The sequence below is a fragment of the Leucopleurus acutus genome, assembly GCF_964270905.1.
Source record: "Leucopleurus acutus genome assembly, chromosome: 5".
In the NCBI taxonomy this organism is placed as follows: domain Eukaryota; kingdom Metazoa; phylum Chordata; class Mammalia; order Artiodactyla; family Delphinidae; genus Leucopleurus; species Leucopleurus acutus.
The window spans coordinates 124,676,069-124,748,157 of NC_139147.1; the positions used below are offsets into that span (position 1 = coordinate 124,676,069).

At 42.8% G+C, this 72,089-nt stretch overlaps 3 protein-coding genes across 3 annotated transcripts; all 3 read left to right on the forward strand.

The window, feature by feature from the left end:
* Nucleotides 1-17,441: 17,441 nt before the first annotated feature.
* On the forward strand, nucleotides 17,442-18,227 carry LOC309962266 (proline-rich protein 23C-like; the record flags this gene model as incomplete). The annotated part of the gene is made up of 1 exon (XM_082839938.1): nucleotides 17,442-18,227. One exon carries the CDS (start codon nucleotides 17,442-17,444, stop codon nucleotides 18,225-18,227), a length of 786 nt encoding a protein of 261 aa, XP_082696064.1.
* A 12,237-nt stretch (nucleotides 18,228-30,464) lies between these two features.
* Nucleotides 30,465-31,235, forward strand: LOC309961804 (proline-rich protein 23C-like; the record flags this gene model as incomplete). Its single annotated transcript, XM_082839288.1, has 1 exon — nucleotides 30,465-31,235. The coding sequence occupies one exon, from the start codon at nucleotides 30,465-30,467 to the stop codon at nucleotides 31,233-31,235; it is 771 nt and encodes a 256-aa protein (XP_082695414.1).
* Nucleotides 31,236-39,613: 8,378 nt separating this feature from the next.
* Nucleotides 39,614-40,182, forward strand: LOC309961805 (proline-rich protein 13-like; the record flags this gene model as incomplete). Its single annotated transcript, XM_082839289.1, has 1 exon — nucleotides 39,614-40,182. The coding sequence occupies one exon, from the start codon at nucleotides 39,614-39,616 to the stop codon at nucleotides 40,145-40,147; it is 534 nt and encodes a 177-aa protein (XP_082695415.1). The 3' UTR covers nucleotides 40,148-40,182.
* Nucleotides 40,183-72,089: the final 31,907 nt, after the last annotated feature.

The following is a 72,089-nucleotide window of genomic DNA, read 5'->3' on the forward strand; positions in this document are numbered from 1 at the left end:
CTCAAAGTTCTCTCAAAAAAATAAAGTTCCAGCGAGCATAACCTCACGATCCAAAGCAGGGACTTAGGTAACAAGTCAACGTAAATGAGAGACAGCTTAAAGAAGAAATAGTAAAGTCAGCTCCTCAAACAAGGAAGATATTCGCCAGATCCATACTATTTTAAAGGTATATATAATTTTTTTCAGCAAAATAAAAGGACAAAATGAGGCTAAGAAACAAGAAACTATCAAAAATTACATAACTGTTTTTTTTAATTGGTTAAAATGAACTTCCAGAGCTATGCTATACAAACATTTAAATAGGAATAAAATTTATGCATTTAAACGCTTAGAAACAGCAGAAGAGTTACGGAAACTACCTATAATTTATCATAAAAGGGCACAGACACAAAAATAACAAAAAGAGAATAAGTGTTATCAGAGGAAAGTAAGTTCTAACATATGACTGGTGAAGTTTCAGAGTAGAAATACAGAAAATGAAATAAAGGGCAATATTTGAAGAGATTCATGATGAATGAGAATGGTCGTAACTGATAAAAGAAAAAAAAAGCATTCATTTATTCAATATATGTTCTTGTGTGTCCAGCATATAGCTGAGAGTGTTCCAAAACTGGAAATACAGCAAAGAGAAAAACAGTTAAAAATCACTGCGATCGTGAGCTTATACTTGTTGAAGAGAATACAGAGGATAAACAAGACATAATGAAAATGCACAGCATGTTAAACACTCGAAAGTGCTAAAAATTAAAAGGAAGAGGAGGGTCAGAGACTATCAGGGAAAGCCTTAGATGGGGCTTTTTGAGTAACAGCCTGAAAGGAGTGAGGAACCATGCAGATAGATGGATATAAGAGGAACAATTGCAAAATCTGTAAGTATGTCTGCCAATTTCTAGGAAAAGCACAGAGGCCAGGCAGCTGTAACAGAAGGACCAAGGGGGGAGAGTGATAGGAGGTGCAGTCTGATGTAATGAAGGTGGGATGTCCAGATCATATAGAGCCCTGTAGGCCTATATAAAAACATGGGTTTTGGGCTTCCCTGGTGGTGCAGTGGTTAAGAACCTGCCTGCCAACACAGGGCACATGGGTTCGAGCCCTGATCCGGAAAGATCCCACATGCTGCGGAGCAACTAAGCCCATGTGCCACAACTACTGAGCCTGCGCTCTACAGCCTGCAAGCCACAACTACTGAAGCCCACATGCCTAGAGTTGTGCTCCACAACAAGAGAAGCCACTGCAAGAGAAGTCCATGTACTGCAACGAAGAGTAGCCCCCGCTCGCCGCAACTAGAAAAAGCCTGCACACAGCAATGAAGACCCAATGCAGCCAAAAATAAATAAATTTGTTTTAAAAATAAATAAATAAATAAAATACAAACATGGGCTTTGACCCTGAGTGAAACTGGATATGTTTGAGCAGAGGATTGACATGATCTGACTTATGGTTTAACAGAACCACTCTAGCTATTGAGTGGAGACTAGCCTGAAAAGAGACAAAGAAGAGAGGGGAGGAGACCACTTCGGAGGTTTCTATGGTAATTCACTAAAGGGATGAAAATGGCAGCAGGGTGGAAGCAGGAGGGATGGTAAGAAGTGCTATGGTCCAGGATATCTAGATGGAATGTATGTGAAAGAAAGACTTTCAAGGACAATTCCAAGTTTCTGGCTTGAGCAAAAGGAAGAAAGTACCATTACTGTGATAGGAAACACTTTGAAAATATCAGGTTTGGGGAAATATGAGTTCAAATTTGGACCTGAAGTTTGGGTTGCCTATTATTAGATTTTTAAATTAATTGTATTGGAGCAAAATGATTCATCTATACATATACATATACCCCTCTTTTTTGGATCTCCTTCCCATTTAGGTCACCACAGGGTATTAAGTAGAGTTCCCTATGCTATACAGTATATTCTCATTAGTTATCTATTTTATACATAGTGTCAATACTGTATATGTGCCAATCTCAGTCTCCCAATTCCTCCCACCCCCCTTTCCCCCTCGGTATCTATACATTTGTTCCCCATAGCTGTGTCTCTATTTCTGCTTTGCAAATAAAATCATCTACACCATTTTTCTAGATACCACATATATGCGTTAATATACAATATCTATTTTTCTGTTTCTGACTTACTTCACCCTGTATGACAGTACATCCACATCCATCCACGTCTCTGCAAATGATACAATTTTTTTCCTTTTTATGGCTAAGTAATATTCCATTGTATATATGTACCACGTCTTCTTTATCCACTCCTCTGTTGATGGACACTTAGGTTGCTTCCACGTGCTGGCTATTGTAAATATTGCTGCAGTGAACACTGGGGTGCATGTGTCTTTTTGAATTATGGTTTTCTCTGGGTATATGCCCAGTAGTGGGATTGCTGGGTCATATGGTAGTTCTATTTGTAGTTTTTTAAGGAACCTCCATACTGTTCTCCATAGTGGCTGTATCAATTTACATTCCCACCAACAGTGCAAGAGGGTTCCCTTTTCTCCACACCCACTCCAGCATTTGTTTGTAGATTTTTTGATGATGGCCATTCGGACTGGTGTGAGGTAATACCTAATTGAAGTTTTCATTTGCATTTCTCTAATAATTAGCGATGATGAGCATCTTTTCATGTGCTTTTTGGCCATATTTATTTCTTCTTTGGAGAAATGACTACTTAGGTCTTCTGCCCATTTTTGGATTGGGTTGTTTGTTTTTTTGATATTGAGCTGCATGAGCTGCTTGTATATTTTGGAGATTAATCCTTTGTCAGTTGCTTCATTTGCAAGTATTTTGTCCCATTCTGAGGGTTGTCTTTTTGTCTTATTTATGGTTTCCTTTGCTGTGCAAAAGCTTTTAAGTTTAACTGGGCCCCATTTGTTTATTTTTGGTTTTGTTTTCATTACACTAAGAGGTGGACCAAAAAAGATCTTGCTGCGATTTATGTCAAAGAATGTTCTGCCTATGTTTTCTTCTAACATTTTTACAGTGTCTGGCCTTCCATTTAGGTATTTAATCCATTTTGAGTTTATTTTTGTGTACAGTGTTACGGGGTGTTCTAATTTCATTCTTTTACATGTAGCTGTCCAGTTTTCACAGCACCACTTATTGAAGAGTCTGTTTTTCTCCATTGTATATTTTTGTCTCCTTTTTCATAGATTAGGTGACCAGAGCTGTGTGGGTTTATTTCTGTGCTTTCTATCCTGTTCCGAAGATCTCTATTTCTGTTTTTGTACCAGTACCATACTGTCTTGATTACTGTAGCTTTGTAGTATAGTATGAAGCCAGGGAGACTGATTTCTCCAGCTCCGTTTTTCTTTCTCAAGATTGCTTTGGCTATTTGTGGTCTTTTGTGTTTCCATACAAACTGTAAAATTTTGTTCTATTCCTGTGAAAAATACCATTGGTAATTTGATAGGGATTGCATTGAATCTGTAGATTGCTTTGGGTAGTACAGTCATTTTCACAATATTGATTCTTCCAATCCAAGAACATGGTATATATCTCTCTCTGTTTGTGTCATCTTTGATTTCTTTAATCAGTGTCTTATAGTTTTCTGAGTACAGGTCTTTTGCCTCCTTAGGTAGGTTTATTCCTAGGTATTTTGTTGTTGTTGCTGCAATGGTAAATGGGATTGTTTCCTTAATTTCTCTTTCTGATCTTTCATTGTTAGCGTATAGGAATGCAAGAGATTTCTGTGTATTAAATTTGTATCCTGTGACTTTATTAAATTGATTTATTAGCTCTGGTAGTTTTCTGGTGGCATCTTTAGGATTTTCTATGAATAGTATCATGTCATCTGCAAACAGTGACAGTTTTACTTTTTCTTTTCCAATTTGGATTCCTTTTATTTCTTTTTCTTCTCTGATTGCCATGGCTAGGACTTCCAAAACTATGTTGAATAAAAGTGGTGAGAGTGGACACCCTTGTCTTGTTCCTGAACTTAGTGGAAATGCTTTCAGTTTTTCACCACTGAGAATAATGTTTGTTGTGGGTTTCTCATATATGGGCTGTATTATATTGAGGTGAGTTCCCTCTATGCCCACTTTCTGGAGAGTTTTTTTATCATAAATGGGTGCTGAATTTTGTCAAAAGCGTTTTCTGCATCTATTGATATGATCATATGGCTTTTATTCTTCAGTTTGTTAATATGGCATATCACATTGACTGATTTGCATATATTGAAGAATCCTTGTATCCCTGGGATAAGTCCCACTTGATCATGGTGTATGATCCTTTTAATGCATTGTTGGATTTGGTTTGCTAGTATCTTGTTGAGGGTGTTTGCATCTATGTTCATCAGTGATATTGGCCTGTACTTTTCTTTTTTTGTGATATCTTTGTGTGATTTTGGTATCAGGGTGATGGTGGCCTCGTAGAATGAGTTTGGGAATGTTCCTCCCTCTGAAATTTTTGGAATAGTTTGAAAAGTATAGGTGTTAGCTCCTCTCTAAATGTTTGATAGAATACGCCTGTGAAGCCATCTGGTCCTGGACTTTTCTTTGTTGGAAGATTTTAAATCACAGTTTCAATTTCAGTGCTTGTGATTGGTCTGTTCATATCTTCTATTTCTTCCTAGTTCAGTCTTGGAAGGTTGTACTTTTCTAAGAATTTGTCCGTTTCTTCCAGGTTGTCCATTCTATTGGCATAAAGTTGCTTGAGTGGTCTTTTATGATCCTTTGTATTTCTTCAGCATCAGTTGTAATTGCTCCTTTTTCATTTCTAATTTTATTGATTTGTGTCCTCTCCCTTTTTTTCTTGATGAGTCTGGCTAAAGGCTTAACAATTCGTTTATCTTCTCAAGGTACCAGCTTTTAGTTTTATTGTTCTTTACTATTGTTTTCTTTGTTTCTATTTCATTTATTTCTGATCTGATCTTTATGATTTCTTTCCTTCTACTAACTTTGGGTTTTGTTTGTTCTTCTTTCTCTACTTGCTTTAGGTGTAAGGTTAAGTTGTTTGTTTGAGATGTTTCTTGTTTCTTGAGGTAGGATTGTATTGCTATAAACTTCCCTCTTAGAACTGCTTTTGCTGCATCCCATAGGTTTTGGATCGTCGTGTTTTCATTGTCATTTGTCTCTAGGTATTTTTTGATGTCCTCTTTGATTTCTTCAGTGATCTCTTGGTTATCTAGTAGTGTATTGTTTAGCCTATATGCGTTTGTATTTTTTACATTTTTTTCCTATAATTGATTTCTAATCTCACAGTGTTGTGGTCAGAAAACATGCTTGATAAAATTTCAATTTTCTAAAATTTACCAAGGCTTGATCTGTGACCCAAGATGTGATCTATCCTGTAGAATGTTCCATGTGCACTTGGGAAGAAAGTGTATTCTCCTGCTTTCGGATGGGATGTCCTATAAATATCAATTAAGTCAATTTGGTCTATTTTGTCATTTAAAGCTTGTTTCCTTATTTATTTTCTGTCTGGATGATCTGTCCATTGGGGTAAATGGGGTGTTAATGTCCTCCACTATTATTGTGTTACTGTCAATTTCCCCTTTTATGGCTGTTAGCATTTGGCTTATGTATTGAGGTGTTCCTATGTTGGGTGCATAAATATTTACAATTATTATATCTTCTTCCTGGATTGACCCCTTGATCATTATATAGTGTCCTTCCTTGTCTCTTGTAATAGTCTTTATTTTAAAATCTATCTTGTCTGATATGAGTACTGCTACTCCAGCTTTCTTTTGATTCACATTTGCATGGAATGCCTTTTTCCATACCCTTTCAGTCTGTATGTGTCCCTAGGACTGTAGTGGGTCTCTTTAGACAGCATGTATACAGGTCTTGTTTTTTATCCATTCAGCTAGTCTGTGTCTTTTTGTTGGAGCATTTAATCTATTTACATTTAAGGTAATTATCCATATGTACGTTCTTATTACCATTTTCTTAACTGTTTTGGGTTTGTTCTTGTAGGTCTCTTTCTTCTCTTGTGCTTCCCGCCTAGAGAAGTTCCTCTAGCATTTGTTGTAAAGCTTGTTTGGTGGTGCTGAATTCTCTTAGCTCTTGCTTGTCTTTAAAGCTTTTGATTTCTCTGTTGAATCTGAATGAGATTCGTGCTGGGTAGAGTAATCTTGGTTGTAGGTTTTTCCCTTTTATCACTTTAAATATGTCCTGCCACTCCCTTCTGGCCTGCGGTTTCTTCTGAACAATCAGTTCATAACCTCATAGGTAATCCCTTGTAGGTTATTTGTTGATTTTCCCTTGCTGCTTTTAATATTTTTTCTTACATTTAATTTTTGTTAGTTTGATTAGTATGTTTCTCGGAATATTTCTCCTTGGGTTTATCCTGTATGGGACCCTCTGTGCTTCCTGGACTTGACTGACTATTTCCTTTCCCATATTAGGGAAGTTTTCAAGTATAATCTCTTCAAATATTTTCTCTGGCCCTTTCCCTTTTCTTCTTCTGGGACCCCTATAATTCGAATGCTGGTGTGTTTAATGTTGACCCAGATGTCTCTGAGCCTGTCCTCATTTTTTTTCATTCTTTTGTCTTTATTCTGCTCTGTGGCAGTTATTTCCACCATTCTATCTTCTGGCTCACTTATCTGATTTTCTGCCTCAATTGTTCTGCTATTGATTCCTTCCAGTGTATTTTTCATGTAAGTTATTGTGTTGTTCATCACTGATTGTTTGCTCTTTAGTTCTTCTAGGTCCTTGTTAAACATTCCTTGTATTTTCTGGATCCATGCCTGCATTCTATTTCCGAGATCTTGGATCATCTATACTATCATTACTCTGAATCAGTTTTCATGTAGATTTCCTATTTCCTCTTCATTTATTTGGTCTTGTCGGATTTTACCTCGGTCCTTCATCTGCAACATATTTCTCTGTCGTCTCATTTTGTCTAACCTACTGTGTTTATGGCCTCCTTTCCACAGGCTGCTGTTATTGTTCCTCTTGCTTCTGTTGTCCGCCCCCTCGTGAGTGAGGTTGGTCCAGGGGTTTGTGTAGGCTCAGTGGCGGGAGGGACTTGTGCCTGCACTCTGGAGGGTGGAGCTGAGCCTTTTCCCTCTGAAGGGAAGGGCTGCATTAGGTGGTGTGTTTTGGGGTGTCTGTGAGCTTAGTATGACTTTAGGCAGCCTGTCTGCTGATGCGTGGGGCCATGTTCCTGTCTTGCTGGTTTTTTGGCATGAGGTGTCCAGCACTGGAGTTCATGTCCTAGGATATGGTTGGGTCAATGCATCCAGGCTGGGTGGGAGTGATGCTGAGGAAAGGGAGGCCCCAGGATCTGGATCTAAGAAATTGGATGAGGTTTTCCCAAGATTGCAAGGGCTATGAGTCAGGAATCTTCATGGAGAGAAGCCAAGGACATCATTAGGGATCTTGTTAAAAGGCAGGTCATGATTCAGGAGGTTTGAAATGGGACCTGAGATTCTGCATTCCTGACAAGCCCCCAAATGCTGCTGATGCTTAATTTGCTCTTCAGTTTCTAAAAATCCATGTTTTTTTCCTCCAATTTACTGAACATTTAAATATTTACATCTGAAGCAAGGTCCTGGGGTGACATCCTACCTACCATGTGCAGCCCACAGCAGGCAGGACATGGTGACCTATTAGATTGACTTATATAAAATCGATAATATTCAACCATTCTGATCTACAAAAATGAAAACTGTATATATGGTTCAACTTAACAGATATCCAGGAGAAAATACTGACAATGTAGTTGGATGTTCTTGGGAAAGCTACAGGAGGGAGTAGCTTTCATATCTGGGAGTCACCAACATACAGATGGCACTTAAAAGAAGACAGAAGGCTGATAGGGAAAAAAAAGGTCAACAACAAGGTCCTGGGATAGTCCAACCTTCAGAAAAAAGAGCAAACAGATAAAGAAATTAAGAAAGAGAAGCAACAGACAGATGGGGAGAGTGTGAGATCTTGGATGCCGTGGGGGAAAATGTTTAAAGAGAGAGAGAGAGATTGGCTGTGTCATATGATGTCCATGAGGACTGAGAATTAACCCCCGGATTTCATAATGTGGGGGTCACTGGTGACCTTAATGAGAATGCTTATAGATGACTGGCATGGACACAAGATTGGAGTGGGTGCAAGAGAGTGTGGGAGGAGGGAAATTAGAGAATGCAGGTATAGTTGACTAATACAACAGTTCTGGTGTATAAGGAAGGAGAAAACTGATGTAGAAACTGGAGGAGAAATTCATGTCAAGAGAGTTTTTACTTTAAGATGAAAGAGTTTGGGCTTCCCTGGTGGCGCAGTGGTTGAGAGTCTGCCTGCCGATGCAGGGGACGCGGGTTTGTGCCCCGGTCCAGGAAGATCCCACATGCCGCAGAGTGGCTGGGCCGTGAGCCATGGCCACTGAGCCTGCGCGTCCAGAGCCTGTGCTCCGCAATGGGAGAGGCCACAACAGTGAGAGGCCCGCATACCACAAAAAAAAAAAAAGATGAAAGAGTTTACCTCTCAATTATGTACTGAAGTTTTTTTGGCCGTGTTGCACGGCATGTGGGATCTTAGTTCCCGAACCAGGGATCGAACCTCCATCCCCTGCTGTGGAAGCGTGGGGTCTTAACCACTGGACGACCAGGGAAGTCCCTGTATTGAAGATATTGATTCAGTAGAGGTAGCTAAAATGTGATGATGATGGACAAAGATGGGAAAATTGCTAGAGTGATGTTCTTGAAGAGGCAAAATGAGATGAGATCACTTGCACCAATGCAGAGAGTATGGCCTTTGCTAGGAGCAAGATATTTCATCTATGGGAACAGGAGAAAAAGCACAATATATAGTCTCAGTGGCACCTGGTGAGATGTGACTTAGGGAATTTTGGAAAATATTTTCTGATTGCTTCATTCATAAAGTGAAAAAGAAGCAAGGTGACCACCTAGGAGATAAAATAAGGGATGAGGTATTGGAGGTTTGCAGAGAGAAGAGAAAGCATGCAATGTTCATCTAAAAGAGTGAGCGAATGGGGTACAGCAACATAGTAAGTTCAATGGGCAGCAGTAGGAGCCCATCTGATGTATGTGACCATGAATATAAATTGAGACCAGTCAATGGGGTTGAGTGTTCTTCTCCAACCCCCTTCAGCTTGGAAAGTGCAGGCACAGGGTAGCAGATATATCGACCAGCAAAGCAGGAGACAGGGAAAAGAAGTGAAGATATAAAATAGCTAAGACTGATGTCAAAGAGAGTACTGCCTATATTTTCTCTAGGAGTTCTATGGTTTAAAGTCTTACACTGAAGTTTTTTTTTTTTTTTTTTGCGGTATGCGGGCCTCTCACTGTTGTGGCCTCTGCCGTTGCAGAGCACAGGCTCAGCGGCCATGGCTCACAAGCCCAGCCACTCCGTGGCATGTGGGATCTTCCTGGACCAGGCACAAACCCGTGTCCCCTGCATCGGCAGGCAGACTCTCAACCACTGCGTCACCAGGGAAGCCCTACACTGAAGTCTTTAATGCATTTTGAGATGACTTTTGTGTGTGGTGTGAGATAGTGGTGTAGTTTCTTTTTTTTTTTTTTTAGCATGTGGCTGTCCAGTTTTCCCAACACCATTTTTTAATATAAATTTATTTATTTATTTATTTTTGGCTGTGTTGGGTCTTCATTGCAGTGCATGGGCTTCTTGTTGCAGTGGCTTCTCTTGTTGCGGAGCACAGGCTCTAGGCACACGGGCTTCGGTAGTTGTGGCACAGGGGCTCAGTAGTTGTGGCTCGCGAGCTCTAGAGCACAGGCTCAGTAGTTGTGGCGCACGGGCTTAGTTGCTCCGTGGCATGTGGGATCTTGCCAGACCAGGAATCAAACCCGTGTCCCCCTGCATTGGCAGGTGGATTTTTAACCACTGTACCACCAGGGAAGTTCCCCCATCACCATTCATTGAAGAGACTGTCCTTTTCCATTGTACGCTCTTTGCTCCCTTGCCATGAATTAATTATCCATATATGTATGGGTTTACTCCCAGGTTCTCAATTATGTTCCATTGACCTATGTATCTGCTTTTCTGCAAATATAATGCTGTTTTGATTATTGTAGCTTTATAATATAGTTTTAAATCAGAGAGTGTGATACCTCCAACTTTGTTCTTTTTATCAGGATTGCTTTGGCTGTTCAGGTTCTCTTATGGTTTCATGTAAATCTAAGAATTTTTTATTCTGTTTTTGCAAAAAATATCCTTGGGACTTTGATAGAGATTGTATTGAATCTGAAGATTGCTTTAGGTAACATAGACATTTGAACAATGTTATTTCTTCCAATCCATGAGCACAGAATACTTTTCCACTTATTTGTCTCCTCAGGCAAGGGAAACACAAGCAAAAGTAAACAAATAGGACTACATCAAACTAAGAAGTTTCTGCACAGTAAAGGAAACCAGCAACAAAATGAAAAGGGAACCTACCTAATGGAAGAAGATACTTGCAAATCATATATCCAATAAGGGGTTAACATCCAAAATATAGAAAAAACTCACAACAACAAAAAGAAGAAAACAACCCCAAAATGGGTACAGGACATTTTCCAAAGAAGACATAGATGGCCAACAGACACATGAAAAGATGTTCAACATCATAAATTATTAGAGAAATGCAAATCAAAACCACAAAAGTCTATTTCTCTTAAAGTCTATGTCTGATATAAGTATTGCTCCCCAGCTTTCTTTTTATTTCCATTTGCATGGAGTATCTTTTTCCATCCCCTCACTTTCAGTCTGTGTGTCTTTAGATCTGAAGTGAGTCTCTCGTAGGCAGCATATATATGGGTCTTGTTTTTGTATCCATTCAGCCACTCTTTTTTTTTTCAAAACAAACAACTTTTTATTGAAGTATAGTTGATTTACAATGTTGTATTAGTTTCAGGTGTACAGCAAAGCGATCTATATATGTATATATTCTTTTTCAGATTCTTTTCCATTATAAGTTATTATATACAAGATATTGAATATAGTTCCCTGTGCCATACAGTACGTCCTTATTTATCTATCACCCTATGTCTTTTGATTGGAGCATTTAGTCCATTTACTTTTAATAATTATTGATGTGCATGTTCTTATTGCCATTTTATTAATTGTTTTGGGGTTGTTTTGTAGTGCTTTTTTCTTCCTTTCTTCTTCTTTCATTCTTTTGTCTTGTGATTTGATGACTATCTTTAATCTTCAAATTCTTTCCTCTTTTTTCTGTGTGCATCTATTATAGATTTTTTTGTTTTGTCTATCATGAAGTTTATATACAGCAATATATTGTTATATGTGATTGTTTTAAGTTGCTGATCTCAAATTTCAAATGCATTTTAACAACCCTACAATTGTACTCTCCTCCCCTTATGATTACTGTTTTTGACATCATATTTTACATCTAATTATTTTGTGTATCCCCAAACTGCTTATTGTAGATATAGATGATATTACTACTTTTGGCTTTTAACCTTCCTACTAGCTTTGTACATGGTTGATTTTCTATCTTTACTGTATATTTTTTTTAATCTGTCTCCTAAGGCAAAGGAAACAAAAGCCAAAATAAACAAATGGGACCTAATTAAACCTAAAAGTTTTTACACAGCAAAGGAAACCATCAACAAAATGAAAAGACAACCTACTGAATGGGGCAAAATACTTGGGAATGAGATGACCAATAAGGAGTTAATATCCAAAATATATAAACAGCTCATACAACTCAATATCAAAAAGAAAACAACTTGATTAAAATGGGCAGAAGAGGTGAACAGACATTTTTCCAAAGAAGACATAACAGTTGGCCCACAGGCACATGAAAAGATGCTCAACATCACTAACCATCAGAGAAATACAAATCAAACCACCATGAGATACCACCTCACACCTGTAAGAACACCTAACATCAAAACGACCACAAATAACAAATGTTGGCTAGGTTGTGAAATAAAGGGAACACCCATATGTACACTGTTGGTGGGAATGTGAATTGGTGCAGCCACTGTGGAAAACAGTGTGGAGGTTCCTCAAAAAACTAAATAGAATTACCATATGATACAGCAATTCCACTCCTGGGTATATATCTAAAGAAAACAAAAACACTATTTTGAAAAGATACATGCAGCTGAATGTTCATGGCAGCATTATTTATGACAGCCAAAATATGGAAACAACTAAGTGTCCATCAACAGATGAACAGCTAAAGAAGATGTGATGTGATATATATATGCATGTGTGTGTGTATTTATATACTCAGCCATAAAAAAAGAGTGAAATTTTGTCATTTACAACAACATGGATAGACTTGTAGCGTATTATGCATAGTGAAATAAGTCAGACAGAGAAAGACAAATACTGTTATGTTATCACTTAAACATGCAATCCAGAAAATAAAACAAACTAGTGAATATAACAAAACAGAAACAGATTCACAGATATAGAGAACAAACTAGTGGTTACAAGTGGGGAGAGGCAAGATAGGGGTAAGAGATTAAGAGGTACAAACTACTATGTATAAAGTAATTAAGCTACAAGGATATATTGTACAACACAGGGAATACAGCCAATATTTATTTTTTGGCCATACCCCACAGCACACGGGGATCTTAGTTCCCTGAACAGGGACTGAACCCAGGCCCCCTGCACTGGAAGCATGGAGTCTTAACCACTGGACTGCCAGACAAGGGACCACAGCCAATATTTTATAATAACTATAAATGGAGTATAATCTTTAGGAATTGTTCATCATTATCTTGTACACCTGAAACATAATACTGTAACTCCATTATACCTCAATTTTTTAAAAAACTAAAAAAAAAAACCGACAATGAGATATCACTTCATACCTGTTAGAATGGCTTTTATCAAAAGGCAAGAAATTAAAAGTGTTGGCGAGTATGTGGAGAAAAGTGAGCCCTCATGCGGTGTCGGTGGGAATGTAAACTGGCACAGCCACTATGGAGAACAGTATGAAGATTCCTTAGAAATTCAGGAATAGAACTACTATATGATCCAGCTGTCCCACTTCTGAGTATTTATCCAAAGTATATGAAAACACTAACTTGAAAACACTTATGCACCCCCATGTTCATTGCAGCATTATTTACAATAGTCAAGATATAGCAACAACTGAAGTGCCCATCAACCAATAAATGAATAAAGAAGATGTGAAACACACATTATACAATATAGATACAGCCATAGAAAAAAATAAAATCTTGCCATTTGCGACAGCATGGATGGACACTGAGAGTATTACGCTAAGTGAAATAAGTCAGCTAGAGAAAGCCAAATACCATATGATTTCACATAGATACGGAATATTAAAAAAACATACAAAGTAAATGAAAAAACCACACCAAACAAAAACAAACACGTAGATACAGAGAACAGAGTAGTGGCTACCAGAGGGGAAAGGATGAAATGGATAAAGAGGATCAACTCCGTGGTGACTATACAAACTAAATCTTTGCTGGTGAGCATGCTGTAGTGTGTACAGAAGAAGAAATATAATATTTTCCATATGAAACTTATATAATGTTATAAACAAATGTTACCTCAATAAAAAATAATTTTCAAAAAAGATATAAATACAGCAATGATTAAAATGACTATCTGTGGAATTTAGGTTCCAGTTACGAAGGGAAGTGAAGAACTGATAGTTTAAGTTTCACTGAAAAGATAAATTTTTCCAGAAGGGCATAAGGATGGATGGAGTTTGGATATTTAAAGGGCTAAGCTATAAAGTTAGGAGGTAGCCAGTACTCTGAGAATAAATGTTTTAAGTTGTGCTTATAGAAGGGTCACAATTTGGAGTAATTGTTACGGAGCCACGTTCATTTGCCTAACACACAGAAAGCCAAACTCTGAGATAGAGAGGTTTGCAGCAGAGAAAGGGTTTACTCACAAGGCAGTCAAGCAAAGAGAAAGGAGAACAAATCTCAAATCTATCACCCCAAAGGCCAGAGGATAGGGATATATACTGGATAAAGAATTAGGGTGGCCTGAGGTGCAGGGAGAGTGGTGAAAGGTGACTGAAAATTAGAAAAAGATGAGGTCGGGACTTCGCTGGTGGCACAGTGGTTAAGGATCCGCCTACCAATGCAGGGGACATGGGTTGGAGACCTGGTCAGGGAAGATCCCACATGCCTCGGAGCAACTAAGCCCATGAGCCACAAGTACTGAGCCTGCACTCTAGAGCCTGCATGCCACAACTACTGAGCCCATGTGCCACAACTGCTGAAGCCCACACGCCTAGTGTCCGTGTTCCACAACAAGAGAAGCCACCGCAATGAGAGGCCTGCACACTGCAACGAAGAGAAGCCCCTGCTCACTGCAAATAGAGAAAGCCCGCATGCAGCAGCGAAGACCCAACACAGCCAAAAATAAATAAATTTAATTAATTAATTAATTTTTTAAAAAAAGATGAGGTACCGTTATTCTCGCAGGTGCAACTAAGCTACATGCTTCTTCAGAGGATGCATGTTCAGAAAATGGCAGCATTAGCATATCCTTAGGGTGGAGGTTTTGGCCCTCTGACATCAAACGGCCACCGATCAGACACTCTCTCATGCCCGAGGGGAGAGTCGGTTGTCCCAACCAGTCTTAACCAGCTGACGTTCAAACTGGACAACTGACTCCAAGTTCCAAGAAAACGACTCGGGCAAACATCTTAAGACTCTTACATCAGAGGTACTTATCTATAGGGGTCGTGAAGAGGTCTTGTAGCTTATCGTTTAGGCTTCATGATGCTTGGAGGATATGCAAGTTTTTGTACAAACAGTTAAAGTGAGCTTGACCAGTGAAGGCAGTTTACAGTTTACTATTTACTAATTAAGTTATAGTCTAATGGATGTAACTGATGACTATCATATAAGTTTCATAATGACAAGGTAAAGAGTATGAGTCGAGGTAGGAGGGAGGACAAAATTACTGAAGAGGAAGAGAACTAAGAAGCCAAGATGTGGGAGGAGGAGGGATCCATGACAATATTAAACTCACCACAAATTATAGCAGATGTGGAATGAGTGAGAATTACAGTGAATCACGTGCTAAAGTCTTCAAAGACTATGATAGAGACATTTGCTACACATACATTTGATAAGTGACTGGTACTAGTATGACTGAACCCCAATTTCTTTAAACAATATTTTGTTTATTTACAGAATGTGGTAATACTATGAAGGCCACAGAGAGAGGGATGAGATAGAGAATAAGTGAAGAAACCATTCCAAACAAAATGGTCAGAAATGCCCTTTTCAAGAAAGTGCTCTCGGAGTTGGTCTTTGAAGAAGGAACCAACACTGCAAAAAGTTGGAGGAAAAGTTGAAACCTAATTTTTTTAAGTAAAAGAAAAAAGAAGATCGGAATATTTCAAAGAATTAAATATAATATTGGCTAATAAGCGTATGAAAAAAATGATCCACCTTGACTGGCAATCAGAAGTGCAAAATGAGAACACAATGATATAGCATTTTACTACACCAGGCTGGAAAACAGTTAAGAGTCTATCAAGAAATGTTTACAAGGATGTAATGAAATGGAAACATACTCTGCTCACAGGAGTTTAAACTGTGAAAAATATTTTGGAAAAAAAAAGAGGAACGCATTACCTATTAACACTTTTTTTAATTTTTTTTTTTTATAATTTTTAAATTTATTTATTTTTGGCTGTGTCTGGTCTTCGGTGCTGCATGCTGGCTTTTCTCTAGTTGAGGCCAGGAGAGGCTACTCTTGGTTGCAGTGCGCGGGCTTCTCATCGCCGTGGCTTCTCTTGTTGCGGAGCACAGGCTCTACGCACACGGGCTTCAGTAGTTGTGGCGCACGGGTTTTGCTGCTCTGCAGCATGTGGGATCTTCCCAGATCAGGGATCAAACCCGTGTCCCCTGCATTGGCAGGCAGATTCTTAACCACTGCGTCACCAGGGAAGTCCCTACCTATTAACTTCAAAAGACACACATAGGACCAATTACTCACATAGGACCAATCACTCTCAGGTGTATGCAATAAATGTATGAGTTAAGAGTTCATGATTTAAAACCAGATAAGTCTGCATTGGATGCCTATATCTAACACAAACTTGGTACATATTTAAGTTCTGAAACCTCACTTGACCACTCTGAGCTTCAGGTGTAGTGAAAAGTAAAAAAGATCATTTTTTTTTCAAAGATGGCAGGAAGAAACTTTTGCAGGTCATAGATACTTTTATGGTTTTGATTGTGGTGGTAGTTTCACGAGTGTACGCTTATCTACAAACTCAAGTTGTTTATATTAAATGTGTACAGCTTTTTGTATGTCAGTCATACCTCAACAAAGTGTTGGGCTATCTTTTAAGAAAAAGATCATTTTCTGGACTTCCCTGGTGGCGCAGTAGTTAAGAATCCGCCTGCCAATGCAGGGGACACGGGTTCGAGCTCTGGTCCGGGAAGATCCCACATGCCGTGGAGCAACTAAACCCGTGTGCCGCAACTACTGAGCCTGCACTCTAGAGCCCAAGACCCACGACTACTGAGGCTGCGTGCCACAACTACAGAAGCCCGTGTGCCTAGAGCCTGTGCTCCGCAACAAAGAGAAGCCACCGCAACGAGAAGCCTGTGCACCGCAGCGAACAGTAGCCCCCGCTCGCCGCAACTAGAGAAAGCCCGCACGCAGCAACAAAGACCCAACGCAGCCAAAAATAAATAAAAATTTAAAAATTTTTTTAAAAAAGATCATTTTTTAGACCTCAGTAGAATGGCTGACATAATAAATACTGAATAAAACAATTTAATTATACTAAGATTGTTTTAATTTTATAACAGCTTTTATCTTCAGGAAGGAACTGCCACAAATATTTTACTATTAAGACAGAACTTTACCTAAACATATATGAGTATTTTCCATTTACTCCTGAAATGAAAGACCAAGCATTAAAGGAATTTCATGGGACATTTAGATAGGTCCGTTTTATGTTGCCAAGGGGGTGGTCTATTTGAGTGGTTTTTTTCTCTAGAATGCCTGAAATCAAAGAAAATATTAACCTTAAAGGTGACTAATATTTAAAGTTCCATTTCCGGTATATCTTTTTTTCCTCTAAAAATGAAGTACACGAGTATTCTGCCCCCTGTAGGACTGCAACAGTAGCTTCCTACCAACCACAGCCCCGGCTATTGGGCAGCACAGACACCGCGAGTTCTACGGGGCGGAGCCTTGGAAGGGGCGGAGCTTAGCGTGACATTTTGCGACTAGGATTCCACTGGCTTCACCTGCAACATCTTTCGCTGTCTGTTGCGTAGACGAATCGGCGAGAGGAGCTGAAGATTCGAAGGCGCCAGGCCCAGCCTAGCGACAGACGCCGATCCCCTAGAAACCTGAACTGCAGGATCCCGGGGAGGCGGCCCCGGAGCTCCGAGGACTCGTCCCGTATCGCGCAGTCCTGCCGTCGCCGCATCGCGCCGCCCCGCCCCGGCTTGCCTCAGCCGTCGTCGGAACCCGTCACAGCGTGCAGGATCGAGCGCTCCGCCCCCTCGCCCTCTGCCAGGCCCCGGGAGCGCTGTCCGTCGGTCGAGGTCATGGGCAGCCGGCCCCGCAGCCCCAGTGCCTACCCTGCGGACTGGTGGGGACCGCAGGCCGAAGGACCCGGCCCCGCCAAGCGCCGCCGCACGGAGGAGCCCGAGGGCCCCGAGTCCGAGTCCGAGGCGACGCCCAGCCTGGACAACCTGACGGAACCTCCGACCGCGGACGCGCTCACTTCCGTAGTGGTCCTGCCCGCCGGCTGTGGCCTGCACCTGTCCCTAGACGACGTCGACGTGCTCCTTGAGCCCGAGCCCACGTCCGTGCTGCAAGTGTCTCTCGGAGATCACATCCTCATGCTGGTCCCCGAGGCCCTCCTGGGCTCGGGTGTGGAAGGCCCGTGGGGACAGGGCCTGGGACGGGGCGCTTTCCTGAGCCCTCCCGGGGAGTACATGGCCCTGGCGCCGGGATTCTTCTGCGCAGCTGTCCCAGAGATCGCCTGCCAAGAAGAGGCCAACAAGGAGGAAGCAGACGCCGAGTTCCTGCCGCCTGGGATGGATGCTGAAGCCGGCTCCGTCGCTGGGCTCCGCAGCCCCACCGCAAGGGTGTCGGGCCCCAGCGCGCAGGGCTTTGTCCCAGAGCCCTGGCCTCGGGCGCCCACCCCTAGTCCAGAGAAAGGCTCTCCTCACCACGACGACAACCTGGGCTTCCACCTTCTGGAGCCCTTCCCCGACTCACCACTCCAACCTCTACCTCCCTCTCCGAGTCCTCCGGGTCCTCACGAGCGCCCCCAACACCCCCATGGTCCTAAGCGCAAGGCCCAGAGATGTCTGTTCCCGGAATGAACTGCACCCCGGTACACACACACACAAATTCTGGCTACCATCCTGGAGGCCCAATGGATTTCCCAGCGTCTTTTACACTGAATGTCCTACAACCTGGAAATTAAGCATCTCGTGTGCCAACAACTCCTTTTCCCCTCCAGACTGGCTATAGTAGCAGGAGAAGACGTCAGGAAAAGAAAGCAGACTCTAGACCTCATCTTTGTAATGGAAAATCTGCCCAGGGATACCGGACAGTGTGTTTTCAGACATCTGGACTTCTTTACAAGATCATTCTCAGACCCATCCATTCCCGCTCGTTTGCATCAGTTATTTTCTCTCAAATTCCACTCTCTCCAGCACCATACCGTTGCTACCCTATTTCTCCCCAAACCAAAAAATAAATGGATTTCTCATGTTATGTGTTTTCCCGTGAATTTATAAAGATTTTTAGCCATGGCTTTTTTCTTTCTTGGTGTTTTGAGCTTCTCTCCTGGAAAATTGCAAAATAGTATGATGGTTACTATACATAATTGTATGATGTTTGTTCATAGCTTCCTCTTAACCTGAGGAAGTTCTCTTCCAGTCAAGTTCACTTTTCATTATGAATAAATGTTGGATTTTATCAGATGTTTTCAGCACGTATTAGGATACGCATTTCATTTTTAAATCTGTTCCTCTGGTTATTTTCACTCACAGACTGATGTGAAATGTCTGCATTCCTGCTATTCCACATTATTCATACCTTTTAAATTCTACCCTGAGTTTTTTCTTTTGTAAATCAAACCTCTAACTTTTAAAACATTAATTTAGGGGCCTCCCTGGTGGCGCAGTGGTTAAGAATCTGCCTGCTAATGCAGGGGACACGGGTTTGAGCCCTGGTCCGGGAAGATCCCACATGCCTCGGAGCAACTAAGCCCATTAGGCACGACTGAAGCCCGTGCACCTAGAGCCCATGCTTCGCAACCAGAGAGAAGCCCGTGCATCTCAACAAAGAGTAGCCCCCGCTCACTGCAACTAGAGAAAGCCGATGCGCAGCAACGAAGACACAATGCAGCCAAAAATAAATAAATAAAATTTTTAAAAAATAAAACATTAATTACCATATTTGTTTCACATATTTATAAAAGAAATAAAATCTACAGGTAAAGCTGAAAACAAGATGGTTTCTTAAAGTTTTCTTAAACATCAATAGTATTTATATTCACCAACATGCTTTACCATTTCCTCTCTACCTTTTTATTCTTATATTCCACTCTCAAAGTCTAGCCTCAATTTTCTTCTTGCTGAAGAATATACGTTAATAGTTCTTTCCACTGTACCCTATGTGTAGTAAATTATCTTTGTTTTGTAAATCTCAGCATGTTTTGCGTAGTACACTCTCTTAGTCTTGTATATCTGAAAATGTTTTATTATATATTCATTTCTAATTCTAAAGTTTTATTTAAGTACTTTAAAGACATTACTCCATTGTTCTGCCATTTTTTATTGTTGTTGCAGGCAAGAGGTCTCCGCCAATCAAGTTGTTATTCCTATTATATTTGATTCAGCTGTTCATTAGCACATTTTTTAATTTAGTTTTATTTTTTATTGAAGTATAGTTGATTTACATTGTTGTGTTAGTTTCTGTGTACAGCAAAGTTATATATTTTTTCCATATTCTTTTACATGGTTATGGTTTATTACAGGATATTGCATATAATTCCCTGTGCTATACAGTAGGACCTTGTTTATCTGTTTTACATTGAATACATAATAGTTTTGTATCTGCTAATCCCAAACTCCTAATTTATCTCTCCCCCACCCTCTTTCCCCTTTGGTAAGCATAAGATTGTTTTCTATGTCTGTGAGTCTATTTCTGTTTTGTAAATAAGTTCATTTGTATTATATTTTAGATTCCACATATAAGTGATAACTTATGATATCTGTCTTTCTTTGACTTACTTCACTTAGTACGATAATTTCTAGGTCCATCCATGTTGCTGCAAATGGCATCATTTCATTCTCTTTTATGGCTGAGTAGTATTCCAGTGTATAGGTATGCCACATCTTTTTATCCATTCATCTGTAGATAGGCATTTAGGTTGCTTCCATGTATGGCTATTTGTTTTTCATTTATTTATTTATTTATTTAATTTTTGGCTGTGTTGGGTTTTGTTGCTGCATGTGGGCTTTCTCTAGTTGCAGCGAGTGGGGGCTACTCTTCGTGGCAGTGCGCAGGCTTCTCATTGTGGTGGCTTCTCTTGTTGCAGAGCACGGGGTCTAGGCACGCAGGCTTCAGTAATGGCATGTGAGCTCAGTAGCTGTGGCTCGTGGGCTCTAGTCTAGTGGGCTTCAGTAGTTGTGGCACACGGGCTTAGTTGCTTGGTGGCATGTGGGGTCTTCGCAGCCCAGGGCTCAAACCCGTGTCCCCTGCACTGGCAGGCAGATTCTTAACCACTGCGCCACCAAGGAAGTAGCCAGTTGGCTATTTTAAACAGTGATACTATGAACACTGGGGTGCATGTATCTTTTCAAATTAGAGTTTTCTCTGGATATTTGCCCAGGAGTGGGACTGCTGGACCATATAGCAACTGTTTTTAGTTTTTTAAGGAATCTCCATACTGTTCTCCATAATGGTTGCACCAATTTACATTCCCTTCAACACTGTAGGAGAGTTCCCTCTTCTCCACACCCTCTCCAGCATTTATTGTTTGTAGATTTTTTGATGATGCCCATTCTGATGGGTGTGAGGTGATACCTCATTGTAGTTTTGATTTGCATTTGTCTAGTAATTAGTGATGTTGAGCACCTTTTCATGTGCTTTTTGGCCTTCTGTATGTCTTCTTTGGAGAAATGTCTATTTAGGTCTTCTGCCCTTTTTTTTTTTTTTTTTTTTTTTTTGCAGTACGCAGGCCTCTCACTGTTGTGGCCTCTCCCGTTGTGGAGCACAGGCTCTGGATGCGCAGGCTCAGCGGACATGGCTCAGGGGCCCAGCCGCTCCATGGCATGTGGGATCTTCCCGGACCAGGCACGAACCCGTGTCCCCTGAATCAGCAGGCGGACTCTCAACCACTGCGCCACCAGGGAAGCCCTGCCCATTTTTTGATTGGATTATTTGGGTTTTTTGTTATAGAGTTATATAACCTGTTTGTATATTTTGGAAATTAAGCCCTTGTCAGTGACATCAGTTGCAAATTTTTTCCCCCATCCATAGGCTGTCTTTTCATTTTGTTTATGGTTTCTTTCGCTGTGTAAAAGCTTGTAAGTTTGATTAGGTCCCATTTGTTTATTTTTGCTTTTATTTCTATTGCCTTGAGAGACTGACCTATGGAAACACTGCTACGATTTTTGTCAGAGAATATTTTGTCTATGTTCTCTTCTAGGAGTTTTATGGTGTCATGTCTTATATTTAAATCTTTAAGCCATTTTGGGTTTATTTTTGTGTATGGTGTGAGGGACTGTTTTTTTAACATCTTTATTGGAGTATAATTGCTTTACAGTGGTGTGTTAGTTTCTGCTTTATAACAAAGTGAATCAGTTATACATATACATATGTCCCCATATCTCTTCCCTCTTGCGTCTCCCTCCCTCCCACCTCCCTATCCCACCGCTCTAGGTGATCACAAACCACCAAGCTGATCTCCCTGTGCTATGCGGCTGCTTCGCACTAGCTATCTATTTTACGTTTGGTAGTGTATGAGAGGGACTGTTCTAATATCACTGATTTACATGCAGCTGTCCAGCTTTCCCAACATCACTTGCTGCAGAGACTGTCTTTCTATGTTGTATATGCTTGCCTCCTTTGTCAAAGACTGACTGTAGGTGTGTGGGTTTACTTCTGGGCTCTCTATTCTGTTCCATTGATCCATATGTCTGTTTTTGTGCCAATACCACACTATTATGATTACTGTAGCTTTGTAGTATTGTCTGAAGAAGGAGGTTATGCCTCCAACTTTGTTCTTTTTCCTCAGGATTGCTTTGGCAATTCTGGGTTTTTTATGGTTCCATATAAATTTTAGGATTATTTGTTCTAGTTCTGTGAAAAATGTCATGGGTAATTTGATAGGGCTCGCATTAAATCTGTACATTGCCCTGGGGAGTATGGCCATTTTACAATATTGATTCTTCCAATCCAAGAGCATGGGATATCTTTCCATTTCTTTGAATCATCTTCAATGTCCTTTATCAGTGTTCTATAGTTCTCAGCATATAAGTCTTTAACGCCCTTGGTCAGGCTTATTCCTAAGTATTTTTTGACATTTTAGCATATTTTAAAATGTTTCTTTTCCTTTGGCATCCTACAGTTTTACTGTAACATCTCTAGGGGTAGATTCTATTTTTATTTGGCTCGATGGATTTGGTTAACTATCAATATGGGAAATTATCTCTTGCCTGAAATCCCACAAAATCTTAGGCTCTATCTCTTGTAATAACACACATCCTCGGGCTTCCCTGGTGGCGCAGTGGTTGAGAATCTGCCTGCCAATGCAGGGGACACGGGTTCTGAGCCCTGGTCTGGGAAGATCCCACATGCCGCGGAGCACCTGGGCCCGTGAGCCACAACTACTGAGCCTGCGCGTCTGGAGCCTGTTCCGCAACAAGAGAGCCACGATAGTGAGAGGCCCGCGCACCGCGATGAAGAGTGGCCCCCACTCGCGGCAACTAGAGAAAACCCTCGCACAGAAACGAAGACCCAACACAGCCAAAAATAATAAATTAATTTTTAAAAAAAACACATCCTCATGTCTGGAAATCCAATCAGATAAATAGTGGCACTGCTCAATCTCCCATGACTCTTAACATCTTAATATCATGTGCTGTATGCTCTGTCAACTCCAGCTTTCTATTTTTTAATCCAATTAATACTTTAATCAAGTTTCTTCTGTTTATACTTCTACAAGAATGTATTTATTTCAAAGAATTTTTTTCAAGATTTTACTTCCTTATTCTTGTTTCAAAACTTCCCCACTTAGTATTATAAACTCCTATTTTTGTTTCATGGATGGTATTCCATCCTTTATGTTTTGAAATTATTTAAACATTAATTAATGACTCCCTTAATTCAATTTCCTCACAAGTAAAATCTCCTATTCTTTGTTCTTTCATCACTTTGGATTGCCGCATGTGCTTGGTCATTTCATTGGTGGGTGCCTTTTGAGTGAGAATTCATCTTCTTCATCTCACAGTTATAATTTTTTATAATTTCCACTTCCTAGTGGAAAACAACTCAGAGCCATGGCTTTTGGAACTCTAGAATGTCACAGGTCTAATCCCCAAGCAATTACATGTCACAAATCACAACTGGTCATTTGCAGTTTCCACCTGTCTTTCCTGATCAACCACAGGTACAACCTTGAAATAGTGGTCACTGCCTCTTCAACCTCTGATGATTGGCAATGGGCTGATTTTGAGCCCCCTCAAAAGAACAGAAATCCCAGCTGCCATTATATATTTTAGTCTCAGTGCCCCAAATACATCAAAATATCAGCTGTCCATTCAGAGATTGGATTTTCTACTCTCTCTGGTCCCTGCAAGCTTGTGTCTTTCTTTTCAAAGTAGATGTCTATATTTAATATGCTTTAATATTTCCTATCATTGCTCTCTGCCTCCAGTAGAAGGAATCCCCTGTACTACCATCTCATCCACAATTCCCACCACAATTCCACAATCTCTCCTCCTTACCCCCAAAACATAGCAATCAATCAGACACAAGTCCCAGCCTAATTATCTGATTATTATGAAGAGGGAAGATGGCCCTGTTTGCAAAATTATACCTTCTATTGCAAGAGCCTCATAATCTACATTAGAAATAACTGAGGGTACCCATTTTTAGCAACATGTGAACCAAACAGTACAAAATATCCTCAAGAGGAACACTCATGAAACTGATGGATAAAAATTATTTTAATATTTTAAAGGCATATCACAGCTAGTAAAAATGTAAGAGAAATCTTCCAAGGTCAAAAATGATGACATATCACAAACCCAGACAGGAAAGTGTATGCTAAAACAAGAAGGTACATGGGGATACCTAACATTCTATGATGACCTAGAGCTTTGGTTTTAATGGCCCATTTATGGGGGAGCGAATAAAAGTCTGGGTCACACAGCCCTGAAAAACATCCCAGGCTTCCAGAAAATACCTCCAATAGCTAATCTAACAAGAAAAAGAAAAAAAACACCTCATAAAACAAAAGGAGATGGGACATAAATGTATCTGTCTCAGCCTTGGCTCCAGGTAGAACTGAACAGAATAGGGGGTAGGTGACAGTTTAGTTCAAGATATTCTCTGGTAGACGGTTAACCTGGCAAAAGTAAAACAAATTTTCTCTGAGAATACAGCTTATACTCAGGGCTAAGTACCTTCTCAGAGATGACCTTCTTGTGATTCTAAACTTATAATCCAAAATCAGAGAACACATAAGGGAAGAAACCACCATAAGTAAGAAAAAATGAGAAATATTCAAAACAAGGAAAAGGTAAATCAGTCCCTCAAATGATTGAAATTGATGAATTATCATAAACTATTTTAAAATAAAATTAATATGATTTGAGGACACAAAAGAAGGCAACATAAGTGTAGCTAAGAAAAAATATCAAAAGATATGGCAACTTTAAAAGGGAACTAAAGAAAATTTCTGGGGATTAAATTTGTAAACATGGAAGTGAGAAATACAATGAATGGGTTAAACAACAGTTTAGACAGAATTAAAAATGGATGGGAACACTGAACTAGAGAAGTCACCCATAAAGCTTTTGCACGGTAAAGGAAATCATAAATAAAATGAAAAGACAACCCACAAAATGTGAGAAAATATTTGCAAACGATGCGACTGACAAGGGACTAATCTGCAAAACATACAAACAGCTCATGCAGCTCAATAAAACAAACAACCCAATCAAAAATTGGGCAGAAGACCTAAATAAACATTTCTCCAAAGAAGAAATAAATATGGCCAAAAAGCACATGAGGGACTTCCCTGGTGGAGCAGTGGTTAAGAATCACCTGCCAATGCAGGGGACACGGGTTTGATCCCTGGTCCGGGAAGATCCCACATGCTGCGGGGCAACTAAGCCCATTCGCCACAACTACTGAGCCTGCACTCTAGAGCACGTGAGCCACAACTACTGAGCCCACATGCCACAACTACTGAAGCCTGCGTGCCTAGAGCCCATGCTCCGCCAACAAGAGAAGCCACTGCAATGAGAAGCCCACGCACTGCAGTGAAGAGTAGCCCCCACACGCCTCAACTAGAGAAAGCCCGTGAGCAACAAGGAAGACCCAACACAGCCATAAATAAATAAATAAATCTATATTTTAAAAAAACACATGAAAAGATGCTCAACATCACTAAATATTAGAGAAATGCAAATCAAAACTTCAGTGAGGTATCACCTCACACTGGTCAGAATGGCCATCATTTAAAAGTCTACAAATAATAATTGCTGGAGAGGGTATGGTGAAAAGGGAACCCTCCTACACTGCTGGTGGGAATGTAAGTTGGTGCAGCCACTATGGAAAACAGTATGGAGGTTCCTTAAAAAACTAAAAATAGAACTACCACATGATCGAGCAATCCCACTCCTGGGCATATATCTGGATAAAACTCTAATTCAAAAAGATACAGGCACCCCAGTGTTCATTGCAGCACTAGTTATAATAGCAAGACACAGAAGCAACCTAAATATCCATCAACAGAGGGGTGGATAAAGAAGATGTGATACATATATAAAATGGAATACTACTCAGCCATAAAAAAGAAATAATGTCATTTGCAGCAACGTGGATGGACCTAGAGAATATCATACTAAGTGAAGTAAGTCAGACAGAGAAAGACAAATATCGTATGATATCACTTATAAGTGGAATCTAAAAAGATAATATTTATTTACAAAACAGACTCACAGACTTCGAAAACAAACTTATGGTTACCAAAGGGAAAGGTGGGGGGAGGGATAAATTAGGAGTTTGGGATTAACATATACACATTACTATATATAAAATAGATGATCAACAAGGACCTACTGTATAGCACAGGGAAGTCTACTCAATATTCTGCAATAACCTATATGGGAAAAGAATCTGAAAAAGAATGGATATATGTATATGTATAACTGAACCACATCGCTGTTACACTGGAAACTAACACAACATTGTAAATCAACTATACCCCAATATAAAATAAAAATAAAAAAAAGAAAATGGAAACACTGAGCTAGAGAAATCATCCATAAAGCTAAGGAGGGTAAAAACATAAAATATGCAAGGGAGACTAAGAGACATTATCAGAGAGGGAGTAGTTCTACTACATGACTGTTGTAGATAGAGAGGGGGAACACTGAAAGCACAGGAAGTAGCTTTATTCACAGAAATAATGAATGAGAAATTCTCCAGATGTGATGACAGAAAAAAATCAGTCACTCATTCATTCAACAAACATGCATTAAGTGCCTACTATGTACCAGGCACCTTTCCAAACTCCAGGAGTACAGCCAAGAACAAAATAGTTAAAAATTACTGCCTTCATGGAGTACAATAATTCACACAAGAAGTAACAGTGCCTTACATTAAAGTAATAGGAAGAAGAGTGATATGAAGTGGCATGTAGTTGGATACATTCTGAAGACAGAGAAAACAGAATTTCCTCATGCAAGAGGTGAAAGAGATTCTAGGATAACTTTAGGGTTTGGGACAAGGGCAAAAAAAATGCAATTGTTATTTTCTGAAATTGGAAAGACCTAAGGGTAGTATATATAGAAAAAAATGTTCAATTTTGGACATATGTCATGTGAAGTGCCTGTTACATATTCAGTGGAGATATTTAGTAGGAAGTGAGAGATGGGAGTCTAGAATGCAGGGGAGTGGTATAAGATAGAGATACACCAGTGTTCTGTAAAAACTACCTAATGTGCATTTTGAAATCACCAAGAATTATGACAGCATCAAGAGAGAGTGACAGAGGGACTTCCCTGGTGGTGCGGTGGTTAAGACTCCATGCTCCCAATGCAGCGGGCCTGGGTTCGATCCCTGGTCAGGGAACCAGATCCCACATGCATGCCACAACTAAGAGTTTGCATGCCACAACTAAGGAGCCCACAAGCAGCAACTAAGACCTGGTACAACCAAATAACAATAGAGAGTGACAGAAAGCCAAGAGTAAAAAACATTTAAGGAGTGAGGGAGAGGCATCCTACAGTTGGAAAGAGGGTAGAGGATTGCACCAAGACAGATTAGACAGTGGTTATACTCTGATGATGTGAAATTCAGGAATAATGGAGATATGAATGGGAAACATCAATGAGGAGCAAGAATAACATACACTGTACCTCCAGCCATGGGTACTAGGGGTATGTGAGAGAAAATACCCTCCACTTGAGAAGCCTCCAGGGAAAAAAGGGAACTCAGAAGAAGCAGGTTTCAGTTACAAAAAGAAAGTTAAAGGGAATATCACGGAAGTTGAAGAGTTTTTAGTTCTGTGACTGACTATGAGTTCCAGAAGGCAGAATGAAAAGGAGAAGGATATGAGGTAGTGAGAAAAGGCCAGGTACTGAGTATTTGAAGATTTTTAATCTGAGATATTAGGGATGAACAGTTTCCTACAATGAACAGGAGTAAAAGGCATGATGAAATTAGTCTTCATGATCCTATGGCAGGTAGAGGTGGCAAGACTTTCAGCATGGAAGAAAGGGAAAAGAAGCCTATTTGCAAGAATATACATAGTTCTGGGACATAGTATAGTGTCCTCATTCAGGAAGCACAACAACTTTCAAGATTGATAAATTTTAAAAAATACACATTTAGACAGACTACTATAAGCCCACAAAACACCAAATCCAAAGAGAATATTTTTTATAAGCAGAAAGAAAAGACAACTACAATAAAAAGGCAATTCAGTCAGACAACTGACTTCTCAGAAACAGCAATGGAAGATAGTAAACAGTGGAATAATAGCAGTACTGCTAGAAAACAAGTGTTTTGACCAGGAATTCTTTGCTTAATAAATCCATTTTTCAAAAATGGTCATAAACAAAGATTTTGTCGACTAAAAAACTTATTATGAAAGTATACTAATTTAATTAGTATTGTATTAATTATTATATGTTAAATATTTTGCAAACAACGTATTAAAAGTATTAATTGTGTGAAATTGCTTCTGGTTAGACAATTAAATCAGTGCATCATAATAGATGAAAAACATATCCACACGTAAACCAAAAAGTATGTAACCCAGGAAATGATGCAGTTCAAAGAGAAAAGATGTTTTTTTTTGGCCATGCTGCGCAGCTTGTGGGATCTTAGTTCCCACCCATGTCCCCGGCGGTGGAAGCACAGAGTCTTAACCAACAGACTGTCAGGCAAGTCCCAGGAAAGCACTTTTCAATAAAAGAATTGGGTCAACATGCACAATGAGGAAAAAATTGAAATTGAATCACTGTCTCATCCATAGAAAACAATCATTTTTAAATCTGGATTTGGATAAAGAGTTTAAATTTTGAAAAGCGAAGATTTAAATATTCGGAAGATATAAAAATTATCTTGGAATAGGGAGTATTTCTTAAACAATACAAAAAATTACAAAGCATAGAGAACAACACTAATACATCTGAAACTATATTAAAGTTAAGAAATTCTGTTTATCAAAAGGCACTATAAAGAATGTGAATACAAACAAGCCACAAAATGGGAAAAGATAATTTCAACACACATAAATATAAAAGAAGTTCCAAAATTCAGTAACATCCAAAAATGGGCAAAAGACATAAACACATACTACACAGATGTTACACAAGTGGCCAATACATATGAAAACATGATCAACCTTATAAGTAATCAGAGAAATACAGTATAAATAAATGATGAAATACCATCAGATTGGAAAATGCTTAGAAATCTAACCATACTAAGTGTTGGCAAGGATGTGGTGGAAAGGGAACACTTACCCACTGCTCACAGAAATATAAATTAGGACAACTATTTAAGAAAGCAGTCTGGCTTTATCTCTCCTATTGTTCCGGTGCCACACACTACTACCCAGCAATTCCACATCTAGGTTTTTTGCCATAAGCGTATAGGTAAAATGTCAAAGATCTCTGTTTTAAAGTTAAACGTGTGTATTTAATTCCCAAGTCCAACACAACCCTGGTGTTTAATTTTGTAAAATTTCCTTCTCTCCTCTGACCTTCACTAATGAGAAGTGAATAAACTAACTTTTTAAACACTCATTATAACACGTCAGACAGCAAGTTTAAAGACAAAGGCTAACTTCATGATAAAATTTCCGTACTGTTATTAATAATTACCACATACTGGTCTCCAGAAACAACAACAAAAACTGCAATCAGTCCATTTCACTTGAATATTTTCAAGTTTTTTTACCGAAGAAAAATTGCATTTCTAATTTGTCTCCTGGGTGAAAAGAATTTCAAGAACCATGTGGGTAGGGTTGGGAAGGAGTGACTGGTGATGGGATAAAGGCTTTTCATAGCCTCATGGAAAATCTTAGAAGACATTAGACATAAGCTACTTCTAAAAGTAAGCAAGCAGTTGATGAGATTGTATTTTGGATATTTTCCCAAGAATAAAAGTAATAAAGACCACTGGGCCGCATACGGGCACCCAAGGAGTATTATGCTACACTTTCCTTTAAAAAAAAACAAAACTCGGGGCTTCCCTGGTGGCGCAGTGGTTGAGAGTCCGCCTGCCGATGCGGGGGACGCGGGTTCGTGCCCCGGTCCGGGAAGATCCCACGTGCCGCGGAGCGCCTGGGCCCGTGAGCCATGGCCGCTGAGCCTGCGCATCCGGAGCCTGTGCTCCGCAACCGGAGAGGCCACAGCAGTGAGAGGCCCGTGTACCGCAAAAAAAAACCAAAAAAACAAAACTCTCCCGCTCCTGCATTGCACTAACGCTGATCCAATCCTATCTCTGGCAGAAGGCGGGGCTTACACTGAGACTTCCCGGCAGCCGCAGGTCACATGACATCCCATGTTGTTAATCATCCAGCGCGCATAGGGGTCAGCGTGAAGAGCTGAAGATTCCAACGCCCGAGGCCCAACCCAGCTGCAGACGCAGCTCCGCTAGAAACCTGGACTGCGGTACTCTCGGGAGGTGACCCCAGAGCTCCGAGGACTCGACCCGCATCGCGCTGTCCTGCGCCCCATTCGGCCCGTCCCGGCTTGCCTCACCTGTCATCGAGACCCGTCACAGCGTGCAGGACCGAGCGCCTCCTCGCCCTCTGCCAGGCTCTGGGACCGCCGCCCGCAGGTCCGTCGGTCAAGGTGATGGGCAGCCGGCCCCGCAGCCCCATTGCCTACCTTTCGGACTGGTGGGGGCCGCAGCCCGGAGGACCTGGCCCTGGTAAGCGCCATCGAATGGAGGAACCCGAAGCTGAGGCGGTGCCCAGCATGGACAACGTGCCTGAGCCCCTGGCCAAGGGCGCGCTAACCTCCATGGTGGTCCTGCCCGCCGGCTGTGGCCTGCACCTGCCCCTGGACGACGTCGACCTGCTGCTGGAGCCCGAGCCCACGTCCGTGCTGCAAGTGTCTCTCAGAGATCACATCCTCATGCTGGTCCCCGAGGCCCTCCTGGGCTCGGGTGTGGAAAGCCCGTGGGGACAGGGCCTGGGACGGGGCGCTTTCCTGAGCGCTCCAGGGGAGTACATGGCCCTGGAGCCGGGATTCTTGTGCGCAGCTGTCCCAGAGATCGCCTGCCAAGAAGAGGCCAACAAGGAGGACGCGGACGCCGAGTTCCTGCCGCCTGGGATGGATGCTGAAGCCGGCTACGTCACAGGGCTCCGCAGCCCCGCGGCAAGGGTGTCAGGCCCCAGCGCGCAGGGCTTTGTCCCAGAGCCCTGGCCTCGGGCGCCCAACCCCAGTCCAGAGAGAGGCTCTCCTCACCATGACGACAACCTGTACTTGCACCTTCCGGAGCCCTTCCCCGACCCACCACTCCAACCTCTACCTCCCTCTCCTTGTCCGGGTCCTCACGAGCGCCCCCCAACGCCCTCTCATGGTCCTCTGCTCAAGGGCGGAAAATGCCTGATCCCGGAATGAACTCTCTCCCACAATTCCTTGCACCCAGCTTCCGGCACTTAGTGATCTACCTACACTCACTTTGAGCCCATGCCACCGCTCAGAGATGCAGCATCTTCATTCATGGACAGTGGGCAGCTGCGTTTTTTATTTTGGTTTTGTTAGTTTTCGGGTTTTGTTTTTTTTTTTTAAGCAAAATGCCTTGATCGACAGCAGCAAAAAGATTTTTTTACAAAAGCAGATTCTGGTAAGGACTTTTCACAAGGGTAGACCACATATAGCCAACCATGGATGTTTAGATCCCTTGCCACTGCTGCATGAGCTGTTTCTTCCACCTCTGTCACCTTCGGCCAACTCCATTTTTCTTGTTTCACCGCTACTCTTGCCTCAAACTCACCTCAATTTTTTTCCAGTTTATCCCCTTTTTCATCACCTTCCCATGCATCTCTTCTTTCTCTCCATTCCAGGTTTTTTCCTTCCTTTTGTAATTGTAGTTTTACCTGTATGACCTCCGCAGTGTCCTCTGAAATGCTTCTGATCATTTTTTTTTAGCATGCACAATATTATTAAGAAGATCCTTGTGAAAGAGAAGCAAAGTAAACAGTAGTGGTCAGAGAGAGAAGACGAGGTATAGGAGGTCCAGCGACAGCCTCAGCCAACCTCACTGGGAGCTCTGGAGTTAGAATGGCTGGTCAGAGCTGTCCCAGGTTAGGTTGAAATAGCCCAATTCCCTCATCCATCAGTCTTTCGGTGTGAGAAACCAGGGAAGGGCCATGGCTCTGGGCAAGGCAGCTTTCCTCACTGGAGACAGTTTATAAAGGGGATAATAGCTGAAGCCAGTTATGGAAACAACTCTCACTGAAGAAGATTCTGGTTGGTGCATCACACTGTCCACCACAGATATGGTTCTTTTTATCTTGATGTTCATCTCCATTTATTCTGGTCTTTAACTAGCAGTAAAGAAATTATAATTTTCTTCATATAGGTCTTGAATATTTAAATGAAGTCTGATCACCGACTTTCATTTTTCCTTTCTTCTTGCTTTCCTAACACTTTTCCCCGGAGCTGGTCAGTCAAGACAAATGCACATTGAATAAATAAATGAATAAATGGCACAAATGTAATACACTGGACTTTTTTGGAAATATTTCTAAAAATACAACGAAAAAATGAGTGAAAGCAATATTTAATAGAAGGAGGAAAGGGGAAGCTATGATTTTTTTCCTTAAAGAAACAGTTTGTACAATGCCATATTCCCCTGTGCTTTAACAATCAAATGGCTAATTTTTAATTTCATGGCAGTCTAGGCTTTGCCTTGATTTCCCCATGGGGGTGATAAGAAGAACTGCTACACACGAGGACACACTCAGCTTCACATCATGGACATTCCAGCTTGTGGGATCTTACTTGCCCAACCAGGGATCAAACCCAGGCCCTCAGCAGTGCAGAGTCCTAATCACTGGACCACCAGGGAATTCCCTGGTCTAATTTATTACTGAGCACTTTTTCATGCTCATGAGCCCATCACCCACACTTGGCAGCTGTTACTTCTTAGTACTATTTCTTTAAAGTCTTTTTTACTGTAAAGAAATTATTAAAGATAATGTAGTCATATCCTTTGATCCCCATTTCCTGCTGCCCATTCCCAGAGGATTCTCATAACATCATGAATTTCGGGGGTATCATTCTAGTCAATACATGAATGCTACATGTATGGAGATATAAATAATCAATGTTTATGTTGCTTTGTGAACAATTAAGTTTTTATAACTGGCATTATATTCTTCAGTTCACATTTTTCCTCAGGTATTTTTGAAATCATCACTTATAGATATATATATGGTCCATTTCTCCTAAAGGTTTTTGTTTCCATCATTTGAATATACTATATTTTATTTGTTAATTTATTAATGGATATTTGCGTAGTTTTTAGTATTACAAACGAAACTGCAGTGAATATCCTCACACTTGTCATCTTATGCAACTGAGGAAGAGTTCCTCTAGGAAGTATACTTAGAAGTTGTATTGACGGGTGGCATAATATATACATTTACAGTTTTCTTCATAGTGCCAATTGTTCTCTTGGGTGGTTGCAACAGTTTAAACAGCCTCTAGCAGTCTTTCACCAAACTTTAAACTGTTTGCCAGTGGTATCTCATTTTTCAAATTTGCAATTTCCTAGCTACTGGTAAGATAGTGCAATTTTTCACATGTAATGAGAATAATATTTTTTAAAGCAATTTCATTTATATTTTCTCTTTTTTAACTGAAGTATAGTTGATTTACAATGCTGTGTTAATTTTTGCTGTACAGCAAAGTGATTCAATTATACATATATAGAGACTTTCCTGCTGGCGCAGTGGTTAAGACTCCACACTCCCAATGCAGGGGGCCCGGGTTCGATCCCTGGTCAGGGAACCAGACCCCACATGCATGCCACAACTAAGGAACCCATGTGCTGCAACTAAGGAGCCCACCTGCGGCAACTAAGACCCGGCACAACCAAATAAATAATTTTTTTAACTATACATATGTATACCTTCTTTTTTTAATATTCTTTTCCATTATGGTTTATCATAGGATCTTGAATATAGTTCTCTGTGCTTTACAGTAGGACCTGTTGTTTATCCATTCTATATATAAAAGCTTACATCTGCTAAACCCCAACCTCCCACTCCATCCCTCCCCCAACCCCTTCCCCCTTGGCAACCACCAGTCTGTTCTGTATGTCTGTGATTCTGTTTCTGTTTCACACTTAGGTTCATTTGTGTCATGTTTTAGATTCCTCATATAAGTGATATATGATATTTGTCTTTCTCTTTCTGACTTCACTTAGTATGATAATCTCTAGTTGCATCCATGTTGCTGCAAATGGCATTATTTCATTCCTTTTTATGGCTGAGTAGTATTCCATTATATATATGTACCACATCTTCTTTATCCATTCATCAGATATATTTTCATACATTGTAAGTCTTACTGTCTTTCAACTTATCACCCATCAAGTCTAATGGCTTTAATCTTTTCGGTGGGGAGGACAGATACAACCCAGATTAAAGAGGTTAGCTTTCAGCCTGGAGTTATTAGGCAAGTGTCATGAGAATCAATCTTTCTCCAGACAGAAAAGTTACATTTAATTTCTTAAGCAACCTTTAAATATCAACAGCAATGTTTGGAAGACTGAACATAGAATTTTAATAGAAATCATCATGCAGAGAGGACTGAAGAGTCCTAACTGGATGAGAATGGAAAGAGGAAAAGGCCACTCTTACCCAAGAGTAGGATGTGGAAAATAAAAGAGGGACAGAATAGAGAATGTAAGCATTCATCACTCACATGCATCATGACTTTCAGCTTCTATGAGTAAAAATCCTTAGCATTAGCTGAAGCAAAGGCCAAGAAAAGGAGGTTTTTTCCTTGCTTCCCATTTAAGAATCTGGGGAAAATAAGATGGAGGATGGTACTCAGATTGGCTAATCGCCACCTACCATGTTCCCAGCCACCATCCTAAGGAGAAGCAAGGAAAGGAGGAGAGAATCCAAACGGGAAACATTTACAAAAAGGTGCTGTGTTATCTGAAGATGAATGAGAACCAAAAATGTCTGAGATTCACTTATCTGGAAAGTTTACAGTGTACCTATTCCCCAACCCCCAACTCCAAACCCCCCATACCAATGAGGTGGAGGCTCAGGAGGAAGATGAAGTCAATTATGTAAATGAAGAAGTTATACTTCCTTTATACAACTGAGTAGAAATCTGTTCATTGATATATTCATGTCTGCTTATTGTCAGTTTATATCCTTAAGTCTTTTTTTCTATTAGACCTATGAGACTATTCTTTATTCATTTGAAAATTTTTATATATTCAAGCTACTAATCCTTTATCTTTTATAGCTTATAAATATTTTCTTCCAGTGTGCTGCTTGTTTTTTAACTTGTCTAATTGTACATGCCCTTATAATTCTCATACAGTGAAATTTCACAGTCTCTTATGGTCTCTACTTTTTGGGTCAGTTTTAAAAATGTTTCCCAAGAAAGCTCAAAAAGATATTTCCTACACTCTCTGCTAATGGTTTAAACTTTTTTCCAATTTAGATACCTAATTTCTTAGGATTTCATTTTTGTATATATTTTGAAGTAGGGATGAAATTTTTTCATATCGGAAGACATTGCTGGGACTTCCCTGGTAGTCCAGTGGTAAAGAATCTGCCTTCCAGTACAGCAGACGCAGGTTCGATCCCTGGTCAGGGAACTAAGATCCCACATGCCACGGGGCAACTAAGCCCGTGTGCTGCAACTAGAAAGAAGCCCCTACACCACAACTAGTGAGAAGCCCACGTGCCCCATCGAAAAGATCCCACATGCCACAACGAAGATCCAGCATGCCGCAACTAAGACCCGATACAGCCAGAAATTAAATAAATAAATATTAAAAATTTTAAAAGATAATAAAAGCTGCTGTAATTGAAAGTTATTCTTTAAAAATAAAATAAAGATTCAATGCAATCCCTATAAAAATTCCAATGTCAACTTTCACAGAACTAGAACAAATAATTCTAAAATTTGTATGGAAATACAAAAGAAACTGGAAAGCTAAAACAATCTTGAAAAAGAAGAACACAGCTAGAAGTATGCTCCCTGATTTCAAACTATACTGCAAAGCAAACAGAAATCAAGACACTGTGGTACTAGCAAAAAACAGACGTGTAGATCAACAGAACAGAATAGAGAGCCCAGAAATGAATCCACACTTATATGGTCAGTTAATATACAATGAGGAAAAGACAGCCTCTTCAATAAATAGTGTTGAAGAAACAGGACAGCTACAGATTCAAACTGGACTACTTTCTCACACCATATACAATAATAAACTCAAAACTGATTAAAGACTTAAGTGTAAGACCTGCCTGAAATCATAAAACTCCTGGAAGAAAACATAGGCAGTTTGCTCTTTGACATCATTCTTAGCAATATTTTTTGAATCGGTCTCCTCAGGCAAGGAAAACAAAAGCAAAAATAAGCAAATGTGGGCTTCCCTGGTGGCGCAGTGGTTGAGAGTCCGCTTGCCGATGCAGGGGACGCGGGTTCTTGCCCGGTCCGGGAAGATCCCACATGGCGTGGAGCGGCTAGGCCCGTGAGCCATGGCCGCTGAGCCTGCGCGTCCGGAGCCTGTGTTCCGCAATGGGAGAGGCCACAACAGTGAGAGGCCCGCGTACCGCAAAAAAAAAAAAAAAATAAGCAAATGTGACCTAATCAAACTAAAAAGCTTGTGCACAGCAAAGGAAACCATATACAAAATGATAACACAACCTACAGAGTGGGAGAAAATATTTGCAAGTCATGTATCTGATAAGGGGCTAATATCCAAAATATATAAAGAACTCATACAACTCAATAGCAAAAGATTGTTTTCAATTAAAAAATGAGCAGAGGGGCTTCCCTGGTGGCACAGTGGTTGAGAGTCCGCCTGCCAATGCAGGGGACACAGGTTCGTGCCCCGGTCCGGGAGGATCCCACATGCCATGGAGCGGCTGGGTCCGTGAGCCATGGCCACTGGGCCTGCGCGTCCGGAGCCTGTGCTCTCCAACGGGAGAGGCCACAACAGTGAGAGGCCTGCGTACCGCAGGAAAAAAAAAAAAAAGAGCAGAGGATCTGAAAAGACATTTTTGCAAAGAAGGCACACAGATGGCCAACAGGTGTGTGAAAAGGTGTTCAACATCAACTAGACATCAGGGAAATGCAAATCAAAACCACACACATCTGTCAGAATGGCTATAATCAGAAAGACAACAAATAACAATTGTTGGTGAAGATGTGGAGCAAAGAGAACCTTCACGCATGGTGGGAATGTAAATTGGTGCGGCCGCTGTGGAAAACAGTATGGGGTTCCTCAAAAACTTAAAAACAGAACTATCATATGATCCAGCAATTCCACTTCTGGGTATTTATCCAAAGGAAATAAAAACATTAACTCAAAAAGATATATGCACCCCATGCTCATTGCAACGTTATTTAGAATAGGCAAAATATTAAAACAACCTTAATGTCTGTCAATAATGAATGGATAGTGCAAGAGGGTTCCCTTTTCTCCACACCCTCTCCAGCATTTATTGTTTCTAGATTTTTTGATGATGGCCATTCTGACCGGTGTGAGATGATATCTCATTGTAGTTTTGATTTGCATTTCTCTAATGATTAATGATGTTGAGCATTCTTTCATGGGTTTGTTGGCAATCTGTATATCTTCTTTGGAGAAATGTCTATTTAGGTCTTCTGCCCATTTTTGGATTGGGTTGTTTGTTTTTTGTTATTGAGCTGCATAAGCTGCTTGTAAATTTTGGAGATTAATCCTTTGTCAGTTGCTTCATTTGCAAATATTTTCTCCCATTTTGAGGGTTGTCTTTTGGTCTGCTTTATGGTTTCCTTTGCTGTGCAAAAGCTTTTAAGTTTCATTAGGTCCCATTTGTTTATCTTTATTTCCATTTCTCTAGGAGGGGGGTCAAAAAGGATCCTGCTGTGATTTATGTCATACAGTGTTCTGCCTATGTTTTCCTCTAAGAGTTTGATAGTGTTTGGCCTTACATTTAGGTCTTTAATCCATCTTGAGTTTATTTTTGTGTATGGTGTTAGGGAGTGTTCTAATTTCATACTTCTACGTGTATCTGTCCAGTTTTCCCAGCACCACTTATTGAAGAGGCTGTCTTTTCTCCACTGTATATTCTTGCCTCCTTTATCAAAGATAAGGTGACCATATGTACATGGGTTTATCTCTGGGCTTTGGTGGGAATGTAAATTGATACAGCCACTATGGAAAACAGTATGGAGGTTCCTTAAAAAACTGAAAATAAAACTACCATATGACCCAGCAATCCCACTACTGGACATATACCCTGAGAAAACCATAATTCATAAAGAGTCATGTACCAAAATGTTCATTGCAGCTCTATTTACAATACCCAGGACATGGAAGCAACCTAAGTGTCCATCATTGGATGAATGGATAAAGATGTGGCACATATATACAATGGAATATTACTCAGCCATAAAAAGAAACGAAATTGAGATATTTATAGTGAGGTGGATGGACCTAGAGTCTGTCATACAGAGTGAAGTAAGTCAGAAAGAGAAAAACAAATACCATATGCTAACACATATATATGGAATCTAAGAAAAAAAATGTTATGAAGAACCTAGGGGTAAGACAGGAATAAAGACACAGACCTACTAGAGAATGGACTTGAGGATATGGGGAGGGGGAAGGGTAAGCTGTGACAAAGTGAGAGAGTGACATGGACATATATACACTACTAAACGTAAAATAGATAGCTAGTGGGAAGCAGCCACATAGCACAGGGAGATCAGCTCAATGGTTTGTGACCACCTAGAGGGGTGGGATAGGGAGGGTGGGAGGGAGGGAGATGCAAGAGGGAAGAGATATGGGAACATATGTATAACTGATTCACTTTGTTACAAAGCAGAAACTAACACACCATTGTAAAGCAATTATACTCCAATAAAGATGTTTAAAAAAAAGGTAAAAATTCAAAAAAAATAAGGAATGGATAAATAAAATGTGATATAATGACACAAACAGATGGAAAGATATACCATGTTTTGGATTGGAAGAATCAATGTTGTCAAGATGACTATACCACAGAAGACAATCTACAGTCAATGCAATCTCTATCAAATTACCAATGGCATTTTTCACAGAACTAGAACAAAAGAAGTTTTAATTTGTATGGAAACACAAAAGACCCCAAATAGCCAAGGCAATCTTGAGAAAGAAAAATGAAGCTGGAGGAATCACACTACCTAACTTCAGACTACATTACAAAGCTACAGTAATCCAAACAGTATGGTACTGGCACAAAAACAGAAATATAAATCAATGGAGCAGGATAGAAAGCCCAGAAATAAACCTATTCATCTATGGTCAACTAGTCTATGACAAAGGAGGCAAGAAAATACAATGGAGAAAAGAGCCTCTTCAATAAGTGGTGCTGGGAAAACTGAACAGTACATGCAAAAGAATGAAATTAGAACACTGTCTAACACCATGCACAAAAACTCAAAATGGATTAAAGACCTAAATGTAAAACTAGATACTATAAAATTCCTAGAGGAAAACATAGGCAGAACACTCTTTGACATAAATCATAGTAATATCTTTTTTGATCCGTCTCCTAGAGTAATAAAAATAACAAAAATAAACAAATGGGACCTAATTAAACTTAAAAGCTTTTGCACAGCAAAGGAAACCATAAACAAAATGAAAACAGAATCTACAGAATGGGAGAAAATATTTGCAAATGAAGCGACCAACAAGGGGTTAATCTCCAAAATATACAAACAGCTCATACAGCTCAACATCAAAAAACAAACAGCCCAATCAAAAAATGGGCAGCAGGAGTCCGCCCAAGCAGTGGTGTAGAGGTGACGGGACGCCTGGATTCCTCAGTTTCCTTTCTTTTCCATTCCTGGGCTGGAGGAAATACCTGAACATATGGAATCCCAATGCCGGGCAGCCAGGGCCATATCCACACACCCCCAATGTCGGGTACCCTGGAGGTTGCAATCCTGCCCATCCACCACCTGCCACCCCTACCTTTCCTCCAGGCCCCTTTCCCACTCCCCCAGGAGCACCCCAGGGGAATTCAGCCTTTCCCCCTGGCGGGCCCTGTCATCCTGTGCCACAACCAGGGTATCCAGGATGCCAACCCTCAGGTCCCTACCCCCCTCCATACCCACCACCTGCCCCTGGTATGTGTCCTGTGAATACATTGGCTCCTGGCATGGTTGGACCAGGAATGGTGATTGACAAGAAGATGCAAAAGAAAATGAAAAAAGCTCATAAAAAGAAGCAGAAACACCACAAACATGGCAAGCATTCCTCCTCCTCCTCCTGTGCTTCCAGCAGTGACTCTGACTGAATACAAGGCCTGGACCCTTCCCTCAAGTCTCTCCAGTTCTGCTCTCCCATCAAGCTTCAGAGGCCATCTTGTACTGGGGGAAATTAGCCCTTGTGTCCCTCCCCCCGCCACCCCTGCAATCTAAGCCTCACTCTGCTGTGAAAAGAATTGCTATGGGCTAGCAAAGGCCGTCCTCCAACTGCTTGGATAGAACTTTTAGCTGGTGAATTTTGCAGGAGAACTATTTTTTGAAGATGGTGAGATTTGAGCTAAATGCTGAAGACAAGTCTAAGATCTGTAAAATGTGATTTTTTTACTTTCTTTTGTAATACTCATGATTGGGGAGATGCTGTGGAAATTTAATTATGGAAAGGAAAAGACAACCTGTACCTTTCTTGTAATTGTGGCATGCTTGGGTGATTTAGTGGCAAATAAACATTTCCCAGCAGGCCTTTTATTGATTGCACTCACTGCAAGGCTGCTGGGAAGTGGAGTCCATTTGTCTGATGAGCTCTGACTGCCATTTTGGAAACTGATCTCTACCCCTTAGCTCAGTATGCTATCTCAGGTCCTCCTCTCACTCTCCAACTCTCAGTCCAAATAAACCTGTTTCTCCTGGTCTCTGTTCAGAAAAAAAAGGGGCAGCAGATCTAAATACACACTTCTCAGGGCTTCCCTGGTGGCGCAGTGGTTGAGAGTCCGCCTGCCGATGCAGGGGACACGGGTTCGTGCCCCAGTCCAGGAAGATCCCACATGCCGCGGAGCGGCTAGGCCCGTGAGCCATGGCCGCTGAGCCTGCGCGTCCGGAGCCTGTGCTCCGCAACGGGAGAGGCCACAACAGTGAGAGGCTTGCGTACCGCAAAAAAAAAAAAAAAAGGTAAATACACACTTCTCCAAAGAAGACATACAGATGGCCAAAGGCACATGAAGAGATGCTCAACATCACTAATTATTAGAGAAATGCAAATGAAAACTACGAGGTGTCACCTCACACCAGTCAGAATGGCCATCATCAAAAAGTTTACAAATAATAAATGCTGGAGAGAGCATGGAGAAAAAGGAACCCTTCTACACTGTTGGTGGGAATGTAAAATGGTACAGTCACCATGGAGAAAAGTATGGAGGTTCCTTTAAAAACTAAAAATAGAGCTACCATATGCTCCTGCAATCCCACTCCTGGGCATATATCCAGAGAAAACCATAATTCGAAAAAATACATGCACCCCAATGTTCATAGCAGCGCTATTTACAAAAGCGAAGACGTGGATGCAACCTAAATGTCCATCAACAGATGAACGGATAAGGAAGATGTGGTACCTGTATACAATGGAATATTACTCAGCCATCAAAAAGAATGAAATAATGCCATTTGTAGCAACACAGATTATCATACTAAGTGAAGTAAACCAGACAAATATCATATGATATCGCTTATACATGGAATCTAAAAAAAATGATACATTGGGAATTCCCTGGCAGTCCAGTGGTCAGGACTTGACACTTTCACTGCCATGGCCCAGGTTCAATCCCTGGTCAGGGAACTAAGATACTGCAAGCCACGCAGCACAGCCAAAAAAATAAAAGTAAATTTAATTTAATTAATTTTAAAATGATACAAATGATGGGAATTCCCTGGTCATCCAGTGGTTAGCACTCTGTGCTTCCACTGCAGGGGGAAGGGGTTTGATCCCTGGTCAGGGAACTAAGATCCCACGAGCCATGCAGCATGGCCAAAAAAAAATACTAATGAACTTATTTACAAAATAGAAAGAGACGCAGAGATGCACAGATGTTGAAAACAAATTTATGGTTACCAAAGGGGAAAGGGGGTGGGAGGAGGGATAAACTGGGAGTCTGGAATTAACAGATACAAACTACTATATATAAAATAGATAACCAACAAAGACCTACTGTATAGCACAGGGAACTATACTCAGTATTTTGTAATAACCTATAAGGGAAAAGAATCTGAAAAGGAATACACACACACACACACACACACACACACACACACACACACACACACAACTGAATCACTGTGCTGTATACCCGAAACTAACACTATATTGTAAATCAACTATACTTCAGTTTAAAAAAAAAAGAAAGGGATTCCCTGGTGGCGCAGTGGTTGAGTCCGCCTGCCGATGCAGGGGACACGGGTTCACGCCCCGGTCCAGGAGGATCCCACATGCCGCGGAGTGGCTAGGCCCGTGAGTCGTGGCCGCTGAGCCTGCGCGTCCAGAGCCTGTGCTCCGCAATGGGAGAGGCCACAACAGTGAAAGGCCCGCGTACCGCAAAAAAAAAAAAAAAAAAAAAAAGAAAATGTGATATATACACACATATATATGGAATATTATTCAGCTATTTAAAAAAGGAAGAAATTCTTCCATTTGTGACACGGACGGACTTTGACGGCATTATGCTAATTGAAATAAGTCAGAGAAAGACAAATACTGTATGATCTTACTTATATGCGGAATCTAAGAAAAAGTAAAGAAACTCATAGATACACATAACAGGTTGGTGGTTGCCAGAGGCAGGCAAGGGGGAGGGTTTTTGGTAAAGGACATCAAAAGGTACAAATTTCTAGTTATATAATAAATAAGTCCTGGGGATGTGGTATACAGCATGGTGACTATTAACAATACTGTATTATATATTTGAAAGTTGCTAAGAAGTAGATCTTAAAAGTTCTCAGCACAAGAAAAAATATGTGTAACTCTGTGTGGTGATGGATGTTAACTAGACGTACTGTGGTGATCATTTTGCAGTATACATAGATAGATATAATTATGTTGCACACATACACAGAAAAGGATAGGAAATGAACAATGGAAAGTATTTGTTTTATTTATATTTTTTCTTCCAGTTTTATTGAGATATAATGACATACAGCACTGTATAAATCTAAGGTATACAGCATGATCTGACTTACATACATCATGAAATGATTAGCACAGTAGGTTTAGTGAACATCCATCATCTCATGAACAAAATTAGAGAAAAAGAAAAAACATTTTCTGTTGTGATGAGAACTCAAAATTTCCTCTCTTAACAACGTTCACATACAACACACAGCAGTGTTCGTTATATTCATCATGTTGCACATTACATTTCTAGTACTGATTTGTCTTACAACTGAAAGTTTGTACCTTTTGACCACCTTCATCCAAATCCCCCTCCTTATACCCCTTACCTCTGGTAACCACAAATCTGATCTTTTTCTATGAGTTTGTTTGTTTGTTTTTGAAGTATTATTGATCTACAACACTATGTTAGTTCCTGGTGCACAAAACAGTGATTGGATATTTCCATACTTTTCAAAATGATCACCATGTTAAGTCTAGTTACCATCTGTCACCATACAAAGATATTCCATTATTATTGACTATATTCTGCACACTGTACATTTCATCCCCGTGACTCATTTATTTTTTAACTGGAAGTTTGTACCTCTTAATTTCCCTCACCCATTTCACTCATCTCCCACCATCCTCCCCTCTAACAACCACTTCTTTGTTCTCTGTATCTATGACTCTGCTTTGTTACTGTTATTTGATTTTTGATTCTACACATAAGTGAGATCATACAATATTTGTCTTTGTCTTATTTCACTTAGCAAAATACCCACTAGGTCTATCCATGTTGTAGCAAATGACAAGATTTAATTCTTTTTATGGCTGAGTAATACATATATCACCTCTTTTTCAATTCATCTATTGATGGACACTTAGGTTGTTTCCATACCTTGGCTATTGTGAATAATGCTGCAATGAATATATGGGTGCATATATCTTTTCAAATTAGTGTTTATATTTACTTCGGAAAAAAACCAGAAGTGAAATTGCTGGATCATATGACAGTTCCATTTTTAATTTTTTGAGGAACTGCCATACTGTTTTCCATGGTAGATGCACCAAGTTTCATTCCCACCAACAGTGCATGAAGATTCCCTTTACTCCATATCCTCACCATTGATCTTCATGTCTGTTTTTATGCCAGTACCACACTGTTTTGATTACTGTTGCTTTGTGGTATAGTTTGAAATCAGGGCATGTGATACCTCCAGCTTTGTTCTTCTTTTTCAAGATTGTTTTGGCTTTTCAGGGTCTTTTGTGTTACCATACAAATTTTAGAATTATTTGTTCTAGTTCTGTTAAAATTGCCATGGGTATGATGATAAGGATTGCATTAAATCTGTAGATTGCCTTGGCTAGTACAGACATTTTAACAACATTAATTCTTCTAATTCATGACATATTATATCTTTCCATTTGTTTGTGTCATCTTCAATTTCTTTCATCAGTGTCTCATAGTTTTCTGAGTACAACTCTTTCACCTCCTTGATTAGATTTATTCTTAGGTATTTTTTGATGTAATTGTAAATGGGATACTTTTAATTTCTCTTTCTGATAGTTCATTGTTAGTGTACAGAAGTGCAACCGATTTCTTTTTTTAATTTATTTTATTGAAGTATGGTTGACTTACAATGTTTTGTTAACTTCTGCTGTACAGCACAGTGATTCAGTTATACACATATATACATTCTTTTTCATATTCTTTTCCACTACAGTTTATCACAGGATATTGAATATAGTTCTCTGTGCTATACAGTAGGACCTTTTTGTTTATCCATTCTATATATAAAATTTGAAATGCAACAGATTTCTGTATATTAATTTTGTATCCTACAATTTTAATGAATTCATTTATTAGTTTTAATAGTTTTTTGCTGGCCCCTTTAGAATTCTCTATATGCTGTGTCATGTCATCTGCAAACAGTGACAGTTTTACTTCTTCCTTTCCTACTTGGATTCCTTTTATTTCTTTTTCTTGTCTGATTGCTGTGGCTAGGACTTCCCATACTATGTTGAATAAAAGTGGCAAGAGTGGGCATCCTTGTCTTATTCCTGGTCTTAGAGGAAATGCTTTCAGATTTTCACAGTTGAGTATGATTTTGGCTGTTAGTTTGCCATATGGCCTTTATTGTGTTGAGGTGTGTTGCCTCCATACCCACATTGTTAAGAATTTTTATCATAAATGAATGTTGGATTTTGTCAAAGGCTTTTTATACATCTATTAAGATGATCATATGATTTTTATCCTTCAGTTTCTTAATGGGGTGTATCACATTGATGATTTGTGGATGTTGAACCATCCTTGTTTCCCTTGGACAATTCCCACTTGATCATGGCATACAATTCTTTTAAAGTATGGTTGAATTCGGTTTGCTAATACTTTGCTAAGGATTTCTGCATCTATGTTCATCAGGGATATTGGCCTACAATTTTCCTTTTTTTTTTTTTTCTTTGTAGTGTCTTTGTCTGGTTTTGGTATCAGGGTAATACTGGTCTCACAGAATGAGTTGAGAAGTGGTCCTTTCCTTTTCAATTTTTTGGAATAGTTTGAGAAGGAGGAGCATTTAATTCTTCTTTAAATGTTTGGCAGAATTCACCAGTGAAGCCATCTAATCCTGGACTTTTGTTTGTTGGGAGTTTTTTTTTTTCTTTTATTACTAATTCAATTTCATTACTGATAATTGGTCCATTCATATTTTCCATTTCTTCCTGATTCAGTCTTGGGAGATTGTACATTTCTAGGAATTTATCTGTTTCTTCTTGGTTGTCCATTTTATTGGCATATAATTATTCATAGTCATCTCTTATGATACTTTGCATTTCTATGGTGTCAACTGTATCTTCTCCTTTTTCATTTCCGATTTTATTTGGGCCCTCTCTCCTTTTTTTGGCAGTATGCGGGCCTCTCACTGTTGTGGCCTCTCCCGTTGTGCAGCACAGGCTCTGGACACGCAGGCTCAGTGGCCATGGCTCACAGGCCCAGCCACTCTGCAGCATGTGGGATCTTCCCGGACCGGGGCACGAACCCGTGTCCCCTGCATCAGCAGGCGGACTCTCAACCACTGCGCCACCAGGGAAACCCTCTCTTCTTTTCTTGATGTGTCCAGCTATAGGTTTATCAATTTTGTTTATCTCTCCTACTGTATTATTTCTTTTCTTCTACTACCTTTGGGTTTTGTTTGTTCTTCTTTTCCTAGTTCCTCTAGGTGTGAGGTTGGGTTATTATTTGAGAGTTTTCCTGTTCCCTGAGGTAGGCTTGTATCACTATAAACTTCCCTATTAGAACTGCTTTTGCTGTGTCCCACAGATTTTGCTGGGTTTTTTATAAATATTTATTTATTTGGCTGCACCAGGTCTTAGTTGCAGCATGCAGGATCTTCATTGTGGCATGTGGGATCTTTAGTTGCGGCATGCGGGATCTAGTTCCCTGACCAGGGATCAAACCTGGGCCCCCTGCATTCGGAGCAGAGTCTTAACCACTGGACAACCAGGGAAGTCCCTGTGTTCCATAACTTTTGGATCCTTGTGTTTCCATTTTCATCTTTTCATTTGTCTCCAGATAGTTTTTTATTTCCTCTTTGATGTTTTACTTTTTAATCCAACAATTTTAACCCTTTGCGGGGGGGGGGGGGGAATTTGTTTCTCTCCATGTTAAATCACAATCTAAAAATAGTTCTTTTGTAGGGGGGGAAGGGGGTGGGATGAATTGGGAGATTGGGACTGACATATAAATGCCACCGGGTACGACATAGATTAACTAGTGAGGATCTGCTGTATAGCATGGGGAACTCTACTCAGTGCTCTGTGGTGACCTGGATGGGAGGAAAATCCAAAAGGAGGGGATGTGTGTATACACATGGCTGATTCACTTTGCTGTGCAGCAGGAGCTAGCACAACATTGTAAAGCAAGTGTACCCCGTTAAAAACGTACATTTTAAAAAAATAGTTCTTTTGAAACACCAGATTATGATTTAGTTTCTTCACTCTATTGGTGAATATATAATGTAGTTTGAAGGTACTGCATCCATTTGTACTAGTTGTTGAGAAAGAAAAACAGAATTTTCAAATTTGTTCTTTTAAAAAAGGATTATTTTCTGACTTGTTTTCCCCTGGTCAGAGTGACAGAGCAGCAAGGATGATGGGATTGGGCAGAGGCAGGAAATGGAGATCTTGTAGGACAGGATAACCGCGCTATGGAGAAGCTGACAATCAGGACCACAGTAGCACACTGATCAATGTTAACAGTGAAGAAAGAAAATTGTGCTGGATGGACAATCCTGTTGGGACTTGTAGTTCTGACGTCAGTCCTAAGTATCTTCTCTTCAAAACTCTATGTACCAAGAACTTACAGTACTTTGTTTCCACAAAGAATGCTTTCTAAGCATGACAATTACAAACACACATACATACACACACACACACACACACATACACACACACACATACACACCACTGTTAAAATACTATATTTTTATAAGGACTCAATAATCCATTTTATGGCTTTCTTCAAATTAGTTTAGTTTTTAAAATCTCATTTTAAAATGTGTGACAATAGAGCATACAACAAAGTTAAAAGGAATATAACTCTTTTAAATAGCTGTTCCCTTTACCTTACTTACTTTTGTTTTTCTTTAAGGATAATTTGCTTCAGGGAGGACGAAGTATAGGTTCTTCTGATGAAATGCAAGAAGATGGGAATAGGAATGTAAAGCAAGGTTTCTTTTTTTTAATTTTTATTGGAGTATAGTTGCTTTACAATAGTGTGTTAGTTTCTACTGTACAGCAAAGTCAATCAGCTATATGTATACATATATCCCCTATTTTTGGATTTCCTTCCCATTTAGGTCACCACACAGCACTGAGTACAGTTCCCTGCAAGGTTGCTGTAAGTTTTCTGTCTTAAAATCTTTTAACTATCTTCTTACCAAGCAAATAGTCTTAGAGGAATGTGGTAAGCTTCACAAGAAGTTCACTGTTTCAGGAAGCAAACTCCATTTTGTAGGAAAGATGTAAAAAAAAAAAAAAAGGCAGCTTTAGAGAATTATAATTCAGTCAAGGAAAAAAATAAAGGGTATTTTATGTTATGTGAACTATATTTCAGTAAAGCTATTTTTTTTTTTTTTTTGTGGTACGTGGGCCTCTCACTGTTGTGGCCTCTCCCGTTGCGCGGCACAGGCTCCAGACGCGCAGGCTCAGCCGCCATGGTTCATGGGCCTAGCCGCTCCGCGGCATGTGGGATCCTCCCGGACCGGGGCACGAACCTGTGTCCCCTGCATCAGCAGGCGGACTCTCAACCACTGCGCCACCAGGGAAGCCCAAAGCTATTTTTTAATGTAAATTGTATCATCTCATTCTCCAGCTTACAAATAATAGTTTCTCAGTGTTTAGAATAAAAATCAAATTCCTTACCAAAAAAAAAAAAAAAAAAGGGAGGAGGGGAGAAAAGATGAATCCACAAACTCAGATTCTAGTCCAAGCTGCTCAACTAACAGATTGAGTGTCACTCAAGGTCTCTGTGCCTCAGTTTCCCCTGCTCTAAGGGACATTTTATGGGTATGTGCTTCCCTGAATGGGTTCATCAGCTAGTGGGTGTGTGCGTTCAGAGAATACAGCCAGGGAGTCAAATATTTGTCACTCTGTTCCCCTGACACCTGGCTCTAACATGAACTCTGTTCTGAGCTGGGTTCCTTTTAAATCCACTCATCAAGCTGAGGCTGTCATGGGCTCAAAGCCCTGCAAGCTAAGCCTGCATGGAGACCACTGAAAACACAGCCAGGACCCAATGACTGAACCATCAGTCCTTGTCATGCTCATCAGAAACGGCCTTTGGGCATTTCCTGGAGTTTTCTTCCTTTTCCCATCAAACTGGCAAAGACTCCAGGAAATTACTGCTTATTAACCTGTGGTCCACTAATTCCACTCCCATCCTTCCACCAACTTATCCATCAAAATCAGGTAGGAGTAAGAAGATTCACTTTCCCAGAGGCCTTGTCAAAGGCCTGGTCCACCGGCCTCTCCTTTCCCTCCTTACAGACCTCTGGACACAGCATTCCAGAAGCTACCATGCCTTCCCTGACTACTGACCATGACTATCTGGGTCAGGATTGAACAGAGAACTGCAATAGCAGCCACTGATGATAGGCACTTGCTATATAACAGGGACTTCTCAAACATGATCTCATTCAAGCTATTAGCCCTATCGTTATCCTCATTTTGCAGATGAGAAAACTGGGGTTCACAGATTGTTAAAATCAGGTGACCAAAGTCTTACAGCTCTTAACAGTGAACTTCACTGTCTCAGGCGAAGTCTAGAAGGACAGCAGCCCAGAGGGACCCTCCTTGGAGACAGTCCCATGAGGATCCCAGGATACATCCTTGCCAGGATCCTCTGCCCAAAGCAGGAAGGCACTGAGACTCCTGCAAATCCCTCCCTGGAGAGCATCAGGCAGTGATGAGGGGCAGTGAAGGGCAGCACTCAGAGGAGAGAACTGGTGTACACTTTGCAGAAAGCTTTTATGGCTGGGAAGGAGTAAGTCACAGGCACACAGACTCTGAAACAATACAAGAAACTAGCCATCATGTTTCCTTGAGCTGCATGACTCTGTGCAAATCCATCCCCCTCTACGGACCTCACTATCCCCATCTGTCAAATGGGCAGGTGTCAGACTAGATCTCCAAGGGCCCTCCCAGCTCTATCCCTTGAGGCTGAAGCTGGGAAACATCCGTGACACGCCAGAGTAGAGGGTGAAGAATGCATGGGAAAGAGCAAAAGGGGTAGGAGAAGTGGAAAGAAAAGCAATGCCCCCTGACAAACTCCTCTCAGCCTGACTCTGCCAGGAAGCCTTCCCCGAACCCCACCCCCGTGGCCTTCTTCCAGACTCCCCTTTAGCCCTCAGCCTGGACCTAAAGCAAGGCCCGGCCCTGGCTGAGGGCAGGTTGGCGAACTGAAGAAGCAAACTCCTGAGAGAGAGAATATGTGAACAAGGTGAGCCATCTCCCCTGTGGGGCCAGCAGGTGCAGGAAAGCCCCGCAGAACTGAGCTGACATGGGATGTGAACCAAAGACGTGTGAGTACATCAGAGAGTGAGTTGGTGAAAGAAGGACCAAGACTGGGCAGCTGCCTCCCCAGAAGGGGGCTTGGGAAGGGGCGGACCAGCTGGCTGGTTCTGAGCATGATACCAGGGACTGAGGCCCAGAGGCAGTTTGCAGAAATGGAGTTTTAAACACATGCTAAACGCCCCTGGGGCCTGAGTCAGGAGCTCAGTTTTGGAGGGAGGCATGAAGGTGAACAGCCAAAGCGAGTGGAGGAATTCGTGAAGACACTCCTTGATTCCCCAGCTCTGCACCTTGCTAATAACTCCGCTCAGCCTCCAGCGGTCAGCTTCCTAGCCTCTGACTGCCAGCCTCCAGCGGTCAGCTTCCTAGCCTCTGACTGCCAGCCTCCAGCGGTCAGCTTCCTAGCCTCTGCCTGCCAGCACAAACCGCATCCTCCCATTAAACACTCCCAACCCGCAACGTGGCCCTCGCCTTCCTTCCGTCACAGCTTTACCTAAAGGACTATTCAGCATCTGACTGATCTCTCCGCAGGGTCTATTAGCTCTGTAAGGGCACGGACAGTGCCCTGTTCACCACTAAATGGCCGGCCCCAGCCCCGAGGTACTCGTGAGAGGTACTCAGGAAGTACGTGTTGAATGCAAGGATGAGTGAAAGAGAGCAGGGGCTCGGGGGGGTGGGGGGGTCTGGAAGGCCTCGAGAGACTAGACAGTCCTCTCGGGGCCCCGGTGGCAGCCAGCCTGCTCGGGACGGATGGGTGAGGAGGGGCGCGCAGGCTGGCACTCACTGCCACACTGGCCGTGTAGTTTGGCCTCACATCCACTGAGAGAGGGTGAAACCAGGCTGACAGACAGCTGTCTGGAACCATTCAGTGTGTCACTGATTCCTTACCCTGGCTTGAGGGCCGCGTTAAAGGAAGCTCAGGAAATTGTTTCAACCAGCTTGCCTCGCTGGGGCCTGACATCATGCGGCCTGACATCATGCGGCCCTCTACTGTGGTTTGGTGATTAGGGAGCTTGCCTGTCGCCCATTCTGCATCACACAAGCCCAAATCAGGCATGTCTTCCTCTAGTTCACGCATGGAACCAAAACATCCTGGCCCTGGTTTTACTTTCCCTCGTAAGCCCTTGTGCTTCCCTGACTGAGGGTCCTTCTGAAATCCTAGAGGTTTGTTCCCAAGTGGTGTATTCCATACATAGCCTGAAGTGGGATTACAGTAGAGATAAATAAAAGATTAGTTTCCGAGTTTCGGGACTAAATAAAGGATCAGATTCTTAGTGATTGGGAGATAAAAGGAATTTCGGGGTTTGTTCATGGATGAACCGATTCAGAAGCAGTTTGGGGCAGTGGGTGGGACCTGGAGCTCAGTTTTCCCTGGGGTTTTTTTGTGGATCTCCCTCACTACCCATCCTAGCCATCTGGTTTCATTTCTGAGACAGGCTGAGGCAGCTAGGGCATCAGGAAGCCCAAGCAAGGAGGCTGATCAGAGCCTCTGCCCGGGCTGGGTGTCGAATTAGGAATGGCTGAGCATAACTGGCCCTTATGCTGGATTTGGAGTCTTCCTGGTCCCACTGGAGTATAATGTCCAGGTAACACTTGGCTTCTCTGGAAGATATTCTGCATGACAACCGTAACTCTCTAGAACATCACTAACAACTTAAGATTAAGCAAAAGCGGCCCTCAGGCATTGGATATCCTTACTCTTATCTGTCTTGCTTGTTTCTTTTCAGGGCCCGACAGATTTGGTGCAGCAAGTTAGAAGGGAGAGTAGAGAAGATTCCTAGAAGCAGAGACAGATGAATATCTGAATGGGGAGGGTGCACCACAAAAAAAAGAAAGAGAAAAAGAGAGCAACTCAAGAAGCACTTGCCCTGTACCATGCTGTGGCCTGACAATCACCAGCTGGTGTTCTAAATTGAGCCCAGGAGACCAGAGGAAAACCAGGCTGTGTCCATCGAGCTTTATTTATAAAAGCAAGGGAGTCCAGCATGGCCTCCATGTCCCAGTGACTAAAGGTACAAAGATCTCCTCTTTTAAAGTATAAGAGTTCAGTTAGCTGAGAATTTAATGACTGTAGGACAGAGAATTCCCCACTGGCTTGAAATAATTAAGGGGTTGCTCCTGAAGGATTTATGTTAACAGGATATATCTGTAGTAGTAGTAGTAGTAGTAGTAAAGAAAAATGGGCATCATTTTATGAGAATTTATGGCACAGTTGTAAGCCCATTTCATGTGTTAACTTGTTTAAGCCTTATAAGAAGCACATGAAGTTAACAGAACTTGTTAGCTGTGGGAAGAAGACCCTGGGAGGAAAAGCAAAGGATCATTATTTTTTTTTAACTGGATTTATTGTGAATTTTTAACAAGGGCTCAAAAATCCAACTATCTCTTTATAATTCATGAGTTTGGCCTGAATGATGATGATGACGGGGATGAATGTGACTGTGAAGTAAAGTAGTATCATCCAAAGATACACTGTAACCAGTCACCTACTTGCAAGCGAACTTATCACACCCGGAAACATCAGGATGAAACATTTCAATTTCCATCTAATACATGGGTGTTTGCAAAGATCTCTATGTTTACTAACATGGAGGAAAAAATCCCAAATATCTGATAGTTTTTCACTTTCCACTCAGTTGTTTTGGGAACCATGTAGTGTCTCTCTCTCTCTCTCTCTCTCTCTCTCTCTCTCTCTCTCCCCCTCTCTCTCTCTCTCTCTCTCTCCCCACACACACACACCCCTCCCGCTTCCCTCTCTCTCCCTCTCTCACTCACACACAAACACACACACACACACACACCACCACCACCACCACCACCACAACCGGGGCACCCTGGCTGAGCCCCAGCCAACCTGCCTCCTGGCTGCCCTTCCTCAAGGATCCTGGCCTGAGGCTTGTGGACAGAGCTGGGTAAAGCGACACATGATCTGAACGGGATACCTGGTGATGAGCAGCCTTGGCAACCTAGACCCCCAACGTTCCCACTGTACTTGAGATAAAAGGAGAAGTGCCCCTGATCTGGCTGCTTTCTACGTGGGCCTCGCAGGTCAGAGCGTAGAAACCTAAAAGCATCATCCAGCTGGGGACTGGGCCTCGCACGGAGGCAGTCAATGAGGAGAGGAGGGAGCCATCCTTCCAGGTGACCCCCTCACAGATGCAGTGGCTCTGGGAACTCCAAAGTGGGAACTCAAATCCCAGAGAACAACTGGCAACAAACTGAGGCCTCTCTATTTACAAATTCTCCTCTGAGCCTCTCAATTCTGGAGCTACATGTCCCACAGAGTGAACGCTGGGCCACCTGCAGCAGAATTCCCAGGGAAGCTTGTTGAACCTGTGGATTCCTAGGTCCCACCCCAGGCATCCTGGATCAGCTCCCGGCACTAGGATGCAGGAATCTGCATGCTGAAAGGGCTCCCTAATCAGCCTTATGCTCCATAAAGACTGGGAACCACTTCTTTAGAGATGTATTTCACCGGGTTGTAGTTTCTTCCATTTCTACAGGTTTCATATTTTACTCTGCTTCAATTCAACAAAAATTCACGGAGAGCCTGCTAACCAGACCCTGTTACAGGTACAGAGGGTGCAGCACTGACAGGGACCCAGACCCTGCCTTCAGGGAGGCTGCAGTGATTTCGGTCTCACAGCATACCAACAGCCACAGCACATGAGGACTCTTTTTTCACAAATAAGAAAGCAGGACTCAGAGAGTGTAAACAACTTACCCAAGGTCACACAACTGCTAGGTGATATTTCTAGAGCTACAATCCACTCCCCTCGTTTCAGACCCACATTCTTTGCACTGCCCCTCAGAACGTTAAAGGCTCCGTTGGTAGAGTGAAAGCTGGAAGGACCCTTAGCAGATAACTAACTGTTCCAGGAATATCCAAGAGGTTTTGTCATTTCAGCTCTAACCAGTTGACAGTGATTGCCTCTACTTGTAAGGGAGGGCTCTGCAGCTACATCCAGGATCAGTGACAAAGATGCTGCAATTGACTAATCACGTCTATCACGTCTACAGTGGGTAAAGAACCAGGGAGTGGCTGCACACGGACTACATATGCACATTCGTCCTGTATATGGACAAATCCTCCATTTTATTGATGGGGAAATTGAGGTCCAGAGAGACAAAAGTCATCCAAGTCTCAGACCTGGTACTAGACTAGAACCAAGGTCTCTAAAATTCTAGTCAAGGGCTCTTTACATTATCTAGTGCTGCCTTTCCCATGCAGCCAAGATGCCTAAACTGAGAAATGGACCAAAGTGTCAGGAATCAAAGACTTTCTGGTGTTGGTACAAAGGGTCCTGTGGAGCCCAGGGGAAGGAAAGGAGGCTGAAACGGTAGGAGGACTGACTAGGGAGACGGCCCCTCCCATTTCTCCCCTCCCAATGGTGTAAGGAAGAAACCCACATTACTGAGCCCTCATCTGTGCCAGCCACTGTGCTAATTACATCAATTACCCCATTTAATCCTTTCAATCACCCCATGAGGAAGCTTCACGCAGAGGAGGAAACAGAGTGGGAGAGGTTAAGTGACTGGGCCAAGCTCACATAACCCAAGTGGCTGAGCCAGGACAGGCTCCCAGGTTGTTGTGGCTCTACAGCCCACCCATGATCACACAGCGGGGCTTAGAGCACATGCTTTGGGTCAGAAAGACCTTATTTTGAGTCCCAAATTTACCACACGCTGGCTCTGTAACCTTGGGCAAGTGCCTTAACCTCTCCATGCCTTAGTTTTTTCATCTGTAAAATGGAGATAGCAGGGCTTAGCTCAGAGAGTTGTTGTGATAGTATTAAAAGAAATAATATATGGGAAGCACTAAGCCATAGTATATAGTAAATGCTCAATAAATGGTAGCTCTTACTGTTGCCCTCTCCGCTGCCCTGGGCATATCACCTGGACACCTGCCACCCAGTGCTGGCCTGGACATCCCTCTTGGACAAGGTTCCATCCTGAGATCATCATGTTCATTTTTCCTGCAGCTGGAGTTAGGACCCCAGAGTCCCATTTGCAAGTATATGCAAGTACTATATAAATCACAGGGAAGCAGATCTTTGGAGAAGTTAGGAAGCCTGTTACCCACAGACAGACTCACCTCAGAACAACTGCCACAAGATGGCAGCCTAAGAAGTAGCCACAGATCAGCAGAGCTCTTCTAAGCCAGGCCACAGCCTGTCAGATGGGGTCTCCCCAGCTGTGTTCACAGTGACCAGAGGGCCTGGCTGTGCGCAAGAACCTCCTTAGGGCACTTCCTGAGGTGGTCACTGCTTTCCTGACCTCATTAGGGACTGTTAGCACACCAAAGAAGGGTGGTTGGAGTTTTAACCTAAGAAAGTGAGGCGTTGTGCTTTTATTTACTCTTAGGTGCCCAAGAACAAGTGACGAGTTTCTTTCAAACTTTTTTTTTTTTTGACTGTGTTGGGTCTTCATTGCTACACACAGGCTTTCTCTAGCTGCGGCGAGTGTGGGCTACTCTTCGTTGTGGTGCACGGACTTCTCATTGCGGTGGCTTCTCTTGTTTCGGAGCATGGGCTCTGGTGCGCAGGCTTCAGTAGTTGTGGCGCGCAGCCTCAGTAGTCGTGGCGCGCAGGCTCAGTAGTTGTGGTACATGGGCTTAGTTGCTCCGTGGAACATGGGATCTTCCCGGAGCAGGGCTCGAACCCGTGTCCCCTGCGTTGGCAGGCAGATTTTTAACCACTGCGCCACCAGAGAAGCCCCGAGTTTCTTTCAAATGCCTTTTTTTGACAAACTTATGGTCACCAGGGAGGAAAGCGGGAGGCGGGGGTACTAAATTGGGAGATTGGGATTGACATATACACAGTGCTATATATAAAATAGATTACTAATAAGGACTTACTGTACAGCACAGGGAACTCTTCTCAATACTCTGTAATGACCTATATGGGAAAAGAATCTGAAAAAGAGTGGATATATGTATAACTGATTCACTTTGCTGTACACCTGAAACTAACACAGCCTTGTAAATCAACTACTGTATACTCCAATTAAAACTTTTTTTTAAGATATAAAAAAAGCAAGAAATATGGGCTTCCTTGGTGGTTAAGAAGCTGCCTTCCAATACAGGGGACATGGGTTCCTGGTCCGGGAAGATCCCACATGCCACGGAGCAACTAAGCCCGTGTGCTACAACTACTGAGCCTGCGTGCCACAACTACTGAAGCCCACGCACCTAGAGCCCATGCTCTGCAACAAGAGAAGCACTACAATGAGAAGCCCGCACACCACCACGAAGAGAAGCCCCCACTCGCCACAACTAGAGAAAGCCCGCACACAGCAATGAAGACCCAACACAGCCAAAAATAAATATAAATAAAATAAATTTTAAAATATATGTTTAAAAAAAGAAAGAAAGCAATGCCTTTTTTAAATTAAGGGCTCCAAACAATATACCTAAATAAATATGTTACTAAAAGGCATTGGTTTCTATTTTCTATGTTTGGAGGTCAGATCCAAAGGAGTGGTGGACTTAGAGGGCCTGGAGCCCCTGCAATGGGTCCCAGTACGTGCCAGCATCTCCTCTGACTCCCTCATCCAAGGAGGAGGAGCACCCCCAGCTTCATTCATTCCACACACTGGCATTTGTTGTGCTTTATATGCATTATCTGATTGAGTCCTCCTCACAAAACCTTATGTAAGTAAGATAACTACTATTATGGTCCCCATGTTATAGGTGAGAAAACTGAGGTTCAGTGATGTTAAGTGACATGCCCGAAGTTCTCAGCCAGAAAGTGGTAGGTCCAGGAGGCAGACTTAGTCTCTCCTACTCCAGTACTTAATTTCTAACACCTCCAAGGTCAGACCTCTCCTGCTGCTCAAAGAATTCCTAAGCACCCATAAAGGCCCAGACACTGAAGGTGGGGAGTGGAAAAACTATGGTCTCTGCTCTTAAAGGCCATCCATCTATTTGGGGCAGGAACAACAGAGTTGTCACCATGTGGCTGGGATAGTTTTCTTGGAGAAGAATCTCAGAAGAGGAGGTTCTGAAACCAAAGCCTGCACCAAAAGCCCAGGTCCTGGGGCTTCTTCCCACGGCCCACTTCCACCAGTATCCCCCAAACTCACCAATTTGACTAGTATTTCACTGGAACAGGCAATGGGGGAGGGCTGGGCCATGCTCTAATGACAGAGCCGGCATGGTGTAACCTTGACTTGACCTTGCTGTCTACCCACGGATGTCCTGGTCCAGAGGTAACACAATCTGTCACCTTAGGCAGGAGCCAATATCAAGAATGGGGTTGAAATCATCGTGTTTCCCCCTGTGAACTGCTGTGACCAAGAGAAGCACTTTCAAAGGGCAGCTGATAAAATTGCTGGTTTGACCCTCCTTTTAGCTGAAAACCAGACACCATCAAAATAGCCTTTCTTTTTATTAGCTACATTATTGGAGAAATAGTGAGGGATTGATTTCATAATTGATTCTCCAAATAAAGATAATGTCTGTGGAGTAACAGGCAAGAGCTGACCAAGGATGGATACAGTGTGTGTGTGTTGTGTGTGTGTGTGTGTGTGTGTATTCGCCTGTCCTATTGTGTGGCTGTGTCTCATCTCAGAGCATGTGATCCCCTCAGACCCTCTGTTTAGTCTCCATAGACAAGACCTCTTTGCCCCCAGACCTCATAGAATGCAAAGTCATCCAAGCACATCATCCCTGATTTCAGCCTGAAAAGTAGCAAGCTCTAATGGAGCAGCCATTATATCAACAGCCTCCAGAATGAATTAAAAGTTTAAAATAAAGTTATTCACTTACTTAAGTATTCAACAAATATTCACTGAGGCCAAGGTGCTGGGGACACAAAAGTCATCAAAAAAGCTAGTCCCCCAGCCGCATAGCACAGGGAGATCAGCTCGGTGCTTTGTGACCACCTAGAGGGGTGGGATAGGGAGGGTGGGAGGGAGGGAGACCCAAGAGGGAAGAGATATGGGAACACACGTATATGTATAACTGATTCACACACGTATATGTATAACTGATTCACTTTGTCATAACACCATTGTAAAGCAATTATACTCCAATAAAGATGTTAAAAAAAAAAGCTAGTCCCCACCCCTGTATAAGCTAGTGAAGGAGGCAGACATAAAACAAATAATTGCGTAAGCAAAAATAAATTACCAATAAGTTAAAAATTAAAAGAATAAATTACCATAGATGATGGGAGCTTGCCTAAAGGGGTGGCAATGGAGATGGAAAGGAGAGGACAGGATGGACGGGTACTTAGAAGGTTCGACCAAGAATGTTGCTACTGCACAGGAGCAGTGGGGGAGGGAGGAGTCCAGCATGACTGCCGCTGCCATTCGCTGGGCTTGGGCCCCTGCAGAAGGACCAGGCTGCGGGTAGAGGTGGTTGTGAGTTTAGTCTTGGGCATGTGAAACCCTGAGTGCCATGGAGTCATCCAAGGCAGATGTCAGATGACTCACTGCAGTATAGGTTTGAGGCTCCAAGAAACAGTCTGGTCTGAAAATAGAAATTCGCAAGTCAGGTGATGATGGAAGCCCTGGGCGTGGATAAGGCTGACTGGGTAGAAAGGATGGATTGAGAAGAGAATCGGATGCAGAATTAGGTCTTGAGGAGCTCTACCACTGAGCTACCCTTGGGGCCTCCGCAGTAACAAGAGATTCCAATCACACTGCCGCCACTTCAGTGGCATGACTTCCAGCTCTGCCAGGTACCTCGTGTGCACCCTGAATCCAGTTACTTAACCTGTCTGAGCCTCCGTGTCCCACACCCCACACATTCTGTGTCAGTCTTTAATCTCTCCCCTTTTACTGCTTCCCCACCTATGCCCCATCCCTGCCTCAAAACCTCCTCCACTCCCAGCCCTCGGCCCCAGCCCCGCAGTGGAAGGGAACGAGAGCTACAAGACTAGCTGTTTCCCTTTGGAGAGGTTCTCAGGCCTGGATGTTCTTTGGAGTCACTGGGGAACTTCACAGGATACCAATGCCCAGTCCAACCCAGAGACGCTGATGTCATTGATCTGGGTGGTCTGCGCAGTGTGGACTTTTCAAAGCTCCCCAGGTGGTATTAATGTGCAGCCAGGGTTGAGAATCACTAGTTTAGAACCAAGAAAGCCGGACTGCCAGCACTTGCGAAATCATCCCCTTGCCTTGTACACAACACATGACAGCAAGTGTTTCTCAAGCATCGCAATTGGCAGCTCTGGTTGAGCTCCTGTGTTTCAAGACCACAACCATCTTTGACTTAGGAGGCGGGCACTCCTCACCTCAGCATCAGTGATCTGTGACCCTTAGGGACTAAGAGCCCAGACTTGGGCATCAGACAGCCTGAGCCCCAGCTCCTTCTCTTACAGGCTGTTTCAGTCCATTCAGGCTATAACATAGTACCATAGACTGGGTGGTTTATAAACAACAAACATTTCTTTCTCACAGTTCTGGAGGCTGGGAAGATCAAGGTGCCGGCAGATCTGGTGTCTGATGAGAGCCCACTTCCTGGTATACAGCCTGTGCCCTCTCGCTGTGTCTTCACATGGTGGGATGGGCAAGGGAGCTTTCTCGGAGCACTTTTATAAGAGCACTAATTCCACTCATGAAAGCTCTGCCCTCATGACCTAACCACCTCCCAAAGGCCCCTCCTGATATCGTCACATTGGGCATTATGTTTTCAACATATGAATTTTGAGGGAACACGAACATTCAACCTATAGCACAGACCTTGGGACTGGGCAATCAGCAAAGCTTTCTGAGCTTCAGTTTCCTCCCCTGTAAGACAAGGAACATAGTTATGTGCAGTGTGGGGCTGTCACAGCAGGACTATAACCTCTACACACAGTACCCACTCACAGAAAGCTCTCAGTACATTGCAACAGATGGAACTTTTATCAGCAAAGTTCCTCTTACCTTCCGTGGGCTCTCTCTCTTCCTTCTCCCCTCCTTTATTCTCTGGATACCTCCTTGTTTCCCCAAAATGTCGAACAGAGCCAGGGACATAGGACACATCCAATAAATAACAATAGTTACCACTTATTAAATATCAACTCTGTGTTGACCTCTTTACTAGCTCAGACTTTAGCACAGATGCTCACGTCAACAGCACGAGGCAACTGCTCTACCCCCTCTCCATGAGGTTCTGGGAATTTAGGCAATGAAGCTGCCCACAGTGACAGGCAGGCGGTGGCAGTACAGGCCTGTCTGACTATAGAGACACAGTTCTCTCCTGTCCCTGTCCTAGAACTGCGACATACTATGCTTCACAACTTCCTTATTGGTCCACTTGTATATTCAGATTATTTTAAAATCATAGAATCTTAATTTAAATACCTGCAACCTAGGGCTTCCCTGGGGGTGCAGTGGTTAGGAATCCGCCTGCCAATGCAGGGGATACGGGTTCAAGCCCTGGTCCGGGAAGATCCCACATGCCGTGGAGCAGCTAAGCCCGTGTGCCACAACTACTGAGCCTGCGCTCTAGAGCCCGTGAGCCACAACTACTGAGCCTGTGTGCCACAACTACTGAGCCCACGCACCGCATCTACTGAAGCCCCTGTGCTCTAGAGCCTGTGCTCCGCAACAAGAGAAGCCACCGCAATGAGAAGCCCGCGCACCGCAACAAAGAGTAGCCCCCGCTCACCGCAACTAGAGAAAGCCCGCGCTCAGCAATGAAGACCCAATGCAGCCAAAAATAATAAATAAATAAAAATAAATTCTAAAAAAAAATAAATAAATACCTGCAATCTTTAAAATCATGGAATGTTAGTTTAAATGTTAAACTGTGCTCCACAGGGCCTTGGAGTTCCATGGGGTATCGTGCCATGCTTTGGGAATCACGGGGACCAGCTCTGAGACCTCCAGTCCCCACTTTCACATGTGTAACCCCTCTCCCATCTAAGAGGGAAATCACCAGTTTTACAGATGAGGAAACTCCCAGTTACTCGGGCCGAGGCCCCACTGCCCCCAGAAGGCACATGACTTCCCTAGTCCAGGGCTCACTCCCCCGGCCTACGCCACCATCTTTGCAACCGCAGGGCCCTTCCTCCGCCTGGTGGGCTGCCATTAGGACATGGGGGGTGGGGCCCACCCCACAGGCCATGAGGCCTCACTGCCCTGCTTGTACTCGGTTCCCGGGTCATCCCTATCAACCACGCTGGCTGTGTTGTCAGAAAGTGCAGGCCTGCACTGAGAGCCGGGTCACCCTGAGCTGCAGGGCCGCCCGCTGGAGCCCCCTGTTTATTTTCCTTCATGAACACATTGGTGACTCAGTGTTTGAAAAGCTCCAATGAGGCTGGAATGAGAGTCCACAGGAGAATGGACAGTCACCTCACAGAGGCCTGCTGGTGATTTGGAATGTCCTTCAGAAGGCTTTTTAATAAACTTTGTTTGTATCTGCCTTGATGAGGAACACATTTGCCTGGGACCGGGCAGGGATGTTTGGTTTCGAGGCTTCCCTTTCTTGGCCTTAGAAGTTCTTGGTGGCAGTGGCTGCCTGCAGGCCCTTGGGACTCCCCTGTGGAGGGGTGACCTGCCTCCGGCTTTGTCCCAGTAACTTTAGTCGTGCTACACTCCTGGCCCCTGGTGTCCCTGATAAACTCCAGAGCTCAAAGTGCAGGGTCAGAAAGGTTTGAAAGTTCAACAGGAAAAAAGGTCCCATCACCTTTTCTAAGGAGCTTCCAGACTCAGCACTGGAATTTGTTTTTTTAATCCATCAAGTAATGTCTCTCTGCCTCCTGCCTCTCTCAGTCCCCTGCTTTTCCAGCCTACATCAATTGTGAGAATTAGTTTCAGTAGCTTACACACACAGCAGTTCCTGGCCAAGAACCCTCGCTAGAAAGAGGAAAACATTTAGGGGCCTGTTCCTCCCACTGGGTTTATCTCCTAGGCAGGAGTAGGCAGTGACCAGCTGCTTTCCCAGGCTCCCCACATGTGGTAAGTGCCCTGAAACGCTGTGCTGACCTGTTCTATTTGGCCAGAAAGGGATGAACATTCAGCCCTAGGTGCTCTGTGGTCCGAGATACATGCACATTGGTCAACCGTCTGGAGAAAGCGTGGCAATGCCACCCTTGCTGGTACTTCTTATTCCCGTTTGACTCTGGTGTGCACAAAGCAGAAAACGGTCCAGGTGAGACAATTAGGTTGGTGCAGTAATTCCAGGTCAGGTGACAGGAAGGAAGCAGCAGGGCCAAGCTCCTGCCCCATTTATTCAGGGTGACCTCCCACCATGTAACAAATACCCACCCTGACTGACCCAACTGGCAAAAATAATAACAGCATGGAGGAGGGGCAGCAAGAAAGAGACCAGGTAAGAAGCACACTACAGTTGACAAAGACCAAAGTCTGTGACCTGCTGGGGGTCAGGGCGGTGCCAAGGAAAAGGGTTTCCTGTCAGTCTCTGGAGTCACACACTACAAACAGTGGGTTTAAAACCCAGCTCTGCTCCTTCCCGGCTGTGTGCCCTGGGGCAAGTTGCTTAGCCTCTCTTGGCTTCAGTTTTCTTCTCTGTGAAATGGGGATCACAGTACTTTCCTTGAAGGGTTGTTTTTATGGTTAGAAAATAACATATGATGTATATGTATATAAACGCATAGAAAAGAATCTGGAAGGATAAAACTCAAAGATGGGAGATGGGTTAGAGAGTGGGAAGGGGATTGAAGGTGGGAGAGAGAGGGAGGGGCTTCCACTTTCACCAGGCAGATAAAGATAACTGTGAGGGAAGAGAGAGAGAGAGAAGAAAAACTATGTGTGTGATTTATTTTATAATATGCTAGCACATTGCACACAGTAAATGTTTAATAAATAGTAACTACTGTTACTCATTTTTTTCTCAAAAGTTTTAGATACTTATGGATACTGAAGGACCTGTGACCATCAAAAGTCCCTTGTCGAAGTCCCTTTTGATTCTGATCTAGGACAGAGGAAGGAGTGTCAGTCAAAGGGCCCCTAATCCTTTCTTTATTTTGGTTCAAAACGACCAACAGGAGAGGAAGCTAGATGTGTGGACACTCCGTGGGTCACTTTCTTGTTATGAAATCCAAGTGTGAGCAGTTCCCGCCTGGCTAGCAAGCCTATGGCCTCTCTTCCGGCCTCAGCTGGAGCCCCTCTTGGGCTGTGCTCTCGCCTGGCCCAGGCAGCCTCCCTCCCAATGCCATCCTGGAGGGGCAGCCCAGATATGCAGTACAAAAACACCCCAGCAGCGGCCTATTCCATAACATCACGTGTCCAAATAAATGGAGCTGTTGACTCAGGCTAATTAGATGAGGGGCCTTTCCTAAAGAGCAATCTGTGTGAGGCTAAGAAAAACAGGATTCTCGGCAGACTTAGGCTCCTAATCCCTGGCTTCCCCAGCAGAGCCATGGCCTGGAAGAGCTGGGGGGCCTCCCAGAGATGCCCTGTCAGGAGCCGGCCAGAAGGCTGCATTCTTGTTCTGCTGGCTGCCTCCAGCCTGGTTCATCCCCCTCGGGCAGGAGCATGGGGGCCTCAGGGTCTCAGTGGGGCCAGGGCCCAGGCTGAGGGCATCCCTGGGGCTGCTGGGGTTGCTGAAGGAGCCCCACAATCCCCTCATCGTCACCCCAGATGGGCTTACTGTGACCTCAAGAGGCGGGTACCATTCAAGCTGTGGCCACCCAGGCTCACTTTCCAAGTGGAAATTGATTAAAGGCAGAGATGGGTTTATGGGGAACCCCCCCCTCACACACACACGCACACGTTCACACGCACACACACCACTAGCACACAAAAGAAAAAGCAGAAAAATAAAAGGGGGTGTGTTATAAGGCATCTGCAAAGGGGCCAGCCACCTCACCAGGCCCATACTATTTTGCATTCACATCTCTTTTGTGAGTGCCTGTGAGCAGGGACCTTGTTCAAGTCACCTCTCCAAGTCACCTTAGGGATAGTCAAAATCCAGGGCTCACCGTGAGGACTAAATCTGGAAATTTGTGCGAAGGGCTTGGCCCCTTGCCCAGCCTATAGCAAATGCTTTATCAGCGGTCTACCACTGTCCGTGAGGCTTGTGGGGCAAGGAGTGGGTTGGAGCTGGGGCTCCTGCCTGAACGTGGGGAGCTTAATGAGACAGACATTAGAAAGGGGCCCAGGACCCCTCAGCTAAAAGCCAGGAGAACTGGAGTTCAGAGGACAGAGAGCAACTAGAGCAAAGGTCAGAGAAGGCTTTCCCAGAGGAGCTGAAATTCCCAGCAGGCCATGAAGGGACAGGCAGGATTTGGGTAGGTGGAGAAGAGAGGGGATGACATTCAGGTGGGGGAACAGCAAATGCCAATGTGGGAAACCAGAAAGGAGCCCAGCAGAAGCAGAATGTCTGCAGGGGGCCAGCGGGAGAGGAGGTTAGCTTGTCAGAGCAGACAGCTGGGCCTCGAGTGGTCAAACAAGGCCCTTGATGGAGGCATGGGGCCCGAAAAGGAAGTTCTGCAAGTTTCACCTCACTGGCTGCCACACAGGGCCAGCCTGTCCCTCCCCCTTGCCTCTACTCACGAAGTTCCACCACCTCTCATGCCTCCTAGGCTTACCCTCCCATCTGCCCTCATACATACCCAAAACTTGCCTTCCCCAAGAAGCCTTCTGTATGGGTTTGGGAGTCAGACTGGGCTTGAGCAAGTCACTTAACTTCAACAGACCTCCTCTTTATACTCACACCTGCTTATGTGTGAAATGGGAAAAGTATCGACCTCTGTGGCTATACTGAGATGAAATTCGATAAGGTATGTAGAGTGCCTAGTAGGTGTCTGACACACAGTGAGGAGGTTCTCAGTAAACCTTTGTGGTATGAACGGATTCAAAGCCATGGAACCTGCAAACCTTCCTCCACTCTACAAAGAAAGGCCTTCTCTCCATGCTGTGACACCCTAATCCCTTCTTTCCTCCCCACACTTGCTGGTGTAGGCTCCCCACTGGAACGCTTTCCCTTCTCTCAGCCTAACCCGATCCCACATGGAGGCCCAGCTCGAGGCTCAGCTCAGCATCCTCAGGCCTGCCACCACATGGCCTCCTAGGGGTATACTAGCATTATTCACTATTCTCTCAGAGGGCAGATCTGGCCACCCGCTCCTTGGGGGCAGAGGACAGTCCACCTTCTCACCACAGCACCCAGGACAAAGCTGGGGACAGGCTGCATGCTGCGCAGGGGCTGCCACTCAAATATCTTCAAGGACCAGGAAGGTGACATAAGTGAGAGACACAAGCACGGTGACGTACAGCAGGGCATGGCGGGGCGTGTGGCAAGCTGGAGAGCCTTGCTGGGTGCTGAGTGGTCGATCAAGCTGCACAGGGAAGAGGCTCTTTAGAGACAGTCCTAGATCCCTTGGTTGCCAGGTGACTGTAAGCCTAGTGGCTTCCCCCTCTCTGGACCACAGGGACATTGTCTGTCCAAAGGGGCCAATAAACTCTTTCAGGCAGTTCCTAAGCTGTGAAAAAGATCAAATGAGTTGGTGCTTCTGAGAACACTTTGAAAGCCTGAGGCCCTGTGGCGACCTGAGGGACCATGTTTAGAAGTCCTAACGTTTTCCCCAGACCAGGCCCCAAATCTCAGATGATCAGGAACAGGTGTATGGTTAGGGGAGCTTAAAAGGCCCCTGCTGCCCTGCTGGGAGCCGCCTCCTATCTCCCCAGGATCTCTGGCGGCCCTGGCTCCACAAGGGGGTGGTAATTGGGTCCCTCTGGAAAACAGCAGAGGCGGCTTAGGGCAGCTGGAGGCGGCAGAAACCCTATCCCCTCCAGAGCCCTGACATTCTCATCAGCTCCTTTCCCGCCCACCAGCCAGGGCTGCAGCTTCCTGGGGCCACCTGGCTTCCCGCCTGTCCCTGTCCCCATGGCTCCATGCTGCTCCCCTCCACTGCCCTGGCAGAGGCCAGCGACTGGAGATGCCCCATAGCTGTCTTCACTCCAAGGTCCTGGTGGCAGCTGCCAAACAGCACAGTGACCTCCTCAACCCCAGTTCCAGCGTCACTCACCTCCTGAGGCGGGGGGACTGAGCCCCAACCTGTGGCCCAGCCTGACCCCAGACACTGAGGCCAGCTGTCGCTGGTCACCAGGAACACAAGCTGCTCGTGAACAAGTATGCTCCTGGCTTTGCATCGAAGATGCTACTATGATAGTTACCAGGGCTCAAGCATCAGCTATTTGCCCAGCACTTTCAAAGTCCTTCCAACAGCTCCAACAGGCAGTGTTATTGTACCCATTTTTCAGATGGGAAAACTTCAGCTCATAGAGATTAGGTAACTTGCCAAGGTGCAGAAATAAAATTCACCCCAAGTTCTGACAACAAGCTACATGCTTGTGCTATCAAAATGCCACACATGTTCACTTCACAACCTTTTACTGAGCACCTACTATGTGCCAATCTCAGAGCACAGAGAATATAAGGTTGCACAAAACAGACATGCTCCCTGCTTGCATGACATATAGAGTAAGAGGAGAAATAGACACTAAGGATCAAATCGGAGAAATATGTAAGTATAAATAATGATAAATGCTGTAGGAGAACTGTGTGGGGATCAGTCCTGAATGATGAATCAGTGTTAACTAGAAGAAACCAGGGTGCTGAGTGGCAGGTGGGCGGAGGGAGTCTTCCAGATGCAGAGAACAGCATGAGCTGGGAAGGAGAAACACCAGGTGGCTGGAGTGCAGGTAGCCCAGGGAGAGCTCCTCAGAGGAGGCTGGGTGGCCGGCAGGGCCAGACCACTCTGCACTTTATAGGTGAAGGTAAGGATTTACTGCTGCCCCCAAGAATTCCCCCAACAAGTCATGGTGGGAGCAAGAGAATCTGGTTGGCATAATTCAAGACCCACCAGGGCTGCAGCATGGGTATGGATTGTTCACACACACTCACACACACACACACACACACACACACACACACACACACGCCTCCTGCCCATCCAATCCAATCATCCTCCCTTCTAGAGTCAAGGCTCCTGTGGGCCAAGCTCATCATCAGACCCAATCCAGGACAGGGCCCTTGTCGCGTTCATCTCAGGTCAGGAGCCCAGCAAACTTCTCTGAGCAGAAACGTCCTAAACGCCAAGCCCCACCTAGGTGGAGCCAAGACTATTCACGTCCCAGCAAGGCAGTGCAGCAGGTCCCAAAGACATTGTGATTCAGAGCAGGCTCACTAGAGATTCACAAAGTGTGAAGCTGAAAACCCACAGTGTCAGCAAAGTAACAATCTTGGTTACTGGTTTACTTTTTTCCACAGACTGAAATAAACGTCTCTATCTTCTTCAAATCAATCAACTTTCATCACCATCCAACGTCTGTACTAAACGAGTGCTCATTATCCTATTCTTTTCACTTTTCTCTGTGTTTAAATCTTTCAGAAACTTTTTTTTAAGTTGGGGAGACTTGTATTACCTCTGTGGAGAGCAACTTGGCAATATCTGTCAAAATTACATGTACATGAACCCTCTAATCTGGCAATTCCACTTCAAAGGCTATACTCACACACGCAAAATTAGATAGATATTTTTTGAAGGACCAGAGGAAGATGCCACTGCCTGCCGTATACACATCTGTTTCTAAATGCATAAAATAGCTCAAAAAGATATACAAGAAGCTGGTATTATTGGATGCCTGTGAAAAGGAACTGACTGGTTACGCAGTGGAGCACGAAAGACTTGCGTACTTGTTAAATTTTGAACCATGTGTCTATAATACCTGTTCAGTGAATTAGGATATATATGCACAATGGAATACTACTCAGAAATAAACGGGAGTGAACTACGGATTCACTCAACAACATGGATGAATCTACCAAATATTATGCTGTGTATACAGAAGCCAGATACAAAAGAGCACACACAGTATAATTCCACTTACATGAAACTCCAGAAGGACAAATCTAATCTCTAGTGACAGAAAGAAAATCAGTGGTTTGCTGGGGCTGGGAGTGGGGTGGGGGATCGACTAAACGGGGACACAAAGGAACTTTTTAAGGTGATGTAAGTGTTCTATACCTTGACTGAGGTGTTCATTACATGGGTGTTTAAATGTGTCAAAATTCCTCAAAATATACATTTAAAATGGGTGCATTTTATTGTATGAAAATTATACCTCAGCGGAGTTGATTTTTCAAAGAGGAAAATACATGCACGTGGGGACTTCCCTGGTGGTCCAGTGGGTTAAGAATTGGTCTTGCAGTGCAGGGGATACCGGTTCGATCCTTGGTCGGGAAACTAAGATCCCACGTGCCGCGGGGCAACTTAGCCCGCGTGCCACAACTAGAGAGCCCACGCACTCTGGAGCCCGCGAGCCACAACTGGAGAGAAGCCCACACACCACCACAAAGAGCCTGCCTGCTGCAACTAAAACCCGACGCAGCCAAAGATAAGTAAACAAATATTTTTTAAAAAAAGAAAATACATGCGTGTGATATAAATAAATAAAGAGTTTTGAAAGCAACAAAAAGCTAGTATTGAGAACCTGATGGTGAAAGCACTTCATAACAAGCCTGGGCACACCCAGAAAGGGGTTAGAAGAATAACTGCAAGAACCCCCGGTCCAATCTGCCTGCCCGCACTCAATTAGGCCCGAGTTAGACTTTCTTCTATCAGTCCAAACAATAATCTTGATAACCAAACACGGACAGAAGCGAATCTGTGAGTTGGCCCCCGCGGGTGACTGCTGTACGTCTGTCAGCAGGCGATCTCTGGCCCAGCAGCTTGAATCAGCAACTGCTCACAAGGGAGGGGTCACCCTTCCCCCCAAGTCACAGTTCCTCAGGCCTGGAAGGAATCTTAGCGGTTCTCCCATGGCAAGGTCCATGCAGGCATCACCACAAGAAGTGGCCCAATTATTCTGAGCAGATTCTTCCCCACTGCCCAAAGCCACATCCCACCTCTCACTGGCACTTGCTGTCCCCCCGCAGAGCATGAAGAGCCTGAGCAAACGGCCAAGACAGAGTTCTGCTGTCCCTTCAGTGGTCAGAACTGCTGATGCCATCAGGACCCAAGACTCCACCAAGGGAAGCCAGGGAACAACCATAAGGACCATGGGCTCTGCCCAGAATCTGAGACCCAGGGCCAAAATGAGGGCAGCCACGGGCTGTCCCCAGAAGCCAAGATTCCCATCCCTTCCCTCCCATCCCATTCCTCTCCCCATGTGAAAACATGTGTGTATTATTCCCACTAACAGAAAAACATATATTTATACTTGTATATACATATGTATGTTTAATTTATATATGTATATATTATATATAAATATATTATTATATTTACTTTATACTAATTATTATGTATTTATACTTTAATGTGTTATACATATTAACCATGCATTTAACTCAAATATATGGTGTATAGATAGATAGATATAGATATAGATATACCATCCCTGACCCATGAACATCCCTCTAGCTGCTGCTTTCTCTCCCGACTTTTCATCTACTCACCTTAAGAAAATTATCTGGGGATTTCCCCAGTGGTCCAGTGGTTAGGACTCAGAGCTTTCACTGCCATGGCTCAGGCTCAATTCCTGGTCAGGGAACTAAGATCCCGCAAGCAGCGCAGCACAGCCACAAAAAAGAAAAAGAAAATTGTGCTCATTCTCTGCACTCCCTCATCTCCCTCAACTAACTGCAATCTAGCTGCTACACTGCTCTCTCACCCCCATGTCATAAAATAACAATATTTGTAAAAATGTTCATAGTGGGGCAATATAAACGTAGGGGATTCAGAGGTACAAACTATTATGTATAAAATAAGCTACAAGGATGTATTGTACAACACACAGAATATAACCAGTATTTTATAATAACTATAAGTGGAGTACAAATTTAAAAATTGTAAATCACTTTACTGTACACCTGTAACTTATATAGTAGTGTACATCAACTACACTTCAATTAAAATAATAATATAAATAAATAAACATTAAAATAACAATAATTTTTAAATGTTCATATCAGCTTCATTGTGATACCTAAAAACTGTATACAGCTCAGGTTTCTAACAATAGGAGAATGGATAAACTGTGTTATAGCCAAACAATGAAATACTACTCAGCAATAAAAATGAACAAACTACTGATACACATACCCGCAAGACATGTATGAATCTCAAGATCATTTTGCTGAATGAAAGAATAATTACCCAAAGGAATACACCTGGAAAGAATTTCTAGAACAGGCAAAACTAGTTCATGGGGGAAAACATCAAAAGAGTTGCCTCGGGGCTTCCCTGGTGGCGCAGTGGTTGAGAGTCCGCCTGCCGATGCAGGGGACGCGGGTTCGTGCCCCGGTCCGGGAAGATCCCACATGCTGCGGAGCGGCTGGGCCCGTGAGCCATGGCCGCTGAGCCTGCGCGTCCGGAGCCTGTGCTCCGCAACGGGAGAGGCCACAACAGTGAGAGGCCCGCGTACTGAAAAAAAAAAAAAAAAAAAAAAGAGTTGCCTCTGGGCGGGTACAGGGACTGACTGGGAAGGGGCAGGAGGGAACTTCCTGCAGAGATGATGATGCTCTATATGTTGATATGGATTTGCATTACACAGGTGTGCACATTAGTCAAAACTCATGGATGGTAGAGTTAATACTGGCTCATTTGTATCTAGGGGGGAAAAAGAACCATAAATAAATATTTAACTCTAGCTAATAATATGCATGCTGAACTGTTTAGGGATAAAGTATACTGATGTCTGCAACTTATTTTGAAACGTATCAAAATACAAGATGAATAGATGGATGACTAGAAGGATGGGTAATGGATAGATACAGAATAAAGCAAATATAGCAAAATGACAATTGTAGAATCTGGGTGGATAGGATGTATATGCATTATGTTTGAAGATTTTCATAATGAAGTGATGGGGGTAGGAGATCATTATCAATAACCTCCTAAAGGCTACATTAAATGGAACCAGAGAAAGCTGGGTTCAAATCTTAACAAAGCCATTTCCTACCTGTCTGATCTAGGACAAGACTTAAACTTGCCAAGTTTCAATATCGTAATGCATAGATAGAAGTTGATAAATAACGTCTGTGTCACACAGTTCTTGTGAGAATGATATGAGAGAACATACACAAAGGGCCTGGAAAGGTTCATTGTGACCTGAAGCTATTTAAAAAGAAGAGTCTCCCATTACAAACTCACAGAAACTCTAGATTTTAAAATAACTAATAAAAAAAGATCCATTTTTTTCAACTTCTTGTTCTCAAGAAAGAAAAATCCCTAGACACCAGAAATATAGAGGGAACTGAAAGCCAGAAGAGTAGCACATGAGAAAACATTGAAGAAGTCCTAGATAAGGGGCGGTGGGCTTACAGACTATAAAATATCTCTGAAGGTGGAGTGCTTCAGTTCTAACCTTCTTACAGGTACAGGAGACAGAGCTTTGAGACCACTCAAGTTAAATTACGAGTTAGAATCCTACAGAGGTCAGGACTTTTGAAGAGCTGCACCCTAAGCAAAAAGAAGGTTAGAAAATCTTCCCCACCAACCCAGAGACATAGCAATAAAGCTTGTCTCTTCCTGATCTCTCCACGTGATGGTTTAGAGTTGAACTTATACCACCCACATTGTACAGCAATTCCAAGTCAAAAAATTAATAAATAAATAAATAAATAGATCCCAAGCTGCTGATGCCTCCAGGGCACCTGGCAAAACCAAAATAAAACCTCTCTGTGGGGTCATTCCTACAACTCAGGCAGTACAGGATTCCCACTGGGAAGGAAATCACCAGTGAAAATGGCAGACCATACAAAGAAAAATTTACCACGAGCAAGTTTTCAGACACAACAAACAGGATAAATGGCATCCCAAGAGCTTCCGATAGACAAACATTCTGAAAGACTATGAAATAAGTATGTTTAAAATAATAAAAGAGAAAAAGATAACAGAAACCATAATGAAATACCAGGCATTTTTTTAAAGAACCAAACAAAACTTCTAGAAATGAAAAAATATAGTCATCAAAACTAAAATTTAAAAAAAAAAAAACCTAAAATTTCAATGGATGAGTAAAATCTCTTTTCAGGAGCTGAAAAGAAAATTACTGAATTGGAAAATAGCTATGAGGAGATCACCCATAATATTGTACAGAGAGATAAAGCAACAGAAAGTATGAATGATAATTAAGGGAAAAAG